Genomic DNA, 72089 nt, shown 5'->3' on the forward strand with positions numbered 1-72089 from the left:
GAAGTTTTTCTTTGTCCTCAGGTGATAAAATGTTTAAATATTTTTGAATAAATTTAATAATTTTTGATGGAAGTGACATTTTTTATTTATTTATTAGTCAATCAATATCCATATGTAAAACTATTTAATGGATTACAGTTTCCATAATTGAATAACAAAATAAATGCGAAGATTATTGTTTGTAGCATTTTGTTTTTTTTTAATTTTTCCTGCTTGTTATAGTACCTCAGTTGAGGTCTCATTTACTACTACTACTGATGTTTAAAAATATTGGCTCTTTTATAGTATTTTGCGAACCACGTTTGTCAATGGTGTATATTCAAATAATTTATCATGAATTATCAAACAATATGCTGATGTGTTAGCAGGGATATTATTTAGTGTTTTAACATCAATTCTTATATCAATAGGTCCACTTTTCACTGACTCATTTTGATGACTCACATCTAAAACAATAATAGGAGCTTTATCTTTAAAATGCTCAAGTGTTAACAAAGGTTGTGAATCACGTCCATAATAACTTTTTTGAAAATTTGCATACATATCATATAACAGGGCATATCTATTCAATGAAAAATTTTGATTCAATCCATCATACGGGTATACTTCTGAATTTAGGTAAACTTTCACGTCATTTAAATCACAATGAATGTACTTTTTATTATTGTTTTTAAATGCGATAATAATATAACGAGGTCGTTCAGTTTCAACAGCTAATTTTACATTCCATATAAAGGAAGTATTTTCCGGAACTACTGGATTATAATAGATATCCCAACTCCTGAAGGATATAAATAATGGTGTTTGTTTGTCTATTAATTTAAACATATATAATTTATAGGCATCAGATAATTGAACATGGGGCATTTTCCATACAATGCTAGTAATTTTCATCTTATTTTTTGAAGAGTTTATGGTAGCATCAGTACTTTTAAAAACATCATCATTATCCTTTGATCGCAATAGAATTAGTTCATGTTTTCCATTAAGTAAAATTTTGTTATAGTCTTCAGCAAATCCAAGTAACATGTTTAATGGTACGCAAAAATTAAAGTTCCCCTTTTCAATTTGTAAATCTTCTTTCATTGACCATCCAGAATTCCGATATATAGTTTCTTGATTATGATTGATTGATAAGAAGTTTTTTAAATCAGTTGTAATACCCAAATGTCGTGTCCGATCAATTTCAATTCCATTTAATTCATATCGTATCTCATTAAAAAGGTATGCCATACAATTATTCAATAAAGCTATTTTAGTTGGGATTGAATCATTATTTCCTGTGATATGCCCTTGAATATGTAGGAAACTTTCGCTTGGTAAGACATATAAATCTTGATTTTGTATCGCAATCCGAATTTCATCATTGTTTTCGTATGAACGTAGATAAGATGATGATAGTCTTTTTTTATTATTGAATTATCAATAGTAGGTTTCTCCAGTACATTAATTATATGTGCCATTTTTTTTTTTTTTATTTCAATTTAAAACCTAAATTTAATAAAAATTGTTTATTGCACTCAGTTAATGGTTTTTGTTTGTATGTGTGTTTTGATTTTCTATTAGTTTTTCGTCCTTGTTTTTGTCGTATATTCCAATGTACACCCGATCTGTTCAACGTTGGTAAAGCAAGTGAAGATGGATTTAATGGTAATTGCTTATTATTGTTATATATAATCATGTTTACATCGGTTTCAAATGCAATCGTATTGTAATTCTTTCTCCACGAAAATTAATTAGGTTACCGTTTTGATCTACGATTCTTAAAGTTATTGAATGTATTTGTGATGTATTCACTGGTAGATAAATAACATGTTGCGGTGTCTCAGTTATTTTGAAGCCTGGGCTAACGACAAGTGAAAACTGATGTAATGTGTGTGATGCTTCATTATTTATATATGTTCCATTTATAATATTACATTCCACGCATATGTTATTGATTTTGTAATATCAATTGTCTTATCTGAGTAATGCTTTATATTAGGCTCCAATGTTTTAGAAGAAAATCCTAATAAGGATCCAATTGACCGATTTTTATTAAAATAGATTATTTCATTTGATGAAAAAATTTCCGATTGTAGAGTGTTATAGTTTGGACTTAGATATAATCGATGTTGTTTTTTATTTTCAACATTTAATCTATCATATTCACTCGTCAACAGATCGCTAATATCACCGATTTCATATGAACCAACCGGAATTGTTATTACATGATTCCCAATATGAAATAGATTATTTTCAACATCAACGTTAGGAATCGAATGATATGTATCCAAACTTATTAGGCCACAACTATAGTTTCGATTAATATCAATTGGCGGAAAATAATTTGCAACAAGTACTGATGTATCACCGGTTAGTGTTAGTGTTATTGACATCTTAACGTCTCAAAACGAATGAATTGTGAATAGCCTTTACATTTAGCTACAAGTTAATCCATGAATTGTGCTCAGATGAGAATCCTAACCATTTAACAAATGCCCTACCATTTCGTCGTCTGATAACCTTTTCCACTAGATAAGTGTGTGGAAATTTAGTTTTCATCAACTCATATTCATAAAATCCTCCTTTAATATTATGTCCTTGATAATCTTCTAATATATATGTAATAGGATTTGTATTTTGTATTAATTTGATTTTAAATATTTCAGTTGTCCAGTTTGGAGTATAACCTTTTTCAAACATATGTTTATATTTACTTATACGCACATAATCATCAACTTTGAATTTTGGTTTGTGTGTAATTTTTAAATGATTGTAAACAGTATTGAGAAGGAATTTTTCATTTGTTAAGTTTACATCATTTGGTGTCATCTTTATGGTTCTATGATATGTATTATTATATTTATCAATTAGGTTCTGGTAAATTGTAATCCATTTGTAGGTGCCTTGATAGCTGAACTCTTTCCACATCATATTTTTATTGTTCTGTTAAATCGTTCGATTATACTTGCTTTTAAAATGCTGTACGTTGAGTAATGATTAATATGATTCAATTTCATCAGATTTTGAAATGATCTATTATAAAATTCTTTACCATCATCTGTTTGCAAGTTTTTTGGTTTTCGGTGTGAGTCATCGAAAATGCTTTTCATGCTTTTCGTAACGCTGTCTGCTGTTTTGTTTTTAATAGCCACACCCCACGCGTGTTTCGAAAACGTGTCAATAACAGTTAAAAGATAACGATAGTTTTCATTATATAATTCATAATTTATCATTTCAACTAAATCCGCTTGCCATAAATCATCAATTCCTTTGATTATAACACGACGTCTAATAAAATTTTTTCGTCCTTGTTTATGTAACTCCTCAACGATTTGTCTCTTATTCTCATTCATGTCTACACTCATTATCATTTCTTTTTACTTGTGTTGTATATCTTTTATGTTTTTAAAATTTAATAATTGGAAATTTTATTTTAATTTTTGTTACTTCTTCATCACTGATTTTAGATAACGTGACTATTTCAAAGATAACATCTTCAAGATTTTTAAGATTTTTCTGTAATTCAGCTATATATTGATTGTAAATTAATTTTGAGAATTCGTCAAACACCGCTCTTATCAAATTTACATTATCATCAACATTCGTTTCAAGATTTTTAGTTAGTTGAATAATTTTACTATTAACAACTTTTAACTGTTTTTTCAAGCTTGCAATTTCATTTTCTATCTTTTGTTGTTGCAACATGTTATATTTTTTCAGAGCTGTAATGTTTGGTGAATTTGATTGTGAAGAGGTTTCACCAAATTTGTTAATCTGATTCATTTTATTATATTTGCTTCTCTAAGTTCTTCTATAATAGATACAATTTCGTTTTTATGGTTTTTATTCCCAGCACTTTCAGACGCTAATAGTAAACGTAATCTTTCTATTAATTCATTTGGATCATCCCAATATTTATAACCTTTATCCTTTTTTAAATAAGATTTTGTGGTAAATATTCCTCTTCCGCTAAATGATAGTTGTGGTTTAATTAAGTTTTTAATGATACGTTGGTATTTAAATGATTTAGTTCCTTTAACTTGTGAATTATCTAGATAATTTCGTCTATGAGCGTTTGTTGCTAATAAAATTTTCTGATAATTTTTCAAATCATTATTTGAATAATGTAACGGTTTCATGTGAAATAATAATTGAAATAGACCGGGTGTTAATTTCCATTTTGTTTTATTAATAATAATTGTTTTATTATTATATTTCAATTTACTATTTGCATAATACCAATCTCCATTTTCATTCACATTCAATCCATATAACATATCCAATTGTTTTTTATTTTTCAAAAGCATAATGTTTTTCAAAAATTTGATTTATTAGGGGCTATTTTAGTTTGTTTTTATCAATAGCCTTGGAATATACATCATCAAATTTAATTTTTTCCTTTCCCTCCTTCTTGTGATTTGTTCTTTCGTTTATTGTTTTGTTGTATTAATTTAATATTTTCAGCGCTTGATAACTTCTCAAATCTAATTTTTTTCCTTTGATTATCTTCTTGTAATTCGTTCTTTCGTTTCTTGCTATTGTTTGAGTGTGTTAATTTATTTTTTTTTCTTTGATTACCTTCTTCGGATTTGTTCTTTCGTTTGTTGTGTTGTATTAATTTAAGATTTTCAGCACTTGGTAACTTCTCAAATCTAATTTTTTTCCTTTGATTATCTTCTTGTAATTCGTTCTTTGTTGAAATTTATTTATTTTTCTTTGATTACCTTCTTCAGATTTGTTCTTTCGTTTGTTGCTTGTAAAAATATGGTTTAAATTTAAATTAACAGGATTTAATTCCCTATAACTGCTAATATGAGGTTTTACATCAATATCATCATCATCATCGCCATTATTTTGTATAGTTTTAGATAATTTACTTTGAGTTATCTTACTATCAGAATCAGTTTGTTCCATTTGTTGTAGTGTTTTGTCATCATTGTCAACAGATCTTGTTAATAAATCAGAATATTTTTCTCTTTGGCTCTCTAAAAAACTATTAAAGCTTTTAAAGGCCTCATCAGAACTATCAGAAAAGTCGGGGAGATTTGGAAATTCCTCATCATACTGTTGTTGTTGTTGTTGTTGTTGTTCGTTTGAAGTGCTTCTTATTGGGTTATAATATATTTTTTTTCTGTTTATGCTTTTTGCTTTTCTCGTTTGAGTATTTGATTTAATATCACTGCAATCTGAGCTACCTGTACTAACTTTTCTTCGCTTAACCTTTACAGTTGAATTATATGTAGGATATTTTATTCTTTCATGTTGTTTTGTATGCTGTGTTTGTTGATATGAATTATTGCTGCTGTTGTTGTTGTTGTTGTTGTTGTTAGTCTGATATAGATTTTTTTTCATCAAATTTTCTGCAATTACATTCAATGGTTTTGTAATTGGCTTAAATGTATTTTCCAACATATTCATTTTATCCATTTCATCTAACTTTATACTCTTTAATTTTTTATTCAAGACTATTCTTGTTTGAACCAGATCATTTAAAACATTCGATTTTTTATCTAATTTTACCATTGTTGTTGTTGCTGTTGTTATTCGTTTAAAGTACAATTATTTACTAGATAAATATCATTAATATCATTACTTTAAATAACTGGTCTGTAACTGGTCTGTAGCTGGTCAATAGCTGGTCTAGAGCTGATCCAAAAGCTGATCATAAATGTATAAAACTATCAAACCCTTTTCTATATCGTCCTTTATCAATATCATTATCTTTACTTATAACAACAAATTCAAATTTATGTTTCCAACATTCCTCACAAATTTTTATGAATTGCTTAAAAGTCATATCACCTATAACATGATCATTATAAATATGTTTAATATTCATTTCATCTTGTTTAAATATTATAATTAAATTAGCATTGTCACGTATTAAGTGTTTAAGAGTCTATGTATTTATGACGGCCCATACAAAAATAATCTCTTATTGTAGTTTGCTTATCACAGATTACGTCATCGAATATCATTATTGAATGTGGTTTAGCTTTATCTGGACTTAAAACTTTTTCCTTGTCCGAAAACGTAAACAGTTGTATTCCCTTAATTGGTTTAATTAGTTTCATCAAATATTGGTACTTGGGTTGATACAATGATTTTGAATAGATGTAAATATTTTTAAATCGAAGCCCATTAGGACTTTCGATTAAACTTATCATAACATTAGTCTTTCCACAATTAGATGGTCCCACAATTAGAGCACGTATCGAATTGGGTAATAACGGGCTATGCACAATTTTTCTGCTCCTATCACGCTCACCACAAACGTGGTCAACATTTCGTATTTTGATTTGCTGCTGTTGCTTTATTAAACGCATTTTAACAACTAATAATAAAAATCACTATAAATATTTGTTTATATATTGTTTTTATTTAATATATGTTCGTTAACGAAACAGATTAGTCATACATACATTGTAAGTGTGTGTATATTTATGTTTAACAACTAAATCATATACACACATACAAAAAATATATATATATAAATAATGACTATAAATTATAAACAAAAATTTAATTCAAATCAGTGTAAAACTGGTGGTGGGTTCGTTAACAACTTAATTAATAATTTACCCATCGAACTTCATTTGCCTGGCTATCAATTTTGTGGGCCAGGCACAAAACTTGCTGAACGTTTGGAACGTGGTGATAAAGGTATTAATCCATTAGATGCAGCGTGTAGAGAACACGATATTGCATATTCACAATTCAAAGATTTAAAAGATCGTCACCGTGCTGATGATATATTAGCTACAAAAGCCTGGGGACGTGTTAAAGCAAAAGACAGTGGTATCAAAGAGCGTGCTGCAGCTTGGTTTGTGACCAATGCTATGAAAACAAAAGTTAAATTCGGATTAGGAATGAGGAACAACAACAACAACAACAAAAAAAAAAATCTCATCAACGAGGTAAAAGAAGGCCAATTAATCGAAAACGAAATCGTGCCCCCCGTTCAACAAAAGCAGCACTCTCTAATAGAAAATCATTTGTAAACATTGTGAGACAAGCAACACGAATTTTGAAACGAAAAAATCCAGTAGATTTGAAAGAAGCAATTCAAATAACACAGCAATCAATTCCAGAAAGTTTTCGCCATCAAAAAAAGAAGCCAAACGGGAGATCAATCATTCCGAGAGTGATACCAATACCGAAAATTGGTGGATTCCTACCCTTGGTACCAATTATGGCAGCACTTTCAGCACTTGGTGGTCTTGCAAGTGGTGGGACAGCTATTGCCAAGGCTATAAATGATGTTAAAAATGGAAAGGAACAATTAGCTGAAGCGACACGACACAATCGATATATGGAATCAATTGCTATGGGAAAGGGTCTTTTCTTGAAGCCATATAAACGCGGATATGGGTTATATTATTCACCATATCCAAAAAACCTTTAGATTTGCTACCCAAACGAGCGCTTACCGATATTGATTTAATTGACTTTGCTAAACAACAAGAGTTTAGACACTTTCGTGGTGTTTTTATGCGTGATCGTTTGCCAAAGAAACCATGGATCAATGAATGTGGCATAATAAATTTAGATAATGATAGCGGCTGCGGTACACATTGGGTAGCATATTTTAAAAATGGAAATTATAAAGAATATTTTGATAGTTTTGGGGATTTGCAACCGCCGATTGAAATTGTCAACTATTTAAAAACACCTATTGAATATAACTATAGAAATGAACAAAAATTTAACACATATAACTGTGGTAATTTATGTTTAAAATTTTTATTGAGAAAAAATAAAAAATATATATAATTATTCATACACTTTTGTTATTTTATTTATATTCTATTTTTTTACAATTATTTATAGTTTAAGGTATATCTTTATGGCCCCATGCAAGGGTGTCTTTATTATTATCTGTTATATAGCGCTTATCATCTAAATAGTTTAATGTTACTTTTGTGTACTCTTGAGTATAAATTTGGTGTAAATTTGATTTAAATAAGTACATTGTTCCAAATTGTTTTTGTTTTCGGTATAAACATTTGCGAAAATCATCAATAGTTAATTTTGTAGTTACACTCATCTTTACACCTTTTATTTTTTAATTTCCGTAGTCACATCATTATTTATATTATTTATTCTTATTGAGTACATTTTTGGTCTAAGCCCAATAAATTCTTTAATTATATTGCCTTTGCATTCATCTTTCATCATTCCCAGTTTTTTTTTGTTCAACAATGGTAAATTAAAAATATTATCTTCATCATATTCTGATGTATCATAATGTCGGTTAATATCACTACGAATATCATTATAAAAATCTATAGTTTTAATATCATAGATAAAGGAATCAGTATCCATATACATTAAATTGATGTTTTCGTGATATTTAGGTTTCATATAATCATAGTGAAAACTATACATTTTATATTTTGATAATTCTAGGACTGTGAAACCAATGTAAACTGGTTTATTATAGACAACGTGGGCTTTTTTCATTTGTATTGCAATCATATTATCAGTAAATTGTAATGAGTTTTTAAAATTAAATTTTGATATTAGTGCTCTAGCCCCTAATCTTTTACCTTTACTCTCCCAATCACATACCAATTTAATTGTTTTCCTCTTATCCACATTTTCCATAGTTTTACCATACACAGCGTTGTTTAGTAGTTTAAAAAAATTTTTTTCAAATTCATTAACAGCCAATGTTCTATGATGATTATTGCATTCGATATATTTTTTTAAGCCAATCAGATTGTTCAAATTGTAATATTCGGTGAATTTTCTTTAAAATCATTCCATGTTTAATACATTGCTGTAAACTCCTATAGTGAATTACATATTTATACTTGTGCGTTAAATCAGCAACCAATTTTGTATTTTGGATATTTTCATTTCTTTTGTTTTGCGGGCAAAATGGTAAATCATTATGAATGTTGTGTAAACCTTCGCTATATTCTAAGTCCACTTCTAAGATACAACCAATTGCAGAATCGTCTGTGTATGTGTTCAAATCAAATGTTTCTAAATTTTCTTCTAACCATTTAAAGTTTTTATATGGAAGAGCTTGTGACATAGCATATCCATATAAATTATTAACATCTAAATATATGATATAATTTGATTCTTTGTTACTATCATAGTCTTTTAAATATTTATTATTTGCAACTGAATGACGTTTACTACATTGAACAAGACCACCTCTAATCCCTTTCATTACAAAATTATACATATCAATGTCGGTTAGTAATTCTAATTCTATTTTAGTTATTTTTAACATTGCATCCCATGATAGGCCTGGTGTTGTATAATATTGGCATGGGTCTAAATTGTAAATTTTTTTACATACTCTTCTAAAATTCTCAAAAACGTCACATAACAAAAGTACGTCTACCTTTAAATACAACAATAAATAATCTAATAAATTGTCACATTTAAAGACATTCCATACATTTTGGGCGTACTCATAATTTTCGAGTGAACAGTTCTTATCTGTTAATTGATTATAAAAGCTTTCACGTGATGGTAATTGTGTATCTTTCAATCGTTCAATTGAATTTAAATAGCTATATGGAAATACACCCTTACGTTTTATTAAATTAAATTCTTCAGTTATTTCGAAAAATGATTTAATAGTGCATAAATTTGAATCTGTTAAATAACTTGCTAAGTTATCTAGACTTGATGGCATAAATCTAAATGAATCCAAAAATCGAAGTTCTATAATTTCATTTTTCCCTATAACAATTTTCTTAGATATAGAAATATAAAATTCTTTTGTTTAACGGTATTATATTAATTTCACCTTCAATATTTGATAATTCTTTAACAAATAAATGGCAATCGTACGCTGAGAGATTATGAAAAAATATTGGGAAAAATTTTGGTAATTTAAAATTTATATTACATTCATTATGTGCAGCACCTCTATACTCTCCTGTTAAATGGCAATGATCTACAACTTTATCATTTTCACTGAGTAAATTTCCACATATATGACAATTTTGTTCTAAATTAAAGGAATTTAATTGCTCAATTGTTAGTTCAAGTGGTCTAATTTCTTTTAAATGATTTTCATATAACATCAAACAATCATTATAAATGCTATCTATAAATTGTGATGTACAGTCTTCACCATGATATATTCGATATATATTCAAGTTATTATTGTATGAACATTTTATGTAATAGCTATATGCATATGGTATATGCTTTTGAATTAGATTAATATTATCTGATTTTTTAATATTTATCTCTTCTAATATACATTCGAAATCAGCATATACTACAAAAGGAACGTCTAATTGTTTTTTGTAATTTTTAAATTTTAATATCGAATCTTCATTACCAGCTTGAGGCATCTCAGTTACAATTTTATTACACTCCAGGCTATGTTGCTCCAGTTTGTTGGCATCATGGAAATGTTGTAAACATGTGCGGCATAAATACATTTTTCCATTATGTTTCGTCAATTGTTTTTTCAGCATTCTAGAGTCAATTAAACGAGAATAAACAATAGAATTTTAGACATTTTCTTAATGTGATTCAATATTATATATATATATATAGATACCTTGAAATATTTTTAATCCAAACATAGTGACTTTTATCTTCCTTTTCGAGCAGCAACAAATATATGTTGTATAATACATTAGTGGTTTTATTCTTGGTAAAATAATATGGGCCGATTATTGTGGTGTCATCTGTATCCAATCCGAAAACAGTTATACTTAATTCAGGGTTATTGTCTTCAAATATTTTAATGCTATTAACCGATGTTGGAAATTTCAATCCACTAAAATTTAATGTTGTGTTATTTATAATAAATGTATCTTGTTGAATGTTGTGAATTCCTTTTTTTTGATATAGAGAAACTCTTTCTTTGTGAACGTTATTGATGTCAAATAAGGCTGATATTAATGCCCACTTAAAACAATATACATCATTATTTTTCACATTAACACATGCATTTCTCTTTAATATTTGCTGAGGTAAACAAATGTAATTTGTACCTTTTAGAGGTTGGTATTTATTTATGTTCACTTCTAAATGCATGATTTCAGTTAATGACCAACCGCTGTCTCGTTCTTGAAATTCACTCATTTCATTTTTTATATAATTATATAAATTATTAATCATTTCATTTAAAGTCTCATCGTTATCACACATTGTTGAATGCAATGTATTCATTTTAGTTTGGTGTGATTTAAGTTCAATTTTGCAATTGTCTTCACTTTCTTTAATTAAAACGTAGTTGCAAAATAGTTCAAAATTAAATTTTATATTAACATGTTTTTGTAATGCATCTTTTAATAATTGTTTCACCTGTTCATCGATTGATTGGAAAAATAATGTAATGTTTAAACTACTTTTGTTCATATTTTGAATTATATATGTTTCAATTCGGTTATTAAACACACTTTTCACACATCTTAAGTTAGCATTTATTTGCACGCTAGATAATTGTTTATGCAAGTTTGTCCGTAAATGATGTGACCAGTTAACATTCGCAACATTTTGATCACATACATCGCAGTATCGTGTTTCGCCAGATGTTGTGTTGACTGTATTATGTTTCATTCTTATATGCCGTCTTAAAGATGGGTTGAGCTGAAAACTTTCTCCACAATATTCGCAAATAAATAAGTCCATTTTTTATAGTTTTTTTTTGTTTAGTTTTAATTAACTTTCTTGTGGAGTCAATGAAAAATGAAATGAATACTGTGGCCCGATTTTTATTTTACGGAAACTATATCTTCCAGTTTGAAGCTCCTCGACAGTTGAACTGGCCAAACGACTATAGCGTTCTGGCAGGAAAACGATGTTGGTGCCGCAAGTTAACATCATGCGAAGTCCATAAGCGGTCCTCTTCAACTCAGCGGTGTTGATAGCGACATCTACATCATAGGGTATGTCTCGAACTCTCTAAATGGTTCTTGGGTAAGAGAACACCATAGCGTTGAGTTCGTTCAATGTATTTTCCATTATTGTTTTTTTTAAAATTGGATGTAAGTATATGGAAATCTTACTTGTTAGTGAGCTTTTAATGAGTTCTCCCTCATCTTTTATAACAAAATTCTTGTATATAATGCTCTTTGTTTGCAGTTGATAAAAGTTATTATATATTTTATTTATATATAATGAGCGTAGGGATGCACTTAATTTCCGGGGGCTTATATAACGATCATGGGATTGTTTTCCGTTTTTTCCCTCTCTTATCGAACAACGAAGACGTTTGATTTTTTCGCGTGGGTTGTTGTTTTTTTCCGTTCTGATTTTTCTGCTGACATACTTTAAAAAATCTTATGGAAACAAAGACCTATGTATGTTTTTTTTCGCATGGGTTGCTGTTATCATACTTTTGTATACGGAAAAGCTATGAGAACAAAGGGCTATGTATGTATGTATGTATGTATGTATGTATGATTATTTCGCGTGGGTTGCTGTTATCACACTTTTGTATACGGAAAAAACTATGAGAACAAAGGCCTATGTATGTATGTATGATTTTTTTTTTTCGCGTGGGTTGCTGACATCACACTTTTGCACACGATGACAACGATCCCGAACAGAGGCTAGCGTTCTGTTAGAGTGATAAAACTCCATACTAATGCTTTTCGGCTTATAAATACTGCACCACATTCAGTTGTAGAAGCCAGTGCAAAAGTTTTGTCAAACAGTTGACAGTTGACAGTTGAAAAAGTAAAAAGTAAAAAGTAAAATACAATGGACGACTATTACTTTTACCAAAATTCTCAATATGTTGTTCTTGATGATGATGATGATGATAATAATGATGATGATGTCGAAATGAATGCTGACGGGGCCCCAAATGGTTGTTCTAACGAACAACCACCACAACAACTGGCACCACCACCACCACCATCAGCACAACAACAACAACAACAACAACAACAACAACAACTACCACCAACGTCACGTGAGAATGAAGAACAACACCAACAACCACGTGGGAATGATCAACCGCTAACATTACAACAACCATTAGCACCACAACAACAAAATGGTAAATCCTTTCAACTTGATCAATCTGAAGCTGAAAATGTTAATAATTATCATCGATGTATTAGAAAAATTGATGATTGTTATTATTGTAAATATCAAATTAATGATAATTACTGCCATTTTTTGTAATAGTTGTAAAAAATTAAAAAGAGAGGGTGGATTTTACCTCTAGATAGTAATGAATTCTGTATTCCATTGCATGTAAATAAATATAATTGTCAATATGAATATCGAGTATGTAGAAAGTGTAGAGGTGATTATTATGAAACCATAATAAATTTAAAGTTAAGAGAGATAAGAGAAAAATACCCAAAAACATCAATAGATACTAATTTTATAATTGTTTTATGCATACACATATATATATTTAAAATATTGTTATACTATACAAACACACATATTTTAAATATATATGTGTGAGTATAATACAATTATACTAGGCAGTTTCATTGATTAGTGCTTTTGTCAGTGTGATTTCGTTGTCCAAACACAAGAAGCTCTTGAGTTTGGAAGCAAAATCATAGTGACGAAAGCATTTCTCAATGAGACTACTTTTTATAATTGTTTTATGCATACACATATATATATTTAAAATATTGTTATACTATACACACACACATATATTTTAAATATATATATTTAAAATATTGTTATACTATACACACACACACATATTTTAAATATATATATATATGTGTATAATACAATTATACTAGGTAGTTTCATTGATTAGTGCTTTCGTCATTGTGCTTTCGTTTCCCAAACCTAAGAAGCTCTTAGGGTTTGGAGACCAAATCACAATGACGAAAGCATTTCTCAATGAGTCTACTTTTTATAATTGTTTTATACATATATATATATATATATATATATATATATATATATTTAAAATATTGTTATACTATACACACATATATTTAAAATTTATTATGGGACAAAGCCCTCGCAAGTACAGCTAAAAAAGGGGGGAAATACCACCCCTTAATTTAAATCTGTAAAAGTTATAATCTATATATAATCTATATGTAATAAAAAATTAATAAAAAAAACATTTCTTATTTTGTTTTATTTATATATGCAATACAGTTCAGTAGTAAAATTGGAAGCAAACATGTCAACACGTACAACCGCTGATCAGCTAGACATGTTAATCACACAAATACATAAATTTTGTGAGGAGTTTAAGGATGTAATTTCTGAAAAGGATTTAAAGAGCATAAATGCTACGCTAAAATTACTATATTTGTTAGAACACGTTTCAATAGCTCTAACAACAACAACAACAACAATAACAATGAAAACACCGCGGAATTCGTTGGAGCAATGTATTCAAAACAATTGTTTCAACCCTCGCAACATTTGTCATCGCATTGAGAGTGTCATAAGAGCAACATTAAATACAATGCAACATTATCGCAATTTAAATATAAGAATGAACAATAACACAGAAAAACAATAACAATGCGGATATATTTTCTATAATAAAACAACATATATAACATACAAACAAAAACATTATTTTTCATTTTATTTAAAATACTCTTAGTTGGACGTTAATATTAGGAAGATGGTATCCTTGGTTTGGTTCATAGAACGTATGAATGGAATAATACCTGATATCGAAACAAATCCTGTTTCCTGCTGGGAAGAAATGTTTCAACCTGAGAAGCTAAATACACTAAAGCTTATACTCAGCGATGAAGTTGAGTATCTGTTGGTAAAAAAATATGAAGTATTCAATAATACTGTAATTGATTGGGCATACAATATTGGAACATTCACAATATCGTGCAATGTATTTACACCTAAACAAATGGTTCCAGTTTACTATTTAGGTATTGAAATAGAGGAACCAGATGCTAAATTTAAATTTATTGCAACCAAAGAAGGCCTTAAGATTTATAAATGTAATATAATTGATATATCATACGATTAAATAAATAAACAAATTTATATACCTCAACTTAAGTTTTTGTGTGTTCGCAACCCAAACCTCCGCTCAGATCCAGGCCTCCACCCAGACCTCCGGTCAAATCCAGACCTAACCAGTATTACTATAGTATTACTCATTTAAATGTAGTATTACTATAGTATTACTCACAATCTTTTGACCGGCGAAATGACCGACGTAGTAACCTTGAACTGATAACATTACTCATGGTCATGACCGGCGTAGTAACCTTGAAGGCGTAGTAACCTTGAACTGATAACAGATTAGTCATGAAGGCGTAGTAACCTTGAACTGATAACAGATTAGTCATGAAGGCGTAGTAACCTTGAACTGATAACAGATTAGTCACAGTTTCGAGGGCTTATTTTTTTTTTATGAGTCACAATTTTGAGCAGAAAATGTGCCCCGGAAGCCCCATGATTTTTGCGCTGAATCACCATTTTAAGCAGAAAAACTGTCCTGGAACTCCCATATCCTACCTACTCGTGAGGGCCGGTGCAGGGGTGCTCCGCTGGCCGTGAGGGCCGGTGCAGGGTGCTCCGCTGGCCGTGAGGCCGGTGCAGGGGCTCCGCTGGTCGAGGGCCGGAGAGGGTGCTCCGCTGGCCGAGAGGGCCGGTGCAGGGGTGCTCCGCTGGCCGTGAGGGCCGGTGCAGGGTGCTCCGCTGGCCGTGAGGGCCGGTGCAGGGGTGCTCCGCTGGCCGAGAGGGCCGGTGCAGGGGTGCTCCGCTGGCCGTGAGGGCCGGTGCAGGGGTGCTCCGCTGGCCGTGAGGGCCGGTGCAGGGGTGCTCCGCTGGCCGAGAGGGCCGGAGAGGGTGCTCCGCTGGCCGAGAGGGCCGGTGCAGGGTGCTCCGCTGGCCGTGAGGGCCGGTGCAGGGCTGCTCCGCTGGCCGAGAGGGCCGGTGCAGGGGTGCTCCGTTGGCCGAGAAGGCCGGAGAGGGTGCTCCGCTGGCCGTGAGAGCCTGAGAGGGTGCTCCGTTGGCCGAGAAGGCCGGAGAGGGTGCTCCGCTGGCCGAGAGGGCCGGTGCAGGGGTGCTCCGCTGGCCGTGAGGGCCGGAGAGGGTGCTCCGCTGGCCAAGAGGGCCGGCGCAGGGGCGCTCCGCTGGCCGAAAATGGCCTGCAGGGGTGCTCCGCTGGCCGAGAAGGCCTGCAGGGGTGCTCCGCTGGACAAGCTGCGGCACTTGGTCGAAGCAAACTGGCTGTCTGCTGCGAAGCAAGGAACAAGGCCTTGAAGGCAACAAAACCAATCCTGCGAACAAAATTTTAATTAAACGGAGTCCTCCTATGACACGATAAAACTTTTCTCTTACCAAATAATAGCAATGACAATAAAAAAAATCCCCAATAGCGCTTGATGCCTTCCGATTTATTTCTTTTACAATTATGCGTCTATGTACGCAGCCGGTCATTAGAAAAATGACCAAACCGGAACCGGCTTTCGCTAAGTTGGCCGCGCTCAAGCTGATGCAGCTGGCGCAGATGTCAAAGCTGAGCTTTCCAGTGCAACCGATGCACTTTAAGCTTATCAGCAGTTTAACAGCACTGCTCGGCTTATCAGCTGCTTACAGCGCTGCTTTAAGCTCAGCTTAACAGCAGCTTAAGCTAATTCGACAGACTAACAAGTGCATACTTTTAGGAGCTACTTGCAGCAACATCAACCTTGGCTTAAACTTAGCAAACTTTTAGGACGAATTCAATACATGTTGCTGTAGGCGCCGTTACAGCACAAAGCACAAGCACTGAGAGTAAAGCGCGGGTCGAGCGAGATGCAAGAAGGACGATAGCCAACAACAACACCAAGAGAGGGAGAGTTAACTATTGTAACAGCGTTGAGCGCAAAGAATAGCAAGTGAAAAAAGAAGAGCGCAAAAGTAAACAAAAATACAAAAACAAAGTGCAGCGGCAACGAAAACAGAATTGTTTTGCTAACAAAGCAAAGCAAAGTTTGACCACACAATTTGTTGTTATATTTTCAGAAAAATGATATTAATATAATAAATACAAGAAAGCACACAGCGATTAAACAATCTGTAGTTAAACACAAGTGAGAGAGTAAAATTAATGTTATATTAATTGTAAATAAATATGAAATTCAATGAAAAATCACAAAGTTTCAGAGGGAAGAAAAAAAAACACGTCCGACTGCGAGAGCGAGCGATATTACAATCAACAAAAAGAAAAAAAATATAAGCTGACATTCAGCTATTCACCTTTATCCAGTGCGTCAGCGTCGGCCTCGATGCCACTACAAGTGTGGAACAATTAGCAGATGGAGATCGGCGAATATGTCGGACGCATGTGTTTTCCTCGAAGAAATTCACCTTTCGCTTGGTGTAAGTCTTGCAGCTATCTTTGGCTATCAAGACAATTGCCGTCGGTGATGCAGTTCATCTGTTTGTTGCTTACAAAGCTGATGCGGCCAGCAAAGCTGTGACGAGCTTTTTGTTTCTCTTTATTGTTGGGCGTTAAATACTGTGGCGAATTTTAAAGTTAAATGTTTTTAAGTTAAAGTACGTCCACATACAAATTTGGTGTTTATACTAGGTGTTGTAACAACGTTATTAAACTCGGTTTTTATACTGGGTACCGAATCTATAATGAAAAATACACAAAACTAAACTCGGAAGATGTGAATGTTAAACTTCTTCAATCTTAGGCAGAAAAGGATACTGGGCGTCAAACGCATTCCCGCCAACGTCGCGCCACAATTGCCGTGCAACCGCAACAGTCTTCCGAAACAATGCGTCAAACGCGTTCACATTCACGTCTCAGTGGCTCCCCCAAAGTTACAAATAATGTGCCTCAGCCAACAGCGAATCGTGCAGCTCGATTGCGTTAAAGACGCAGTACACTCGTTGTGGGCAGATCAGCAAAGGAGAAGTCGCAATCGCGCTCACGCTCGGCCATTAAGCACAGATCACCGACGAACTTGAATGTAGGTCGGCATCCTATGCGTCGTCGTTGTCAACACACGCTGCAGCCCGAGGCGATGTTGAATTGCTACGATGCAGAAGAGCAATGGAGAAGCAGATAGTAGCCTAATGATTCCCAATCCAATGATCTCATGTGGTTTCCACCAACTTAAAAAATATTGGTGCATATTTATTTTTTTAAAACAGTTTTTCGTAATTAATTCCATTTGGTAGTTCTGAGTTTGCAAGTTGTAAGTTGTGAATTATGCGAAATGCTAATTACTTTTGTTTTCTAATTGTTGGTTATTTTTACCTAATTTAATAAATGGATTTCCTTTTTTTATACTCTTAAAAAAAAAAAACTAAATATACAGTAGAATCCGGTTATAGCGACTGTGTAGGGGGCCGTCTTCAGATAAATAAACAACACTTTAACTTTTGAAACTTTACAATTATTTTATTGCACTTGGAAATGCACTTGTTGTGCCGAGAATAGAAAAACATATGTTATCAGGAAAAAGCACTAAAAGTGGGCAGGGTGACCAACATGAGGATAAACTAGATCAGTGTGACTGCGCGTGTGACAAGGTCACACGCACAGTATACTAACTGTCAGCTGTTTTGAGCGGTCACTCCTGCCATCATCTGGCATCAACATCCTCCCCCCCTTGCAATGAGTTGCAAACGGATTTATTGTCCACATGGACCGGACAGAATCCAACTCAATGTGGAATTCTGGGCCATTGGCAAATCGTTGGTGCTCGGCAGGATGCCATGTTGAATGATGTGAGGATACACATCAGTGCCGAGCACCAGGGACGGAGGGGCAAGGATGTGAGCGAAGTTGGAAACTCCCCAGAGGTGAGGCCTGCTCATGGGGGACGGCGAGCGGGAACGTGACCGTGCTGGAGTTCAAGATCGAGTCGTTTCCGGCTGGTCGTCGCGTCGTCACTGACGACTTGGCATTCACGTATTTGGCTGGTTCCACCAAATAAATTTCTTTACTTGGGTCCCATGGCAGCAATCATGTAATAGAGTTGAGGCCCATCCACACGGAGAAGGGCATACAACATGGAATGAAACAAGAACAAATGATTATTACAGTAGCTTCTTTACGAATAGAGAAACGAAGTAGGAGGTTATTCGTCTTTGTGTCGATGCCTATCTGGTTTGGACGAACAATGAGGCAGATACAAATTAGGAGTGGTGACGGGCTTCCGGAATGGAAGAGTCACCCGAGATCTGCCACATCTGCTGCGTAAAGTTGTGTTTTCGCAGCTAACCAGCTTCGACGGAATATCCTCCGCCTCCCAAACTTTGGAGCTTAGTCTGTCGAGTTGATCGTCTGCTTGATAGCGACTCTTGTCGAAAACGCAGAGACAGTTGTCGACACATTCTGGGAGACGGGGCCGGTGAGAATCCAACCAAACACGGTTTGTTGGCCAAGGAGTGAGCCACAAATGTTTGGCCGGGTACCGCTCAGGATGACTGACGGAAGGATATCCGCGCCAATTAAGATGTCAATCTGAGCACTTTTGTAGAAGTTTGGATCTGCCAGTTCAATCGCTGGTAGATCCTTTAGGAAGCCTTTCGGCACACGGAATGATGGCAGCTTGTCTGCCAGTTGTGGAATAACGAACGCTGAGGTCTCGATATGGAGCCTCGGCTTCGTTGGACAACCAATGCTGAAGTTGCATAACTTCTGCGGTTGGGCCGCAATTGCATGATTCAGCCCAGATACTTGGGCTTGCACGGATGGGAATGGCAACTTTATGCGCTGGAATAAACGCTCAGAAATGAAAGTCGCTTCGGATCCCGAGTCGATTAGTGCTCGTGCGGTGTAGGTAGTACCTAGATGGCATACATTGACAACCGCCGTACCGAGAAGGATGCGTTAATGGCAAAGTAATTTTGCACATTTGTTGCCGATTGATTCGGAGTGGACTGTATGTTGGAAAGTGTGACTGAAGTGGTAGAGGAAGAGGCACCATTGTGGGCACTGTCGCCCCGATGGAGAAGAGTGTGGTGCCGCTTCTTGCATGTCAAGCAATTGTGCGCACTCGTACACTCTCGGAGTTGGTGACCTCTTGCGAAACAGTTTAAACAGAGACTTTTCTGTTTGATGTAGCTCATCCGATCATTGACCGACATTTCAAGGAAGTTTGGACAAACCCGGACAGGGTGATTCTCTTTTGAGCACAAGTCACACGATTTGCCTCTCCGAGTGACTCGGGCCTTGAAAGAGTTAATTCGCTTTGAACTCTGCTGTGGACGGGATGGTCCAGCGGTAGAGTTCTGCGAGTTGTTTTGCTTCATGCCCTCAACAGCCTCGAGCGTACGATAACGCTCGTTGAGGAATGTGCTCATGTTCTGCCATGCGGGAATCTTGGACTTGTCCACCAATGATTGCTCCCATAGTGAGAGTGTAAGTTTGGGGAGCTTGGATGAGCAAAGAAAGACCAGGATGCAGTCGGCGAAAGGACTAGAGACTGAAATGTCTGAGTGGTCAAGAGCGGTCAAGCACCGCTGAATTGTGCCATGCAGCTCCTTAATCGCTGCTCCAGACTCTTGCGAAACCGTGGACAGGTTGAAGAGAATTTTTAACTGGCTCGTTATTAACAAGCGCTTGTTTTCGAATCGCTCGCAGAGAGCACTCCAAGCCGACGCGAAACCATCGTTCGTCAGCGGAAATTTGGCTACGACCTCATTGGCCTCATCTGCGGTTTTTGAATTGAGATGGAATAGTTTCTCAACCGGAGTCAACCTCGGATTGTTGACGTAGATGGCCGTGAAAAGATCACGGAAGGTCGGCCACCGCAAATAATCCCCACGGAATACTTCGGTGTCGATTGGAGGAGCCGGCAGCCACTGGAGTACACAGGAGGAGCGGATGCTTCTCTCCTGGTTGATTCGGAAACTTGTGTAATTTGCCCCTTTACATGGGCGAGACACCGCTCATACACTGCATAGCAGTGGTCATATTTTGCCTCCATGGCCTGTATGCCTTCGTTGTCGTCGTCTCGATGCAGTGCATCAGCGTACGAGGCATAAGCGGTCTCTACACTGTCCCAGAGGGCTTGCAGGCGGTCACGACGGATCTCGTACGTGTGTACATTGTCGTCTTCGGCTGCAGGCCCTCTGACCCGACTCTCAAAGTGCACCAGTCTGTCAGAGACGGCGACGAAGTTGCTGAGAGCCATCGCACGGGTGTTGCTAAGTTTAGCCTGGACGGATCGTGTAGTTGCAGAAGAAGCAGACGGCGACGGACGATCAACTTTGACTCGGAGTTGAGCGGCAGGAGTGGCGGATTTGGATCCCGAAGGAGCGGGCGAAGCGGACGACAGGCGACGAGCTGTGGTCGGAAGCTTTAAAGAAAGTTTAGAGTCCTTTTCACTCTTTTGGCTTTTGGACATACTACGCTTCGGCAGCCGAGAGCAAGCACAAAAAAATGGAAAGGAACTTCGGCTATCACAGGATAGTGAACAAAGCCGACACAACTATATACGGAGTGTATATGGAATATATACGGAGTGTATATGTATGTATGTGACAATATATATATATTATATGGGTAATACTGGACTTGAGTATATAACTTCAGTATGTATGGAATATATACGGAGTGTATATGTGTGGAAGTGTCTTGTATGGAAGTGTACGTGTATGTATGTGGATGTATATATGTCGTATGTATATGTATATATATATATATGTATATATATATTCAAGGGACCGTCGTTATATCCGGAACCCCTACTAACCAAAAGTTGAAAAATAACATTTTGTTTATTTTATAGTTGCCATAAGTTTTTTAAAATACAATTAATTAATGTTTTCATCAATTTAATTTGTATGGGGACCCACCAAGTCATCGAGTTTTCGTCACAAAAATCGGACGGACGCTATAAGCGGCGTCGTTAAACCGGATTTGTCTGTAATTATAACAAATATTTACCCTAATGAGGAAAACGGCACTTGAATCACTCGATTTGCAAACCGACTAATAATCGTATGTTTTCTCATTGCTCAGCTGGACAGTCAGTTGGCTATGTGCCTCATCGCCAGTCGAAGCTAACGCGAGTCGCGTTACGCGACTGCTGCAGTTAAGCGTTGCCATGCCAAATTCAAATGATTTGTAATTTTCGCAATTTTATTAGGAAGGCTTTCGGCCAGGACACTAACGACGAATGCTCTGAAGATAGCAACGATGAAAAATTGGATTGGAATTGGACGACGGACAAGCAGTTGCGGTGCCATCCCGCATTGAGAGTGATAATGTCCAGCTCCCGTCCAGAACCACTTGAGAATTGCAACAGGCGAAAAAATAAAATTTACTGTTTACGTTTTTAATTTATGTAAACAAACCTGCAATTATGCCATACAAATTTGTAATTGGAGGACAAAATATTGCATACTTTTAAGCTGATCGTTCAAGAACATAAAAAAACAAGAAGGCTACAGTCAAGTGTGCTCAACTCTGAGACCCCCCGCTACCCAACGGTATTGGGTATAAAGATTCTCTAGTGAAGAGGTGTGAGACAATATATTATGAAAACATTTTTAAGGTATGCTTAATAATTTTTTTTATGGAATCTTGCATGTTCTAAAAATTTAAAGCCACTGCACTATGGGGCATTTTCCATATTACCTGGCATTTAGGCGTTTTTGAAAAATATACCAATTAGAAAATTGTCAATGCTAACAGCTCTTTTGAGCATAACAGCTCTAAAGTTAGCTGTTGCATCCGAAAGCACGCGCGAGTTATATATGTTTGACATATATATACATGAGTTGTATTTTCAATAAATAAGAATTTACACAGTGCTGTAGTGGTGTACTGGTTTATTCAGAGAATTGATACAAACTGAAGTTAAGCTGTGCAAGAAGTGCTATTTTATACTTGGATGTTGGCGGCAGCCAAACCGTCTGAGTTGTTTATAATTATGTTAGCATATTCTGACTTTGGAGTTGTGGTTAGTGTTTATATTGGGACTTTCAGTTTCAAGAGATTGCAAGCTTGGTTGTTTATGTTTACGTTAAAGAAGCTAGCAGTCCCAGTTTGGGTTATTAGTTTATATTGGAAGCTTGAATGTTTATGTTTACATAATTGAAGATCGCAATCCCGATCTAATGGAATGCTTTGTATGTGTTAGTGTTGGGTAAGTGGTAAGTGGTGACAAATGAGATGGGGAAGTGGTAAGTGGTGACAAATGTATAACTCCTCCATCGCCAGAATTTGAATTCTCCTGAATTCTTTTAAAATTAACATGAATATTATTAGGTCTTAATTTTATACACAAGTAAAATATTAATATTAATATAATAATTGAAAATGTAATTGAAATGCCATAACTTATTTTTTATGAAATTTTAACTCTGTGATTTCTTTTAAGTTTTCAAAGTTCTGTATTGAGAAGTGTTCAAAGTTTATTGTGTTTTTATAAGATTGGTTCAATAAGTTTGTTGGGTAAAAAAATCTATCATAAAATTCTATTTGTTCATTTGCAAAGCTTTCAGATAATATTTGAATTTTACAGTTAACAAATTGTATTAAGTAGTTTCCATTTAATGTAATATTTCTTTGATAGCAATTTTGTTTTAATTTTTCGTTTTACTGTTTCTTACAATTATTGTTTCATCATCTATTTGTTCTATACTGGATTTATTGTTGAATTTGAATTTACAATTGTTGTTTATTGTGCAGCTTTTACTTAATGTTAGTTCCTTAAAATTACATTTTCTTTATAATCGTATATTTTATTACAAATTTGAGTAATTAGTAACTTTTCTTGATCAATTTGAATATTGTTGCTGTTAGGTATTGCAGTTATGAGTTTAATGTCTGTTTTACAAAGTTTTTGGGTAGCTTGATTGCCATGACAATTGCGTTGTTTTTGTATTTTAATATGCCCATTCTGATTAATTTAATTTTGTAAAAATCTATTTTAAATTTATTTATTTCGTCTTTTGATAATATTTCTGGTAAAATATATTGTTTTTGCTGATGCAATGGTTTCTTGAATATAATTTAATTTTTCTTCAATATTTTTAAAGTTCTCATTTGATCATTGAATAATATGTTTTTATTGTTTCTTTTGTTTGGTTATTCATTTTGGCTGAAAGAAGTTCTATCATATTTCTGTCTTGATGGATTATGCCTGCTAGTGTGTTAATAATAATTAAAATGGTTGTTAATGTGAATTTGTTGGTTTAAGTTAGTGATTGCATTGTGGTTATTTTGATCTATTATATTTAAGTGTTCTATAATTTCTTCCCTGTCCTCATTGTTCATAATGCCAAATAGCCATTTATGTACGGTGCCTATTCCATTAAAAATACCTCTTTCTGTTCGTGTTGATGGAGTGATAGAACTTACTTTTGCCCTTAGTAATTCTATTTCATCAATTAATGTTTCCTTATTTGCTATTTCGATATTCTTTATATTGTCATATATTTTATTGATTATTATAGTGATTTGATTAATGTCAATAATGTGCAAAATTATAATAGTTTCATTTACAATTTCTGTAGAATACATATGTATAGGGACATATCCTGCCTCCTCTTGAATTGGGACCACATGCAGTCTAGCATGTGTCATTGATAAAATCATTAAAGTGATTAATAAAATATTCTGAAAGTGCGAGTAAAAGAAAAAAATGTATATATATATATGTATTTATTACTAAAACTGTTAATGTATATGTGCATGTATTTTAATTTTGTTCCATTTTTAATGGTCTTTTGATATTACATGGATGAATATCTTCTAGTTTGGCGTATCTAAAATACGGCTCATCTTTATGTCTTAATCTTATTTCTTTAAGGTCTTGTGAGTTCTTTTGTATTTTTAGCTTCGTTTGGGGAGCATTTTATAGTTGTGTGATACCTATTATTGTAAGTGTTAACAGCAATTTGAATTTTTGATTCTATCGAGATGTCTTCATCTATGCTATTGACAATTTCTATTAACGTGGAGTGAAGTCTTTCAATGTCTGCGTTACCTGTGTGCGAGTTTGGTTTTGTTAAATGTAACTCGACTTTTCTTTATTTAAGAAACTTTGAATCTGTTCTGATCTAAATTCATTATCCATAATAATTTTGTTGGTTACCTGTGTGCGAGTTTGGTTTTGTTAAATGCAACTCGACTTTTTCTTTATTAAAGAAACTTTGAATCTGTTCTGATCTAAATTCATTATCCATAATAATTTTGTTGGGTTTGCCAAATTTTGTGAATTGCTCTATTATAATTTGCAATTTTGCCCTCCAATTCCTATCTTTTATATTGTATGCAGCTACGAATTTTGTAAGTTTATCTATGATTGTAACAAATGATCGGTGTTTGATATGGAAAATGTCTATATGAATTATTTCATTTTTCTCTTGAGGAGTTTCTGTGATATTGAATTTTGCTTTGATCGGTTTCCTGTCATACTTAATTTCTCTACATTTTGTGCAGTTGGATATAACTAAGTTAATGTGCTCTCTAAGTTTTGGATAATAAATTTTGTCTTTCAAACTATAAAATGTCTCGTTCATGCCACTATGTAGGGATTCTTTTGTGTGATATAAAGCTATTTGTTTGTGGAGTTCCTGTTCGTCATTTATGTCTACTGCTCGTTTTGTACATTTTAAGAATTTTATATTTTTCGTGTCTTTAAAACTGTCTATTATAATACATTGTACTTTATAGTAAATGGAATCTGGTACTTCTGAATATATGCCAATAGTTCCCCTATTAATATTGTTTAAGAGTTTCTGTTCTATTTCTAAATTGTCGTCTGCTGGATTAATTTCAATAATTTTTCAGCCTTTATTTTTAATTATACTGTCTGTTGCTAAATATGTGATAATGATTTGAGTTTTGAATTTATTAACTATATCATCTGTTATATAAAAATCGATTGGTTCGTTCTCGTTTGCTGAGTGAATTGTGTCTGTCAATGCTAAATTTGATTCATTAATATTTTCTTTGTCTATAAGCGGGGCTGTTTCCTGCCTACTGAGGAAATCCGCTACTTTGTTATTTTTTCCTTTTAAATATTTGATATCACAATCAAATTCTTGTAGTTTCAATATCCACCTTTGATGTTTGTCCTTGAGGTCTTTCCCTTTGTATTTTTATTTAGATACATAATTGGTTGGTGATCAGTTATAATTGTAAATTGTGTGCCATATAGGTAATGCCTAAAGTAGTCTACGGCATACACAATTGCCAGAAATTCTTTATCTGTCGCGCTGTATTGCTTTTCGTGTTTGTTTAGGGTCCTAGATACGAATGCTATTGGCTGAGTTTGCTGTGATAACACTGCTCCTATTGCAAAATCACTCGCATCTGTCGTTAATGTAAAGGTTTATCGAATTCTGGGAATTTCAAAATTGGATGTGAGCTTATAAGTTCTTTTAAATTTTCAAAAGAATCTATAAATTCTGGGTCATTTTATTAATATTATTTCCTTTTTGTAAATATTTGATCATAGGGTATGCAATTTTTGAGTAATCTTTTATGAACTTTCTATAAAAACCAGTCATGCCTAAAAAACCTTTTAGTTGTTTTTCTGTTTTTGGGATTGGAATAGCTAAAATATCTTGTATCTTTTTTGGATTTGGTCGAATTCCGTCTTTACTGAGTACATGTCCTAAAAATTCTGTATCTTGTTTCATAAATGAGCATTTATTTACTTGTATTTTTAATCTGTGTTCTTGGAGTTTTTTAAAAATTTTTTCTAAAGCATGTTTGTGTTCTTCGAGCGTTGTTGAGAATATTAAAATGTCGTCTAAGTATACTACACATATTTTGTTTATGTAATCTCTTAAAACATCATTCATTAATCTTTGAAAAGTTGCTGGTGCGTTTTTAGTCCGAATGGCATTCTAACGTATTCATAAAGTCCTAATGGTGAAACAAATGCTGTCTCTCTATGTCTTCTTCAGCCATCAAGATTTGATGATAACCTTTTGCTAAGTCCAATGTACTGAAATATTGAGCCCTACCAAGTTTGTCTAATATTGAGTCCATGAGAGGTAACGGATATTTGTCTGGTATTGTTACATGATTTAATCGACGATAGTCTACACATAATCTATATTTTTGAACTCCTGAATTATCTATTTTCTTTGGCACCATGCATATAGGTGAGCTGTATTTACTTCTGCTTTTTCTTATTATGCCGTTTCTTTCCATTTCTAAAATTTGTTTTCGAATTTCTTCTTCATATTTTGGAGAACACCTGTAAATTTTCGAATTGATCGGTTGGTCCGTTATTGTTCTTATATTGTGTACCACTGTATTTGTATTTGTCAATTGGTCGCCTTTTTTATAGTATAACTTGTTAAATCTTTTGTTTAGATTGGTAATAATTTCCTTTTCTTCGAAATTTAAATCTGTTAAATTAAGGCTTTCAATTTCACTTACTTCCAAAACACAAGCCTCTTCAGGATACTTGGAATGGAATGGAATTTCAGCATCATTTATCAGTTTAATTGTTTTCTTCTTGAAATCAATAAATTGAACGTTTCTTTGGATGAAGTCCATACCCAATAGAAAATCATATGATTTATCCAGGGTAAAGCCACCCATCTTGAACGAACTTGTGGAGAATATTGAAATTCTCTTGGTGCTTCTGTCATAACTAAGTAATTATTAGTTTCAAACTTTGCATTAATTGTATGAATTGTTTTTGAATATTTTTCAATTATTTTGTAAAAATTTTCCTGCACTCTATTTGTGTTTAATATACTAATTGTGGATCCAGTATCTAACAAAAGTAAATTTACAATCTTCAATTGTTCCTTCTATTAAAATTTTTCTTTCATCCGAGGCTACTGGGTAAAAAAATCTTTAGGGATTTCACTTGTTGTACTTTTATTATCATCATCAATTATATTATCAACACTCATTGCCTCTGGGGGATTCTGTTTAACATTTTGACTTTCATTTTTATTGTAATTATTATTTGGATATTGATGTGGATTATTGTTAGTATTCTGATTTTGTTGATTATTGTTATAGTTATGATTGTATTGTGGATTAGTATTGTTATTCCTATTTTGTTGTTGATTGTTATATTGTCTCCTAGTATTTTGACTTTTTGGAAAATTGCCATTATTATTGTTGTTTTATTATTATTATTGTTGTTATTATTATTATTATTATTGTTATTATTATTATTTCTTTGATCAATATTGTTACCTGAGTCATTCTCGGTATTTTTACGAATTAACAATCTTTGATTTAAATTTCCAAAATTTAGACCGATATATTTAGCAATTTCATTTCTAACCATTTGCACTGTTGTTAATGGCATTAGCGAGACTGCCATGGAGCCTGCAGCTAATTCTTTTATTCGTTGAATCAATAGTGAACTTAATATATTTACTAAGATTTCATTATTTTCAAATACAGCAAAGTCTGTTATTTCTTCCACTATGTACAATATCTAAATCTTTAATAGATGTCACTCTGAGATTGTTGATCTTCCTAGTCAAACCCATTTGGTCCATTCTTGGCCGGTAATGATGTCGCAATTTCTCCTTACATTCCTCCCACGTTGTCGGTGTGTTGATGGTGAGAACTGTTCTTGCCTGTCCTTGAATCTTCGTGTTGAATATAACGCTGAAAACCTGATCCGCATCATCTGCATATTCCTGCATAATCTGGTCCACTGAAGCAATGAATCCATGGAGAGTACCATCTTGTCCAGTAAATGTTGGAAGATATCGAGTTTCCTTTTCAATCTGGTTTCTAGCTCTTGTTCTTGAGTTCACATTTGGTAGTTGCATTTGTTGAACAACAATTTGAGTGAGAGCCTGAATGCAATTCTGCATTTCGTTTATATTTTCGTTTGCCATTTTAAAGTTTATATTTTTTTTTTTAGATTTATCTTTGATTGTTAAATTGCCACTGGATTGTTTAGTTTTTAGTTTAGTTGCACAATTATGACTTTGTCCCTTTTTTATGCCACTATTGTTTTACACTTTTTCACTTTTGGTGATAATTGTTATGCCTTTTCAGCTAAGTTCAAATATCACTTCTTAGTGTGTGTTTTGTTTTAACTTTTTCACTTTCGATAACACTTGTTAAGCCTTTTCAGCTAGTTCAAATGTTACTTCTTAGTGTGTTATTAATTTATCCGTCCGTTCAGACCGGCTGCGCCAGTTATATATGTTTGACATATATATACATGAGTTGTATTTTCAATAAATAAGAATTTACACAGTGCTGTAGTGGTGTACTGGTTTATTCAGAGAATTGATACAAACTGAAGTTAAGCTGTGCAAGAAGTGCTATTTTATACTTGGATGTTGGCGGCAGCCAAACCGTCTGAGTTGTTTATAATTATGTTAGCATATTCTGACTTTGGAGTTGTGGTTAGTGTTTATATTGGGACTTTTAGTTTCAAGAGATTGCAAGCTTGGTTGTTTATGTTTACGTTAAAGAAGCTAGCAGTCCCAGTTTGGGTTATTAGTTTATATTGGAAGCTTGAATGTTTATGTTTACATAATTGAAGATCGCAATCCCGATCTAATGGAATGCTTTGTATGTGTTAGTGTTGGGTAAGTGGTAAGTGGTGACAAATGAGATGGGGAAGTGGTAAGTGGTGACAAATGTATAACTCGCGCTAAGTTGGCATATTTTTTTTCGGAGAACTTTGTTATTCATTTATTTATGATGAAAGCTATTAATAAACAAGTAAGAAAGTTATTGCGCTATTTTTTCAAAATATACCAATAATAAAAATATACTAATAATATACTAAAGGGTATATTTGTTATATCGATATGGTACCATATTCAAAATATACCATAGACGTCACAATATACCATACGGCCACAGCAACTAAGACCCCTAGTAAGTAGGCGTTTTTGCCCATACAAAAGTATTTCTTTAATAACTTCCACAATTTTTATCTGATCGCAACCAAATTTTCAGGTCTCACAATTACTATAGTTATTTTTGTATATACTAAAATTCTGAAATCATAAACACCATTGTTATTATTGCATATATATTCGCCCGTATAGCTTTAATATTACTCTTTTTATTATTGATTTGCGGGGGCGGAGGTGGGCGTGGCAAAAATTTGAAACAAACTTGATCTGCGTGAAAGCCAGCGTTGCCAATTTGTGGGGAATTCCCCAAAGTGCGGGGAATTTTAAGTTGATTGGGGATTGACATTATGTGGAGAAAATGCGGGGATTTTTACATTTTTTGACATCTTATTCTCGTCGGTAAATATTTCATCATTCATTATCGACACGACATCGAACTTTTTTAAAAATATTATGTATAGCACATCTCTAGTTTCAAACTACAAGTAGATTGACAGTTGTTTTGTTTATGATCAGGGGATTCCCGTTTTTCTCTTTCTTAAACGCCTACATATATCTCAATTTATAACTTAAACATTAGATATAACATAAATACATAAAGGATTCATTTCCATTTCTTATGCAATTCAAATTAATTTCTTTCAATTCCAGTGTAACAATATAAACTCAAATTACACAATTCATACATGTATCAACTTAAAAGTGAACAAACATTTGAAATGTTGTTTACAAACTTCACTGGTTTTAAGTGTTCGAGTTGAGTTTGTTAAGTTTCATGCAAAGGAGTTAATTTCAATTTTATAATGGGTTTTAATAGTATCACTTTCCCTCCAGCACACAGACTGAAGGTTTATTTTATTATTTCCTTTTTATATTACAATTTTTGCAACCTCTAGGAATTATTTGAGTTTTTTTACATTGGCGGGCAATCTTTAACAGTGAGCAATGTTATATTACAACTTAGTGGCAACGCATTGTGAAGTGAACATTAATATTCATACGGACATACAGACAGACACACAGACGGACATGGATAGATCGTCTCGGCTGTTGATGCTGATAGAGAATATATGTATATACTTTATAGGGTCGGAGATGCCTCCTTCTACCTGTTACATACATTTCATGCCAGCACAAAGTTATAATAATCTTCTACCCTATGGGTAGCGGGTATAATATTCGAGCATAATCGAGCTGAAGTGTTGTTTGTGTCAATCTTAAACAATTTAACAACAATTTTCCATGAGACCTGACCATCTGGCGTCATAATCGAATAAAAATATTCCGAAGGGATTTGAATAAATGGGGGACATCATAAATTGAGTGAATTTTCTGCACATTAACGAAAAAGTATGGTGTTTCGTCATTCCCCCCATATTTGGTTAAGGCTCCTCTGTTATTCGGGCCTTGATCACATACCACTACTCTGATAGTTAGGCCTATGTTTTGTGCGACAATTATATTTTTGTTAATAAGTTCTTTTAATTATATGGCTGACAGTCCAGTGGATGTAGCTAAATAGCTTAAAACAAATTTCCAATTGGCATAAAGGCCTCGCACCATAAAAACGCAAATCTTCTTGCATAGCTCTCCTAATTTTTCATAGCCATCGTCCACAAAACCTTCCACTTCATCATGGTGGGAATTATATTGTAGTTCTTTCCGTATTAGGTTAGGTTAGGTAGGACCGGCTGCCCCTGTACGGGGCAAAGCATAGACCAGTGGAGGTCCGTAGCTGTACCGGTAGCTTATCTACGTCTCAGAAATCGCGCAGTATGGATGCATTTTTGGCAAAAGCCAGCAGCATCCTAGGAGATAGCCGTGAGACGTCCCGAAGATCGTTGTGGCACGGCGAATTAAGGTATTTCAACCGGAGTCGGGATAACGCTGGGCATCTACAGAGAAGATGCTCAAGTGTTTCCTTAACCCCGGGTTCGTTGCATTTCCTGCACTGATCACTGTTCGTGATGCCCAGCTTTACAGCATGGACAGCTGACAGACAGTGGCCAGTTAAAATGCCTAGCATTAGCCTGCAGTCTTTCCTTGAAAGCTGCATGACGAATTTGGTTAAGTTTTTGTTAGTAGAGGCACACATCAGCCTTGCAGTTTTGCACGAGTTGGCATTACGCCAGCTCGCGTCCCACTGAAGTCTAGAGCGCACCTCAATTTCATTGCCTAGAGTTCGCAGGGGTATCGGATCATTGCACATGTTACCGACATCGAGCCCTACTCCCTCTTTGGCGAGAGTGTCTGCGATCTCGTTGCCATCGATGCCCTGGTGGCTTGGGATCCAATAGATACGCACGACCGCAGATGCGTTCAGCGACTCTATTGCTCTTCTGCTGTCCAGGACAACTTTGGACTTGACCACATCAGAGTGCATTGATCTTATTGCAGCCTGGCTGTCAACAAAGATATTAATAGAGGTGTGATCACGCTGTAAACCCCGAGCCAATTCGGCAGCCTTTCCAATGGCAAAAACTTCCGCCTGGAAGATGCTGCAATGGTCTGGGAGTTTATAGGATTGTTTGGAGACCGGGTCCGGGCAGTATACGGCCGCTCCGACACCATCATCCATCTTCGAACCGTCGGTGAAGAGGTTGAGGGCTTCGGGAATGCATAACCCTTCCCGCCAGCAGTCCGGTTCCAAGAATATTGTGTTAATATGGTCAGTACTGGTAAGGGGATAGTATAGTCCAAGTCTCTACTAGTCTCCCTACCAATGGCGCTGTGACCATAGCCTAGCAGACCCAGATTGCCAGTTGCGGCAATCCGTAGGGACGATTTTGCGGCTATGGATTGCGTGTATAGGTTTAATGGTTCGACACCAGCTATTACCTCGAGGGCTTTAGTTGGCGTCGACCTGAGAGCGCCTGTGATACACAGTAGCGCTTGACGCTGTGTCCTTTCCATGATGGATAGGTACGTCCTTTTTTCAGTGGCCTGCCACCACACTAGAACACCGTAGGTGAGGATAGGGCGAACAACTGAGATGTATATCCACCGCATTAGATTAGAGAGAGGCCCCAAGTGCAACTAAGCATCTTTTTCGCCATGTACAAGGCTCCGGTGGCCTTCTTCACCCTTTCTAACACATTGAGCTTCCATGTCAGTTTGCTGTCGAGGACCACACCTAGGTATTTTACTGCTAGGCTCGGCTTTAGCATAGTGCAGCCTATTTTTGGGACCACGCAGGTACCTTATACCTCTTCGTGAAGAGGATAAGGTCCGTTTTATCCGCGTTAATGCTGAGCCCGGCTGATTCGGCCCATGCTTTAACTTCCCGCAAAGTAAGTTCCATTACGGAACTAAGGGTGGTTGGGCATTTCCCAGTTATCAAAATGCTTATGTCGTCAGCATAGGCAATTAACTTGGGGGCCCGTCTAGTAAATTTAAGAAGTAGGCTATTTACGACCAAATTCCAAAGGAGAGGCGAGAGAACCCCACCCTGGGAGTGCCACCTCGCACTACCTTTGTAATGGCCGCATCGCCCCACGTAGCCACCACCCGCCTGTCACAAAGAAGGCGGTTGACCCATCTGTGGATCGCTGGTGCCGTGTTAATTGAGGTAAGGCCCTTCATAATAGCATCAGTGGTGACGTTATTGAAAGCGCCTGAAATGTCAAGAAATGCACCCAAGGCATATTCTTTATAGTGGTCTGCTTTTTCGATGGAGGCTACTAGAGCATGGAGAGCAGTCTCAATGGACTTGCCCTTTGTATACGTATGCTGATTTGGGGACAACAGATGCATTGAGTTGCTTCTGATGTGCAAATCAAGTAGCTTTTCCAATGTTTTTAGCAAGAAAGAGGTTAGGCTGATAGGCCGAAAGTCATTTGGGACCACATGACTGCATTTGCCCGCCTTGGGCAGGAAAATGACTTTCGAGGTCCTCCAAAGAGTGGGGATATGACCCCATGCGAGGCACGCCGAATAGATACCCGATAGCCACGGAACAATCGTGGGCTTGCTGGCTTGCAGCATTGCTGGCGAAAGTCCATCGAGACCGGGCGACCTGACCTTCGCAAAGGAGTCGATAGCCCAAATTATTTTGTTATCTGTAATTAGACCGGCAGGGGGTCTCATAGCTGGGAGACTAGGAAAGAGCTGCCAGTCACTGTTCCCTATTCCAATACATCCGGGAAATGAGTTGAGAGCAGTGCTTCCAGAGTTTCAGCACTGCTCTCCGTCCACGCTCCATCGCCCGACTTGAGCAGACTGGGACTGGAAGCCTGCTTGGACAGCAGCTTCCTCAGTCTGGAGGTGTCTTTGATGTTATCCAGGTCCGAGCAAAAGGTTCTCCATGAAGACCTTTTGATGATCGGATCATCTTCTTGTACGACTTCAGGAGAGACCTATACTGTCCCAGACATATTCGTTGTCCGCCTTCTTAGCAAGTTGAAACATGCTAGTAAGCTCCCCACGTAGCGATGAGAGATCTGGGTTCCACCAGGGTGGCTTCGATCTTCTCGTCGGTCTTGAGAGTCTACAAGATTGGCGAAACGCTGAAAGTAGTCCTGCTGAAAGGACATTGACAGTAGTTTCTAGGTCCTGTACCGAGTTGATGTTACCCGGCGAACCAAGAGACTTGGAAACAAGGCTAGAGAATTTCGCCCAGTTCGTGTTACGGGGATTTCTGAACGGCTGAGCCGCAGGTACCCTGTTAAAAGGAATGGTAAATTGAATGTACTTATGGTCCGAGAAGGAGGGTCTATCCAGGACCCTCCACTCTTCAACATTGGTACACTCAGTTGAAATCGTTAAGTCCAGCACATTACTGGAGGTGGGACCTACATAGGTAGATACCTCACCCCTGTTGGCTAGTCTAAGCTTATGGTTAAGGATAAAATCAAGAACTGACTCACCCCTGTCGTTGATGTCGGGACTTCCCCAGACGCTATGGTGGGCGTTGGCGTCCGTTCCGATAATAATATGCTTCTTGGAGGAGCAGACCATGTCCACCAGCCTCCGCAGCTCGTCAGGTGGAGCCGGCTTGTCGTGGGCCATATAACAGGATGCCAGCAGCAAACATCCTTCATGGCTCTCCAGCACCACCACGGTTAGATCGTCATTGCTGTAATTAGGTAGTAGATGAGCTTTTAGCCCCTTCTTTACAAGGATGGCAGTTCTCGATCTGCTTACCAATGTCGGGACGTATAAATCATAGTTAGGCGACTTCAGTCCAGCCACCGTGTTGCCCGACGCTATCCACGGTTCTTGGACCAAAGCCGCGTAGGCGGACACTTCCTCCAGGGCAAGGAGTAGCTCCGCCGAAGCCGTTTTGGATTTATGGAGGTTGAGTTGCAGCACACTCATTAGAGGTTAGCAAACTCGCGGGGGGGCCCGTCTGCATGGACAGTTCCTCCCCACCTCCTCCGTCTTGTCAGTCAGGCTGAGGTTCTGGGTGGCGTCGGTCACGATCTCGAGACCGAGATCTGCCTCCCCTAACCTCAGCGTGTGTGTGTCCTGGTCGTTGGGATGACGTTTTTGAGGCGAAGGTACACGCTCCCTAAGCCCCACGCCATCTTCCCATTGCGCTTGTATAGCAGATCCTCGGCCTCCTTGTTGATCTGAATGATCACGTGCTGCCCACCACTGGGTAAAGGTTCATCAACCTTCAGCACGGACCAATCACTCGTCGGTATGGCCGGGTTCTGCTTTTTAAGCAGCTGAAGCGCCCGCTCTCCCTGAACAACTATTGGGAAAAGGACTTTCGCCTTCGGCATGGACGGAATATTATTCCTGTCCACCACGTCCAGCTTGGCCCCCTCCCACAGCCCGTCCAGTTTGGGTACGGTCGCTTGCAGCCACTGCAATGTTGGGTCGTCCTTGCATGTCAGGATCTTGACACCATTCAGCCAGCCAGTGCCTTCGAATGTAGGCATTGGACTGTCTGGGACATTCTCCATCCTGACAAACAGTGCGTCGACCAGCTTACTATGGGTCAACCGCCACCGCTCTGCAGACATTTTCCCGTTAGGGTCCCTCTGTCTATGAGAGCAACGGCGAGATACCGCCTGGCAGTTTCAGCAACCGTTGCTCTCTGTTTCGTCTTGTTCGAGTCCGTGTTGGTGGAGCCAGGTGCTCGCAGCTTGCTCACTGGAGCCCCTTGCTTGGGACTCTCAGCGGACCGTTGGCGCTTGCTTGCCATGGACTCCACCTTGTTGTTGGCAGGGCCGGTAGAACCGGTCTGCACTTTAGTGTCTTTTGGGAGGGGGCTAAGTTGGTTTTCCCGCATCCACGTGTTGGCCCAGGCAAGCCTCTCCTGGTCCTTGACGGACAGGTTAGCTACGCCACTAAGCCTTGCGTGAATACGGGTCGCCGCCCTATTTTTGGCCTTCTCCTTCAGCCCCCCCGTGCCCCGCTGCGCAACCTTGGAGGTGCTGGCGATAGGCAGGGGTGACTGAAGAGGAAGACGTTCCCCCTCCACCGTAGAAGTTGGCGCAGCGCTCTTTGGTCCGTGTCGGTTAAGACCACAGCACCCGCGCGCACCAACCTCGAATTTTTTGTGGCAGTGTTGTTACAACTGGTACGGCCTGCTCCCGCCGCCTCAGAGGTGTGACCGCTGGCGACACGCAGAGAGGATCTCTCCCCCCCGTGCCCGCCGGTGGTAGCAGTCACGCCTTCCACCGACGTTTGGGCTGACATCCCAGCCCGGGTTGAATAGTTTAATGAGTCCATTCCGAGACCATAGTTGGCTAATTTTGTTCTTGGGAGCCCCCCATAGCGTTTTCAGTCTTACCGCCAGACACCTCGTACCATGGATTCTGCTACTTATCTTCAGGCAGATGCCCGAAAGATAAGGAACAGAGTCCTCAGCTAGGATCTGCAGTTCCTGAAATATCGACGTATAGTAGAGATCTGCTACCCGTTGACACTGAGGTAATACAGATCCTACCCAGCCAGCACCCTCGGGGAGGGTTCAGCAGAGGATTTTTGCCAGCCTCTTTCCGTATTGACATCTCAAACAATAATACGGCATTCTTACTGTTGTCATATATTCATCAATTCATTTATTACGTGGTCATTCAGACCCGGAGTCATATTTTTGATTGGTGCCCATTTCGATGGGATATTCAATTTAAAATCATCCCTCATACGCCTTAGCTGAATAAAAATTAATGCTTTGATTAATTTTAATTAGTCTTTCTTTATCTTGCCACTTTTTTTATAGCCCTTTATCAACATCTTGCAAAATGTGTTTGAATTCTCTGATAGTCCTTTCTTGTCGAGAATTCCAAATAGATTGCTTTCACTTTTTTATATTTTAAATATTTCAGTTTTCTTACTTTTTCATTTCTTAATTTCATTTCTAGCAGCCTTATTTTCTTCGTAAACATATTATTCTATCTTTTCTGTTTATTGAGTTCTTCAATGGTTAACCAGTATTTGTTCCTATAATGGCATTTCGTTTTGCTCTTTTCTTAGGCAATTATCGCAAAAGTTATTATCATTATTATTTATTTATTTTTATTTTACGAAATTAACAATAATACAAAATAATATTAAAGCTAGTTATCGCGGCGAGCACTAACAACAAGGCCTTCAGCTCTGATTTTTTTTTTACAATTTAAATTTGGGAGTAGTTGCATTCTTTGAAAAATTTATAGATCTTATTAATATTGGGAATAGATATTTCGAGATGGGATGATGGAAGAGAATTTGGGAAATGGCGTTTCCTCATACTTGCTAATCTTGGGCAGGTGTCTAACAAGTGGGTGGTAGACAGGACTTGTCCGCAAAGTTGGCAGTTATGCCGGTCTTCACCCGAGAGGAGGTGGCTGTGTGTGGCTTTGCAGTGTCCAATACGGAGACGAACGAAGAGGGTAGATTTGGACCGGCTGCAGTTTGAAGGGTACCGAATCATCTCCAAGTTGGGATTTACTTTTTTGTATCCACGATGGAAGGATGCCCAGTCATCGATCCTGATGTGATTTAGATAGTTGGAAAGGGCTCTCCTTATGTCCTTCTGGTTCGATGGGATAACCGTTATGGCTGGAGATATTGCTGTTAACTTAGCTGCAGCGTCCGCGAGTTGATTTTATACCCTTGTGGCTGGGCACCCAGCTTCGTAGGTCTTTGTATTAATGCATCTCTGATGTTGCAGATCGTTGGATATCTGTTTTCAATTTTTCGAACTGCTTCTAGCGATGATAGGCTGTCGCTGCATATCACGAATCTGCCGCGTCTCCCTTGAGTGCAGGTTATAGCTGAATGTATGGCTACTCTTCTACTAAACGCAGAGTCGGCAAGGCCCCAGTTAACATGCCCCTCTCTCCGGCCACATGGAATAACGCAGATCCGGCAACTCCAAGCCTACTCCATACAACTCTGACGATAATACACTCATAGACATAGATTCTGACATACACTGATACATACACACGTGTCGTACTTTTTGGAATAAATTGTCACTGACCTCGGTCACTGGACTGTCTACACCACAGTCGTTTTATTCGTAAGTATTTCTAACATCTTCCAGAATTTCTCGCAAATGAGACTCCCTCGGTCACTGGACTGTAACTGTGCTTTTATTTTTCCTTAATACTCGTCCAATTTACATTTTTAAACCCATTTGCGACGGAGAGTTTCGTTTTTCGGGAAGCGGAACAAACGGACAGGAAAGTGCTCTGAGCTATCCCTATAGCTTCACTGGCATGAATCAATGTTGCAAGTCAACCCACTTTTCTTGACATTTTTTTTTTTTTATTAAATTAACCGTTTTAATATTTTCTAAATTAAAAAAAATGCAAGCAATTTATCTCTCTTAAAATCGACGCAAGTCTTACCACACGCAGACAAATTAGAAAGAACAAGAAAAGCGCGGTTGAATAATGCAAAGGAAAATAGACAAAAAAAACAACAAAACGTTGGCGCGTGCCAATCACTTTGTTTTCCATATACATACATATGTATATATGTACATACATATTTGCATATACACATATGTATGCATGTCACACAAGCTTATGGTAAATTATTAAGAAGATGAAAAGCGCGGTCAAAATGACGGAAAAGAAAATTTGTCAAATCAAAACAAAACAGATCAAACTGTCAACAAACAAAAATAATAATTGGCGCGTGCCATTCACTTGTAGTTGCAACAACAACTCTTACAATGCGTATACAAATGCACACGGGCAAGCTACACACGCATACAACTCACCCAAATTCTAGACAGTTTGGCATTTAGAATTAGATAATAATATTCCTGAAATAAATAATAATTGTTTTTCATCGGCTAATAATTAAAAAAGTATAATATTGTATTTATTTTCTGAAAAAATATTGTTTTTATTTTTATATTTTTTAATATTTTAGTTGGTAAAAAATTGAATCGAAAGTTTTAATAAAAAAAATATAAATATATGTACATAAACGCATACATAGAACATAGAAACGAACTGCGACTGAACTGAGTGTGTACGTAGTACGTACGCTACGCAGTTCTGCCAACTTTTAACCAACAAAAAAACTGTTTTTGACGGAAAGAATGGAGAAAAAAGCTTAAAAATTTTAAAAAAAATTTAAAAAATAACTGAAAACAAATGTAGAAAATCTGCAGATATTTTACAGGCACTTCATATTCGACGCAGCATTTTCCCATCATTCGCAATCCGTTTCTCTATATTAAAATACAAATTAATAGAATATATCTTTTGCTTGAAATTAACACTTTACCCTATGATTAGAATGCATTCCTTAATTTAGATTTAATTAGGTTAACCTGGCTATTTCTACGTATGACCAGAGCAAACACAATATTTGGATGGCCACAGTTGGCAACTTAAATAAATCGCGGAGGCAGCAGCGCGAATAATCGCGGGGCGAATAAATCGCAGCGACAGCGACGCGCATAAATCGCTGCTCGAATAAATCATGCGCGAAAAAATCGCGAGGCGAATAAATCGCGCGCGAATAAATCGTGCGCGAATAAATCGCGCGCGAAAAAATCGCGACGCGAATAAATCGCAGCGGCAGCGACGCGAATAAATCGCGCGCGAAAAAATCGTGCGCGAAAAGATCGCGGGGTGAATAAATCGCGGGGTGAATAAATCGCGCGGCGAATAAATCGCGCTCGGGCCGACTGGGGTCGGAATAATAATGTTTTTAAAGATAAGGTTTTTTGTATGAATTTACGCATCTATGTATTGTATGTATAGTGGTAATATTCTCCGCTGAGGGTTTTCGACGCTCAAATTGAACATCAGAGACAGCGGCATTAACAGAAATCTGTTCAAATTAACAGCGAGCTATTACCACTTTACCAGGTTCCAAGCTAGATTACCGATATACGTTTTGATTTCGCCTCTTGTTGTTTATTATAGCGTATTTCCACTGCCACTCAGTTCTTTTACGTTCAAACCGACTTTTATTTCTTATGGGTTTTCACATGGGGGAACGTAACATTCGACCTGAACAGAAAAGAACCAAAGTTTTTTGGTGCAGTGGAAATAGGCTATTATTATGGTATTATGCTCGTATTGTTTAATCTGGTCTCATCTAGTGGCAGCACTGATGAGTACATATGAGTGTGAACGCGCCGAAATTGCAAATTTCTTGCAATTTTTTCTCTTCTCTTCCAACTCTTGCTCAAAGCACGGTTGCCAGATTTGGCTCTTTTGAGCCAAAACTGGCTCTTTTTTTTCTCGTTGGCTCTTTGGCTCATTTTTATTGAAATTGGCTCTTTTTTGCTAATAGCGATACAAAATATTTTAAATTAAAAAAAAAAAACGAATTAATTTTTTTATTATTGCATTTTTTTTCCAATTCTAAAAGTGATTAATGTCTGAAATCAAAAAGAGCCAGATCGAAACTAAATTTTTCCGGTAGTATGGTGGCTCTAAACAAGTGTATTGGTATGCTAACTTTCACATGTGCTTTTAAATTTGGCGGTAGTAGTTGAAATAACACGTTTCTATACAAAGCACATTTCTATACAAGGAAGTACATGTCATTAATGTCAATTTAGGGGTAATAAAGATGCAATTTAATTAGGGAAACCTATTGAAAATGTCAAGTGTGAGGTAATAAAGATGCAATTTAATTAGGGTTAGCTGTGGAAATGACAAGTGTGGGGTAATAAAGATGCAATTTAATTAGGGTTAGCTGTGGAAATGACAAGTGTGGGATTTGTGTGACGAATCGTACGCGACCCGAGACGGGGCGATGAAAGGATCGGGATCGGGGTCGGGGGCGTTTCGTCAGACAAATCCTTCGGAGTCGGGGTCGGGGTCGAGATCGCTTGTCCCGAGACGCCCTCGGGTCTCGATCGCTTGTCGACACGCCCTCGGGTCGGGGTCGCATTCGGTCTCGCACTCGGGGTCGCAATCGAAAACGATTCGTAGATCGAGGGCGAAAACGTGCAACGAACACGTGCTACGATACACTCTCGAGGTTGTGTGTCCCGAGACGAGACGGTGAGGGGATCGGGGTCGCAGTCGATTCGTAGATCGTACACGAAAACGTGAGACGAAGTCGTCCTACGAAAACGTGATACGCTCTTTAACGAACGTAGCGTATGAACGCGCGAACACCCACCTCGAAAACGTAGGTCGTGGGGCAACGCATCATACTAGATCGAAACGTTACGAAACGAATGGACGGAAACGTGACGCAGCGCCACATCCAAGACGATCGAATACGTGAACGTCTAACACGAATCAACGTTACGAAACGTGACGAAATATGTTCGGAAGCCCAACGCTACCTGAAAAACGATCGAAGGCGCCTTGCACGAGACACATCGCTAGCTGTAAAACGATCGTAGGCGCCACGCTACCTATAAAACGAACGAAGGTGTGACGCCCACTTCTCTCGTCAATTCGAATGTAATCGAAATCGGAGCGGAGGAAGGAAGACGTGATGAAGGTTAAAAAGGATGGGAACGTGATGTAATTCAGACGAGAGTACAACACCATTTCCAAGACACTTGAAGATAAAATAGAAAATCTGAAAGAAAAACCGAATAGTGCTGTAAAAATTCCATTTCCTTAAAGATATAGTATTCGTCTTCTTCTGTATCTAACATAATTTTATTTCCAAATTCATTGTTTAAAATCGATTCTCTAAACTAACATACATTTTTATAATTTTTTTTGTTTTTTGTGAGCGAACAGTATAGAAATGACAGGCACATGTATCGACTCCATCCTCCACATCGTTATGAGCCCAACAGCAGGATGCGAAATGTTGACCATGAACATTAGAAACCAATGGTCCATCACATATTCTATTATTAAAATATTTCAATGATTCTGATAAATATTCCATGTGATCACGAAAAATTTTATCGTTAAACATTTTCATAAAATTATTTATTTCAGTTATAAGTTGTTGTATCGAAATATGAGTTGTGGAGTTGGTCTTGTTTTCAATCAATATCATTTTAAATTTCTTTCCGTTGACGTCTACTCGTAATGATTTCCAAAAGATGAATGAAGAAATATTTTGAGAAAAATTATACGATACGTTGAACTAATCCGGTCAGTGGGGTATATTCAACTAGACGATCGTGAATGAGAAGGCAATATACCTTTGTATTCAACTCACTTGGTACTCTTAATTCAGTTGAAATTTTAACATCAATTGGCCCTGATTTGACCGACTCGTTTCGATATGAAAGATCAACAACAACAATAGGAGCCTTTGACTTGAAGTCTAGTGGTGATAAAAGTGGACGAGGCTCACGGTTGTAGTAACTCTCTTGGAATTTCACGTACATATCATACAAGGCAGCAAACCGATTTTCATTGAATTTTACATTTAAATCTTCATATGGATAGACTTCAGAATTTAAATACACTTTTGCATTTCTCAAATTGTTTGTAATTAGATTGCCATTTAATGTAAACGCAATAACTGCAAACCGTGGACGTTTGCATTTATCTATTTGCAGCTAGCTTAACGTTCCATACATGATGAGTCCCCTGTACCAACGAGGGATTTATATAACAATCCCAGCTGCGGAATGAAAGTGGAAGTGTAGCTCCACTTTTGACTACATTGAACATTTTAATTTTAGTAGTATCGCTTGGAACAATGTGGGGTACTTTCCAACTAATGTTCTGTATAGCAATTTTATATTCAACACCTCCGACCGTTTTTTCAAACATATCTTTCATATTTTTAGCTAGCAAGAGAATGAGTTCATGTTTACAATTTAATATAACTTTTTTATGATCTTCAGCGAATCCCATTAGCATTTTTAGTGGTATTGAAAAGCTGAAATGACCGGCATTACGATAACATAGAGACTCCTGTCGACCAATGGAAAGAAAGTTTTTCAGAGTAGATGTGATTCCAGTAAACCGTGTTCTCTCCAGTTCGCATCCGTTCAATTCATATCTTATTTCATCCAAAAAATAGGCCATGCAATTATTTTTAAGCAAGCCGGCAACATCATTTGTTGTACTTGTGCCCGAATTTTGGTTAGTAATTTTACTAAGTGTCCCTTCAAAGTGGAGGAAACTTTCAGACGGAAACACATACAAATCTTGGTTTTGTATTGTAATACGAACTTCATCATTTGTTTTGAAGTTCTGCTGATATGGGTAATAAGTGTGATATTCTTTTTTCGTGATACTCTCATCATTGTGAGGTTTATCTTGCACAAAAAAAATTTCATTCATTTGAAATGGAGATAGTAATTTTAATGAATATTAAATCCAAGTGATTTTAAAATCAGTTTATTTTTTAATGATACCGCAAGTCGTGGATATGATGGTCCTCGAGATGATAATGATGATGGTGTTTTCACTTCACCTTTACATTTAGTAATGGGAGTTGTGAGGTGATGTAACGACCTTTTATTATAAATAATCATTCTGTTGCTCGTAAATGAAGACGAATTGATATAGTTTCCCCTCGAAAATTGATTAATTCCCCCTCCTGATCAGTTATCCGTACTTCGAGCGTGCTTATTTCTCTAGTGTTGATAGGTAAATAAATCAAGTTTCGTGGTGTAATACTCATTTTATATCCCGGAGGAACATTGATTCCAAATTCATGAAGCACATGATTTGGTCTATTACCTACATATGATCCACTGATAATGTTGCATTCCAATCTAATTGTATTTACTTTTAAAATATTCACAGGATTATCTGAGGCATAAATTTCAGTATTGTGCGGTTTTAGAATACGTGTACCAAATCCAAATAGCTTTCCAATACTTCGTTCACGATTAAAATATACTGTTTCTTTTTTAGTGGTAACTTGAACTTTCAGCGTATTATTGTTGGTTTCTATTTTTAACTCATCATAAGAACCATATCCCTTTAGGACATCAATAATATATGTTGCAATCTCTTCGAGTTCATACGATCCAACAGGTATTTCTATACATTTATTTCCAATATGAAATAGATTGTTCCCTCTATCTACGTTTGGTATAGAATTGTATGTGTGAAAGTCAATGAGAGCACACTCATAATTTCTATTTAATTCAATTTGTGGGAAAAAATTTTCGGTTATAACTGATGTGTTTCCATTTAATGCAAATGTTAGTGATGTAGACATTTTGAAGTCTGAGTTTGGACTGTTGTTTAATCATCATATCATTAGTTTTATATTCATATTATTAAAGTATAATAAATTGATCAAAGCCTTTTCTGTATCGCCCATTTTTCATATCATCATCTTTAGAGATTGGGTAGCAAAACACTATGTCGAGGTTGTTGATTATTCTCTCCATGTCCACCACCCTCAATGTTTCGTACTAGTATGCTTTTCTTATGTCTTAAAAAACGCATGTTAGTGAGAGAAGTACTTCATTCAATGGGAAACGTTTGTTGATTGAGGTTGCTATAAAATGGCCAAACGTTTTTATAATTTAATTAGTTCAAAATCAAAATTCAAACAGGGTAGTTGTCTTGTAAACAATATAATAGACTCTCTACCTTTGAGGCTCATATACCTGGATACAATTACTGTGGACCTGGAACAAAGTTAGAGAAACGATTAGCACGTGGTGATCGTGGAATTAATGGTTTGGATGAAGCGTGTAGAGAGCATGATATTGCATATTCAAACAGTAAAGAGTTGAGTGAACGTCATAAAGCTGACTCAGTTTTAATTGAAAAGGCTTGGAATCGTGTAAAAGCGTTAGACAGTAGTATTGAGAGAGAGCAGCAGCATACTTTGTAACAAACATGATGAAGACGAAGAAAAATTTGGAATGGAATCAAATCAGGAGAGAAAGAAAAGAGTGAAAAGATCATTGACTACAATAATCAAAAAGGCTACAAAGGAATTGAAAAAGAATAAACCGCTTGATATCTTGAGTGCAATAAAAGTTGCACGTAAAGCAGTATCGAACTCGATGGGATGTAGGAAAAATGTTGTTATTCCACGTATTATAAATGTAACCAAGATAGGTGGGTTCTTACCACTTGTCCCAATTTTAACAGCTCTCAGCGCTGTGGGTAGTTTGGCGTCAGGTAGTGCAGCAATAGTAAAATCTATTAACAATGCAAAGATGGCTAAACAACATCTAGAGGAAAACAAGAGGCATAATAAAAAAATGGAAACGGTTGCATTGGGAGCTGGCTTGTATTTACAACCATACAAAAATGGATATGGTATATCATTTGCTAGAAATAATCAAAGTCAAAAACGCATTCAAAAAAAACTAATAGGTAAGCTACCCAAGAGAGCATTATCAAACTTTGATATAATGAAGTTTGCCTTTAGAAAGATTCCTCATTTTCGAGGTGTTTATATGAAGGATCAATTACCCAAATTTCCACATCATTTCGAGTGTGGAATAATAAATTTAGCAGACTCAATATCGAATGGAACGCATTGGGTAGCATATTACAAGAGAGGATCAGATTCTTATTATTTCGATAGTTTTGGGAATTTACAACCACCATTAGAAGTAGTCAGATATTTAGGAAAAAAACATTAAGTACAATTATGAGCGTTTTCAAAATTTTGGGACTGTAAACTGTGGACATTTGTGTTTAGAATTTTTAATGTGGTGTATGTCGGTTGAAGAGTAGGGAGACACTTATCAGTGGGATGGTTGTCCTTCTCTAGCACTTGAGAAGTCCTACAGCTAGTAACAGCTAGAAAGTCAACCAATCAAAGGAAAACGTCCTTAGGTAATGAAAACCTTTGAAAACAACAGTGGAAGGGGAAAGTGAGAAGTATAAAATCAGCTAGCCTCTCGAAGGAAAATATCATTCAGTCATCACCACTCATCACTCAACAACACCAGCAGCACCAGCAACAACAACAATATCATCACCATCATCAACATCCTCACCAACAGCAGCATCAACAACAACGACAACTGCAGTATCAGCAGCAACAGCAGTACTAGACACAGAAACACACACAGACACCAAATAACCAGGATGAATCCATCGTTTGAGGTTAGCAACGGAGAGGAGATTAACTTCACCGAAGTTAATCTTCCTCTTATTACACCTCTTGCTGAGGACATTCAATTCCTCGCCAATGACATGGAGATTGAATCAACACTGAAATATTTGAATGCAATCAAGAAGAAACAGAAGCTCCCTTTCCGCGCTCTTCCAAGGAATACGGAATTCAGGATATATGAAGCGTCGAAGGTTCCTAGTAAATTTAATACCAATTCACTAAAATTAACATTGGAAAACTATTTAATTTATCTCCCGAAATGTTATGATAAAGTTGAACCTCCATATATTAAAGAATTAAATACTGGTAATTATACCATAACAAAACAGGATGATGGAAAGATTCTATTCAATTTGAAAATGTAATAAAATATAGGCAAAACAATAAATTATATTATCAAAATAAAATAACAAAATTATTTTAAATGGGGAGTGGTAAATTTGGGGAATTTCAGCCTTCTTTTTCAGCTTTGTTTTCCAGCTTTATTAGTTCTGATACTTATTACAAATAAATGTTAATGAAATATAAAATCGAAATTTTCATTAGGGAATGGGAAATTGGGGAATTTATAGCTTTCTTTTTCAGCCACTGTTCTTCTTTTTACATTGCGTGAATAAATGTAATTGAAAATTTAATTTCATAATTTTAAATGGGGATATGGGAAATTGAAACAGATCTGTTAACAGAAACAGGTCTGTTATCAGAACCGGATACCTGATCTGTACAACAAGGTCTGTTTAGAAGAACAGCTAGCTGTTTGATACAACCAGGTACCTGATCTGTACAACCAGGTACCTGATCTGTACAACCAGGTATCTGATCTGTACAACCAACTCTCTTCATAAAAACATGCTAATGTATCTGTTTATTGGTTATATATGGTTATGTTTCGTAAAATAGATCACAGTACACTAATGACCACAAGACTGAAATAATCATTAACCCACTAACAGTTGAATGAGATAAATTTGAAAGAAAATGAATCAAAAAGTTTTAACTCAATTAACTAAAAGCCGAAATGCTCTAAAAAAAAAATTTTCTGATCTTAAACAACTCAAAAGTCAGAACAGTATTGGTCTGGAGGAAACATTTAAATCTATAACTGAACCACTACATGAACTTGTGAATGATAACAAAAAATTTCAGACATTGATACCATCAGAGTTCAATAATGTTGAGAGTGGAAAAAAAACTATGCAAAACTACTCTCCAATCGACCGAGAGAGAAACACACCACCTAACAAGAAAAGGAAACTCACATTTCACAGTGCTAAGAGTCAATTCTCAAAACCTAAATAAGATATTGACAAGGCATTGGATTGGGGGATGGATAGTGTTACTGCTCAAGATAATGATGATGATGATGATAATGATGATGATCAATTCTATTCTCAACCAGCTATAGAAGACACATCGTTTGAAGGCTTACCTCATACCTCGAAATCGTTAGCGAGAGAAGGTTCTCCTTATTCATCATCTAAGTTTATGAAGCAAATATCCCCCCACACTTCGCTTCCATTACCGGTTCAAGACTCACTCCATTCATCATTGCCGTTAATGAGTCAAGAGCCCTCTCATTCATCGAACGTGTTATCAAATGAAACAGATATACATTCAACGCCTTCGATAACGAGTCAATCAATCCAACATAAAGACAACTCAAAAATTTTGAATATCAGTGAACTGGCACGGGAAGATCTTTTGGATAAGACATATGGTCCATACAAAAATGCAAGTGGACAATTAATGTTGGGGAATTCACACATTTATGTGACTCACAAAAAAATTAAATTGGATGATGGGAAAAACTGTCGTCTTACAAGCGGATTATATTCATTAATATTCCACCGCCTACCTCAAAATTATAATTCAAATGATCTAGAAATATATAATGAAATTTTATTGATAACTAATGTGCACCGGAGAAATTTTAATTCCGATGGACAGATCAGAGGAACAAGGGCAAAGAAATATACAAAAATTATTAAACCACTCTTAACAAAATCACGTACTGCCGAGTTTACACCTAAATTCTCAAAATCTATTGTTTCTGGGACTGGTTTCATGTCAGTCGCGACGAATAAACCCAATTATGTATATTGGGACGATCCAAATGAGTTGGTTGAACGATTACAACTCTTAATTGCCTCTTAAACAGCTGGAAATACGAATCATACTAATGAAATTACATCAATAATTGAAGAATTGAGAGAGGCTCAAATTATACACTAAATTCATATATAATTGATTGATAACATTGAAATGAACTTATAATCATCATGTCTGTTGACAAGTTTGGACGTTATGTAAATGATAAGCAGATCTCTATTCATTTAAAACGACGTGAGAAAATACCAGGACTCTACATTGATAATGATGGAAGTTACAATATACAAGGAAGACGTTTAAAAAATGGTCGCTTACCAATTGAGAATGCCGACTTGGCGATAAAAGAATATGTGGACCAAGTTGTAGACGATCTGAGAAATTTTCTAACATCAATGATTTCAAGTCATCAAGAAAGGAATGAGAGATTATTATCCGATAAATTGTCTACAGTTGAACAGCGAATAATCAAGACTGAGAAAACTACATCAGATATTCTTGATAAAATTGTACGCTCTCATATTCGAAAGTAATAAATATGTCTAGACGGGGAATAATTAATGAAATACATGCTCCTTCACGTAAGCATTTTCTTAGACGTAGAGTCATAACAAAAGGGATAAACGAATTATGGCAAGCTGACTTGGTTGAAATGGGGAAGTATGCACACTCAAACAATGGGTATCGCTACATGCTAACAGTGATAGACACATTCTTAAAATTTGGATGGGGAAGCAATAAAAGTCTAAAAATGCAAAAGACGTTGCTGAGGCCATGGAGAAAATATTTCAATCAGGAGAGGATTCCCCAAAAATCTTCAAACAGACGATGGAAAAGAGTTCTTTAACACCCAATTTAAGATATTAATGAAACGATATGGAATCAACCACTATTCAACATTTAGTAGTCTAAAGGCCTCAATTGTTGAACGATTTAATAGATCATTAAAAGACCTAATGTGGCGTGAATTCAGTTTCAATACAACATACAAGTGGGTTGATATATTCAAATCACTAATTTCCGTTTACAATAATAGACATCATAGAACTATACGAATGCCACCCGTTAATGTAAACACTAAAAATGAGAAACATATTTTGAAAACCGTCTACAATAACATTAAAATGTTTGCGGGAAGCAAATTGAAAATGGGTGATTATGTACGCATCAGCAAGTACAAACACGTATTTGAAAAAGGCTATACTCCTAATTGGACAACTGAAATTTTTAAAATAAACAAAGTACAGAATACTTACCCAACAACATACATACTACAAGACTTCAATGGGAATCCAATTCAAGGTGGTTTCTACAAAGAGGAACTGAAAAAAACAAGTTTTCCTAACACTTATCTGGTTGAAAAAGTGTTAAAAAAGAAAGGCAATAGAGCTCTAGTGCGCTGGTTGGGTTTCCCCAAAACCGAAGACAGCTGGATTCATAAGAATGAAATTTTGTAATATTATAAGATTGAAAACAATTTTGTGTTTTGTATTTTTTCTTTTTATTTTATCTTAAAGTTATTTCTAATTTTTTATTTTTCTTAATTTACTAATATGTACACTTAATTTTAAACATTTTTTATTTTTTAATTTATACATTTCAATTTTCAATAAAGTATTGTTTATTAATCTAATCATCTAGTTTTCTTTTTTTCATTCTATCCATTAACAAGAAATGAAATATTAATTGTCCTTCGTAAATGTTGATCGCAATTTTATTATTATCCAACTTTCTTTTAAGATTATTTATTTTGTTCACACTAGTTTGATTACTGTGTGAGTTCTGTAGTGCAAACATTTGGCTGCGCCAAACTCTTGACTCCGCTTCTAAAATTGATATGGAACTCTCAATTTCAAAGGGTATTACTAAATAATGTGCTCTTGCTATAGTTGAAATCTTATCTTCTTCTATTATTCGTTTATCATCCTGACTATCTAATGTAGTTTTTGTTACTTCGACTGTAGTGATTTCATGCCCTCTAGACCTAAACATCTGCATACTAGAACGTTCTTGCTTTCCTGTATACAAAGTATTTGAATGATTTGATAATGAAATGCCCATCAAACAACATGCCTTTACCCCCTTATTTTTTTGACGCATATTTCACCAGAGTTATCGAAATTTTCATAAGTGTACGCATACATTTTTGAGCGTAAACCAACAAACTCAGTCATTGGTTTACCATGCAACTCATCCTTAAAGAAACCTAATCGTTTCTTATTACATTTCTTAAACTTATACAACTCGGTTAATTCATCTGGATATTCGGACGTGTCAAACTTTAACTCCACATCATCCCGAATATCTGCATAAAAATCATTTGTTTTTATGCTGTAAATAAATGAATCCGTATCCATATAATATAATTTGAGTGCTTTCCCAAACTTAGGTTTCATATAGTCATAATGGAAGTCATACATTTTGTATTTTGACATCTCCAACACTACAAATCCTAAATAAATTGGTTTATCACAAATGTTGTGTAACCTCTTCATTTGAATAGCATACATACTTTCACTGAACCTTGATGCACTATGAAAATTAGATTTTGATATTAAATCCCTGGCACATAATTTGGGTCGTCCCAACTTCCTATTTTCAACTGGATAGTCCCACTCCGTTATTATCCGTACATCCACCCTTTTTTCACTGTTTTCCATGGTTTTTCCATAAACAGCATTGTTCAATAATTTAAAAAAAATCTTTTTCAAAATTATTTTTGGCTCTGGTCCTATGCTCAGTGTTTATATCAATATATTTCTTGAGCCAGGCTTTCTGCCTAAATTGAAGGATGGAGTGAATTTTTTTTTTAATTCCAAGCCATGTCTCATACACTGTTTTAAAGTCTTATAGTATATGATATAATTCTTCTTTTCAGCGAGATCGGCTATTAACTTGGGAGTTTTACAACTGCTTGATGGTAGCTTGTTATCCGGACAGAATGGTAGATCATTATGTTCATCATGAAGTGAGTAAGGGTAATCTAGATCAACCTCTAGAATATATCCATACTCACTATTTTCATGAATATTTTCTAGATTAAAACTCTTAATCTGATTCGTGTCTAACCATTTGAACTCACCGTAAGGTAGTGGTTCAGACATAGCCCATCCATACAAATTGTTTGCATCCACATACATTAAAAATTCCGATTCTTTAGTAGGATCGAAATCTTTTAAGTATTTGTGGTTTGCTTTTGTATGCCTATGACTACATTGCACCAACCCACCCCGAATTCCACTCTTAAAATATGTAATCATATCAATGTCAGTGAGTAACTCGAGTTCAATCTCTGTGGTTTTTAACATAGCATCCCACGACAATCCTGGTGTAGTGTAATAATGGGCTGGGTCAAGATTGTAAATTGAAGAACAAATTGCCCTAAAATTTTGGAAAACGTCTGTTAACAATAAAACATCAGTTTTCAAATACAATTCTAAGTATTCCTTCAATGAACGACAATTAAAATGATACCATACTTAGATGGCATGAGCGTAATCCTCTTCTGAACATTCTGACTCTATTAAATTACTATAGAACTTGGATCTCGGTGGGCGAGGAGTTTCATCTAGTTTTTCAACAGAATCTAAATATTCATATGGGAAAACTCCTTTACTGCGAAGTAGTTCAAAATCTGACTTGTTTTTGTACTGTGATTTCAGCACATTGAAATTCTCCTCACTCAAATTACCCGCGAGTGTGTCTAGACTAGAGGGCATGAATCTGATAGTATCCAAAAACCTGATTTCTAACGTATTTTTCCTTAGAGGGAGATATTTAGAAATTGAAATATACAATTCCTTATTCAAAGGAATAACTTTTATTTCCCCCTCAATTTCTCCAAGTTCTTTAACAAACAAATGAGAATCGTATTTGGAGAAATTGTGAAAGAATACGGGGATAAAATCACCCTGTCTTGTAATTAAGATTACAGGAATTATGGGCTGCACCTCTATATCTACCTGTAAAATGACAATGATCTTTCACTCTATCATTATTTAAAATACCCTTACATATGTGACAAATGGTCGCTTTCCTAAAATTATCTAACTCATTATGAGTCATGTGCATTGGAACCACTATTTTCATGTGGTTCTCATACAAATCGGACAAATCTGACGTTAAATTTTTAATGAAAGTGCGAGCGACATCACCTCCTGTCTTCGAAACAAACTTATCTAAGCCAGAGTCAAATGCACACTTTATGTAGTATGCAAATGCTACTGGCACATGCTTATTAATAATTTTCGTGTTTACACTTACATCTAATGATACTGGTTCCAATATACATTCAAAGTCTGCATACACGACGAACGGAACCTCCAACTGACGGTGATGGTTTTTAAAGGTAATCTTCTGATCCTTCCTTGGTCCCTCGGTAACCACCCGACTACATCTCAATGTATGTTGAGCCGCCCTCTCCTCACTCGTTGAGTATTGTAAGCATTGTTTACAGAACCAACGCTTAACTCGATGTTTACCCAGTTGTTTGGCAAGTAGACTGTGTATGAAAATTGAAATTGTAAGGTGATTGTGATATTTTCAAATTTAATGAATGTACTTACGATGAAATATTTTTAATCCACACATAGTGTCCATGAATACCCGCCGTTGGTCCGTCAACGAATAATAAATTAATGTGGATTCTCATTTCCACTCCATCGCAGTAAAGCGGTCCAATTATTTTGTCAGATTCCTCATCATAGCCGAAAACATTTAAACTTATGTGAGGGTTTCGTTGAGTGAACTCTTTTATTTTTCGAATTTCCATCGGGAATGCTAATCCATTGAAGTCAATCTTTATGTTGCTCACCTCAATTATTGGGGACGTGATCTCAACACCATAACTATTGCAATGGTATGATCTACTTATTGGTTTGAGGGCCGATATAATTGCCCACTTAAAACAGAAGGCATCTTTGTTATGTACATTAACAACTGCCTTTCTATTTTTTAATTTAAGCGGAAGCTCAAAATGGTTAGATCCTTTTGTCGGATCACATTTGTAAACATTAAGCTCCAGCCTAATAATTCGTGTCAAGGTCCATCCACTATCCTTTTCCTGAAACTCACTCATTTTTGCGTCTATCACATTTTTATGCGATTCAAAGAAGCGGGTGAAGTCGGATCTAGTCGTAACCTGAGACAATGTGCTCTGGAACGATTTTATTTCTTGTTGAATATCATACTCTTTTATTAGCATGTACTCAGCAAACAACTCAAAATTGCATTTGGATGATAGGTGGGTAGTCATCACGCATTCCAAGTGTGGGATCAGTGATAATCCAGCCTCATTTAGGAATTCAATAGGCATCCTTACATCCGCTCCCTCATTCTCAAACATGTATTGGAGAATACGTCCCTTGTACCCATTCACAATCTGCTTGATTCTTCCGTCCACCGGACGGATAGAGTTGTATTTATGTATATCAGTGCGAGCGTGGAAATGCCATTGCATACCTGCAGGTAGGTAATGCTGGCAGGAATAGCAATACTCCCCATTGATGTTGGTGTAGTTGAAGTTGGTGGTGTAGTTGAAGTTGTTGATATTCTCGGGATTCATGTTGATTCTTCCGTCCACCGGACGGATAGAGTTGTATTTATGTATATCAGTGCGAGCGTGGAAATGCCATTGCATACCTGCAGGTAGGTAATGCTGGCAGGAATAGCAATACTCCCCATTGATGGTGTTGGTGGTGTAGTTGAAGTTGTTGATATTCTCGGGATTCATGTTGATGTTTTTTGTTTGTTTCTTTTTTATTTGATGGTTGAATGAAATAAAGTTTATTTTATTTGAAGTATTGTTTTTAAAGTATTTGATTTTGTATTGTAAAATTGATTTTTACAATGTTGTTTAATAATAATTTTCGAATTTTATAATTTGTTTAAACAAACTTGATTTTGAAAGTTATTAACAATTTTCACTGCACAATTATATTTTGTTTTCGACGAGGGTTTTATTGTTAATACTGAATGTTTAAACAATTTTTCACTACACAATTATTCACTTAACAATTTTTAAATATTGTTAACTTTGGAGAATCGCGGAGCCGATGTGTATCTTCGAGTCACAAACTAGAAGTGATTTTAAGGATTTTAGGTTTTTGGATGAAAACCGAGGAAAATTGAATAGTGGACGAATATCTATGGGTATTCATGGTGTGCTACCCTCATTGCATCTTGCTTATAATATTCGGCTTTTCTTTTAGATTTTCTATTTTATCTTCAAGTGTCTTGGAAATGGTGTTGTACTCTCGTCTGAATTACATCACGTTCCCATCCTTTTTAACCTTCATCACATCGTCCTTCCTCCGCTCCGATTTCGAATACATTCGAAAAGACGAGACAAGTGGGCGCCACACCTTTGTTCGTTTTATAGATAGCGTGGCGCCTACGATCGTTTTACAGCTAGCGATGCTAGCTAGCGTGCAAGGCGCCTTCGATCTACAAATCGTTTTCGACTGCGACCCCGACCCCCTCACCGTCTCGTCTCGGGACACACGACCTCGAGAGCGTATCGTAGCACGTGTTCGTTGCACGTTTTCGTCCTCGATCTACGAATCGTTTTCGATTGCGACCCCGACCGCGATCCTCACCGTCTCGTCTCGATCTCGAGAGCGTATCGTAGCACGTGTTCGTCATACGTTTTCGCCCTCGATCTACGAATCGTTTTCGATTGCGACACCGACCACGATCCTCACCGTCTCGTCTCGACCTCGAGAGCGTATCGTAGCACATGTTCGTTGCACGTTTTCGTCCTCGATCTACGAATCGTTTTCGTTTGCGACCCCGAGTGCGAGACCGATTGCGACCCCGACCTCGAGGGCGTGTCGGGACAAGCGATCTCGACTCCGACACCGAGGGCGTCTCGGGACAAGCGATCTCGACCCCGACCCCGACTCCGAAGGATTTGTCTGACGAAACGCCCCCGACCCCGATCCCGATCCTTTCATCGCCCCGTCTCGGGTCGCGTACGATTCGTCACACAAATCCCACACTTGTCATTTCCACAGCTAACCCTAATTAAATTGCATCTTTATTACCCCACACTTGTCATTTCCACAACTAACCCTAATTAAATTGCATCTTTATTACCTCATACTTGACATTTTCAATAGGTTTCCTAATTAAATTGCATCTTTATTACCCTAAATTGACATTAATGACATGTACTTCCTTGTATAGAAATGTGCTTTGTATAGAAACGTGTTATTTCAACTACTGGCGGTGATTGTTGTATCTCAAATTGTGCGAAAATAAATTGTGCCAAATGGAGAAGTAGGTAAAAAAATCATATAGATTTGTGTATCTCAAATACAATATAGCTAATTTTATCATCTACATGCAGGTTTGTTTTAACTTCAAGATATTTAAATAAAACTGCGCCCACGCCGCAAACGCATACTGAGACTTCAAGCGATTCACATCCCACAAACCAAAAGTAAGAGTAAAAGTGTTATTTTTCCAACAAACTACCTAACATTTCTTCGTCGTAGAATTTCTGTTTCGGAAAATCGCAAAGTGCGTGCTAAATGGCTGGAAAAATTTTCCTGACTGAAGAACGACGACGGGCGTACGACTTGTATTCCCTGTGGTTTAGTTTTACCGTAAAACTTTTACGCAATCACCTGACCCACATCCAAAGACATTCGACTAAGCTTCACATATATGTACGTTGCGTAAAAAAAGGAAAACCAACTGAAAATCGACGCATTTACAAAGGAACATAATGAGAATAATTATAAGCAGGTGCGCGATGCCGATGTACGCCCTTGTTATGTTTTGGTAATGCATAACCTCCTTTTTGCTGATGGACTACTTGCCGGATTTGCTGCGGGTCTGTTGCCCCGATTCAAAATGGCGAAGGGCGTAAAGTGTGGTCGGGCCAAGGCAACTGAAATCTCGAAGGAACTTGCTAAAAAGGCAAAGAAGAGGATAAAGAGTGCGCTATGAGAAACCAAATCTTCTTTAATTGCAAATAACAGCACGCGCATTTAAAAATGGAAAATTATCTTAAATTGCAAGATTTTGATGAGGATTTTGACGAATTGGAGGGAAAATTAACGGAGCGCGATGTTCTTGGAAGCAACGAATCTTCTTTTGTAGAACATTTTGGAATGAATAGGGAGGAGTTTGGCATCCTTGTGGAACGCCTTTGTGGATTGGCCCAAAAAGACACCGCATTTGGAAAGGCCATTCCTCTCGATAAGCGGGTTGCAATCACATTATATACCTTATGATCTTCTGCGGAGTATCGGACAGTGGGCACGTTGTTTGGTGTGTCGAAAGCAATGGTCTGCAAATTATTGCTAGAATTTTGCCATGAGACCTGTAGAGCTCTGTCATCCGACTACATCCCGCAGAACTTCCTCACGCAATCAAAATTGGAGGAATGTGTTAAAGGCTTTGAAGAATTTGGCTTCCCACAATGCGCGATTGGTGAGTAGTAGTATAGAGTAGAATTATAGTTTTCATGGAATTTTATTAATGAAAGAATTTTTTAGATGGCTGTCACATTGATATTCATCCATGTGCAACTGATACAGCTGACTATTTTAATTACAAAGGCTGGTACTCAACTATATATATTGTTAGCAATGGTTGATGCAATATGCAATTATTGAGTGATACTCATTTTTGCATTTGTATATTGATGTCAAATGTAATTTTAGATATAGATTTCTTTATATAAACGTCGGAGGCCCAGGACGCTGCCATGACTCACAAATTTTTGAGCGAAGTCAGCTACGACAATTATTAGATGAGTCGACACTTTTGAAGAATAACTCGCGCATTATTTCGGGAGTTGATGTGCCTGTTGTGGTGATTGGCGATTCGGCTTTCAAATTTTCGAGTCAAGTAATAAAGCCATATGCTTTTCAACTACTGAGAATGAAACTATGAAGGCTTTCAATTACACTTTAGCCAAATCACGCAGAGTGGTCGGAAATGCTTTCGGACATTTGAAAGCTCGATTTCGGCGAATTGGAAAAGGACTCGATAATCGTTGTAGTAGTTGTATTTTACATAATTTCACGAAACGTAAAAACATTGATATTCAGGGAATTTTGGAACCAAGCCCCGATGAACCACATTAGCTCGAGAAATCATACGAAGACGCATAAGAAAAAAATGATTTCGATAGCGACGCTGAACCAATTCGAACAGAAATTTCATCCTACTTTGTAATCAATAAATAATTAAGATATTTAGAATTTGTGTTTAACGCATTTATTTCAAATTTTTATTATTTTCAGAATAGTATTTATAAAATCATAATATTTAACAAAATAATATTAACAAAATCATAATATCAGCAACATAAGAGTATTTAACAAAATATTTACAAAAATATAATATCAACAATATAAAAGTATTTAACAAAATATTTATAAAATCATAATATATTTAACCATTGCACTATGTTGAATTTGACCCGTTTTCGTGGCCAAAACTCATTTTTCGCAAGAATTCAAATTTGTTTTTTCAATGTTACCATGTTCAGAAATGATCAAATCGCGATATTGTATACCTAAAATGTTAATTTAACAGTTTAGTGTTAAAATAACCGCTGTTAAAGTCAGCTGTTGCAAGCGGAAACCACGTGATGTGTTAAATGTCAAATTTGCGGTGCAATTTAAAATTGGCATATCTCCCACAAAAAATCATTAAATTACAAAATTCAAAATATTTAAAAGATAAAGCCAAAACTTTTTCTGCAAATTTATGGGTGAATTGGCAAAAATGCTGTAGGAAATTGGATACTTTTAAAAACAGATATTCGAATTGGATGGAATGCTCCATGAGCCTTACTTTAACTAGAGAAGAAGCCAAAGGAAAGGAAACAAAAAGACAAAAAGTGGGACGTCCAAAAATGGCATTCAATATAAAAGGTAAAAGAGCTCAAAGAAGGCAAGCAGCCGACCTCTCCGCAAGCCCGTGGTAAAGCCTTTGCGATCTTCCGCTGAAGAGGCGTTGGCTTTGATTCTGGATCCAGGTTTCACAACTGACCAATATTGCGCAATTCGAGAGAAAGCAATTTGCAGGAAAGCCAATATATATCCCAATTATCATGATGTAAGTAAAAAAAAAAGACTGCCGATCAGACAATACAATATTATTATAACGGACACCGTAGCAAAAGGCTCTTTGCAAGACCTATTAAATCACACAACAAGTCGAATAGTGGATTATCAAAAAGAGGCTATTGCAGCGGCACTGAATATGCACCTTTTCATCTACCGAATTGATATTGAGTTATGGCTGGGTATAAAATGGATGTGAAGAAATGGCGAATATCAAGCCAAGACGATAACAAGATTGAAGTTGACCAACCTAAACAAGGAGGATTGGGAAGCACAAATGTTGGGAATACTGCACGCCGTGCATTCAACAAATATGAAGCTTTCACAGAAATAACTGGCGTCGATACACAACTTATTTTTAACATGAGGAATATACTTATTTAATTATCCTATAAAAGGCGGATCCAAAAACACAAGAGACTTGCTTTGCCAGTATAAGTCATCCAGCTGTTGACTTGTGAGGTTGAATCTGCAGATGAGTCTGCAAATGATATCGACGCAATGGAAGATGACAATGCATATTTTTTTATAACAATAATGAAATTGATGAAAATTATGAAGTAATACAAAAAAAATTTTTTTTCTTGAATAACTTCTATATTTATTATCCGATTTGGACCAAATTTGCATTTGAAATAGGACATTCATCCTGTGTTCCAAAATTGGGGTCTCTAACTTGAAAATTGCCTTAGATATTCGTTTTTTCGAATTCTGAGGTCGGAAGGGGGCGTTGACACGCCCACTTTTCTAAAATACCTTTCTATAGTAATGTGGGAATGGGTCTGGCAATGCCAATCTATCGCCCTATCGATGATATGAAGAAAGGAGTATCGATGATATGAAGAAAGGAGTATCGATTGAGAAGGAGTATCGATTGAGAAGGAAGTCGATAGAATATACTGAGAAGATGACTTTGGTGACGACGACAAGAAAAGCAAGACGTGCTAACGACGACCACGACGTATATTTTTAAATAATTAAATTAATAAATAAACTAAATACAATAATAATTAAGGATTAAAGTTATGAAATAATAAATAAATATTAACATAAAACCAATCCCACATATATTGGGGGCTCAACCTAAAAAGAAAAGCCAAGTGAAGTATTTCACAATGTGGTGTAATGCGTGCAAATTAAACTATTTCACAATGTTGTGCAAAAGTTGCGTAAACGTTTACAAGCGTGTGATCGACACACATTTACGAATACATACAAAATTTTGAACATTGAGACACATACTGGTGAAATTAAACAAAAAAAAAATGTTGCGACTTGGTGAATTTGAAGAGGTATGCAAAAATTTGCGCTTTGCAAAAAGGAAGAATATTAGTTTGCTGCATAAATTTGTGTTTGAAAGTGAAGGGATCGTAAAAATCGTGAACGCTTACGTGAATTTAAAGGATTTAAATATGATGAAACTAGCCAAGAATACAAGGACAAAATAAATTTCGTTGCTGCAAATCTAACAGACGGTGATCTTGTTATAATCTGCCATTTGCTTGACATACGTCATAATGTAAACGATTTAGCAAATCACATATTCTCGAAAATGCGAAGGGGACAACTGCTTGATGCCGATGATGAACAAGAAGAAGATGACGACGATGATGATTTTGACGCTAACGTTGTAGCTGATGAATTAAACGAAGTGCACATAGACGATGTGAACAACGTTAACGACGAAAGTGTGAGTCTGGCAGGTAGTGACGAGAGATATAGAACAGCAGAAATACCGAGTGTTCGTGAAAAGAAAATAGAAGCAAACCAAATACAGCTAATTCGACAGTAATGGAAAGAAATATTGAGTTCGCTGCCGTAGGCAATGGGAACGTGCCAAGATTCGCTCTTAATTTTCGAGATATCGAGGATTCAATCCGTTTATTTAGTGGCGACGATACATTATCAATCGAAGTGTGGATTAATGATTTTGAAGATATGGCTTCTATAATGCAGTGGGACAGCTTACATAAGTTTATATTTGCAAAACGATCTCTTAGAGGTTTGGCTCGTATGTTTGTATTAAGTGAGCGTGGCATATCAACGTGGCAAGCATTAAAACAAGCACTTCTTAGTGAATTCAAAAGACAACAAATAGTGCAGAACTTCACAAACAGATGAGTGAAAGAAAAATGAAACGAAGTGAAAGTGTCTTAGAGTACTTACTGATAATGAAGGAACTAGCAACGCGCGGAAATATAGATGATGAAGCTATTATGCAATACGTGATAGATGGTATAAGTGATCGAAGTGTTAATAAATCTATATTATATAATGCCCGAGATATCAAAGAGTTCAAAGAAAAACTAAAAGCGTACGAAAAAATGAAGGGAAAAGTGAACTATGTGGAAAACGATGATCATTCAAAAAATACAAACACAAGAGAACAGTGGAGTGACGCAAAGGAAAAATATGATGACAAAGATAATAATAATAACGCTATAAAATGCTATAATTGTGGCGGCAAGGGACATGTTTCCGAGAATTGCGATCATAAGAGTAAAGGCAAGAGATGCTTTAATTGCAGAAGCTTTGGTCACATTTCGAAAGATTGTCAAAATAATAATAACAAAGCCGAAAGTGAGAGTAAACCTAATATGCGAAAAATTGTGGACGAAGACTCAGTGATGTACAAACGAGTGAGAGTTCAAGATAAGAATTTCGTAGCCTTCTCTGATTCGGGAAGCAAGTACAATATCATGAATGACGTTTCGTACAAAAGTTTGAACAGTTCAGTCTTAAATAATGTGAATATTTATTTAACGGGTTTCGGTTCTAAAAATAAAATAAAACCAATCGGATCGTTTAAAGAGAAACTATTTATTGACGGTGAAGAATATGAGACAGAATTTCTGGTGGTTACCGCAGAAATACTTCCCAAAGAAATAGTTTTAGGTGAAATTTTTGCTAAAAATGCTGAAATAATTATAAAACCGGATGGTTTAACAGTTCGCAAAGTCAAGAGTGAGTGTAATAACTCCAATAACGATAACAATGAGGACGATGGGGATGATGAAGATAATAATGACGATGACGACAACGATGAAGATGACGACGATAATAACAATGACGATGATAGTGATATAGTGAAGACGATGACGATAATAACGACGACGATGATGAGAACGATGACGAAGAAGATAACAATGATGAACACGAGGACGATGAAGAAAATGATGATGAAGTCGATGACGTCGAAAATGGCGATAAAAATATTGACAATAACGATGACGACAATAACGATGACGATGACAATAATAATGAAGACGATGATGAAGATAATGATGACGAATATGATGAAAATAATGATGATGAGTACGATGACGATGAAGAAAATGATGATGAAGTCGATGACGTCGAAAATATTGACGATAGGGCGCTGAGTGCGATTAACAGTTTGAAATCGCTAATTACAATGAAGCCTGTCTTAAAAATATTCAACCCAAAACACGAAACCGAATTGCACACGGACGCATCGATTGATGGATTTGTTGCTGTCCTGCTCCAGAAATCACCTGATGATGGAAGTATACACCCAGTATACTACATGAGCAAAAACTTCAGATGCTGAACGACGTCTCACGAGCTACGAATTAGAACTTTTGGCAGTGGTAGTAGCATTGTGAAAGTTCCGTGTTTATCTTCTGGGTGAGCACTTTAAGCTCATAAGCGATTGCGATGCATCCATAAAATCGATGAATACCGACGATACCGTATATAGCAGACTAAAATCCATCCAAGTGCAGGACGACGAGTTGAAGGCCATTATTGACGTTCTACGAGATAGAAGCTCTCATAATAATTACTTTATGAAATGCGGACTTCTACACAAACTTATCGACGACAATGAGTTAATTATGGTTCCTTTGAGTATGCAACGCGAGATCATAAGTTCAGCGCACGAGAGAGGTCATTTCTCCGTAAAAAAGACAAAAGAAATTATTGGAAAGCAGTATCACATTCCGAAGTTGGAGGAGAAAATACAGCAACAAACCATCAATTCGAGTCGACACTTTTGAAGAATAACTCGCGCATTATTTCGGGAGTTGATGTGCCTGTTGTGGTGATTGGCGATTCGGCTTTCAAATTTTCGAGTCAAGTAATAAAGCCATATGCTTTTTCAACTACTGAGAATGAAACTATGAAGGCTTTCAATTACACTTTAGCCAAATCACGCAGAGTGGTCGGAAATGCTTTCGGACATTTGAAAGCTCGATTTCGGCGAATTGGAAAAGGACTCGATAATCGTTGTAGTAGTTGTATTTTACATAATTTCACGAAACGTAAAAACATTGATATTCAGGGAATTTTGGAACCAAGCCCCGATGAACCACATTAGCTCGAGAAATCATACGAAGACGCATAAGAAAAAAATGATTTCGATAGCGACGCTGAACCAATTCGAACAGAAATTTCATCCTACTTTGTAATCAATAAATAATTAAGATATTTAGAATTTGTGTTTAACGCATTTATTTCAAATTTTTATTATTTTCAGAATAGTATTTATAAAATCATAATATTTAACAAAATAATATTAACAAAATCATAATATCAGCAACATAAGAGTATTTAACAAAATATTTACAAAAATATAATATCAACAATATAAAAGTATTTAACAAAATATTTATAAAATCATAATATATTTAACCATTGCACTATGTTGAATTTGACCCGTTTTCGTGGCCAAAACTCATTTTCGCAAGAATTCAAATTTGTTTTTTCAATGTTACCATGTTCAGAAATGATCAAATCGCGATATTGTATACCTAAAATGTTAATTTAACAGTTTAGTGTTAAAATAACCGCTGTTAAAGTCAGCTGTTGCAAGCGGAAACCACGTGATGTGTTAAATGTCAAATTTGCGGTGCAATTTAAAATTGGCATATCTCCCACAAAAAATCATTAAATTACAAAATTCAAAATATTTAAAAGATAAAGCCAAAACTTTTTCTGCAAATTTATGGGTGAATTGGCAAAAATGCTGTAGGAAATTGGATACTTTTAAAAACAGATATTCGAATTGATGGAATGCTCCATGAGCCTTACTTTAACTAGAGAAGAAGCCAAAGGAAAGGAAACAAAAAGACAAAAAGTGGGACGTCCAAAAATGGCATTCAATATAAAAGGTAAAAGAGCTCAAAGAAGGCAAGCAGCCGACCTCTCCGCAAGCCCGTGGTAAAGCCTTTGCGATCTTCCGCTGAAGAGGCGTTGGCTTTGATTCTGGATCCAGGTTTCACAACTGACCAATATTGCGCAATTCGAGAGAAAGCAATTTGCAGGAAAGCCAATATATATCCCAATTATCATGATGTAAGTAAAAAGAAAAAAGACTGCCGATCAGACAATACAATATTATTATAACGGACACCGTAGCAAAAGGCTCTTTGCAAGACCTATTAAATCACACAACAAGTCGAATAGTGGATTATCAAAAGAGGCTATTGCAGCGGCACTGAATATGCACCTTTTCATCTACCGAATTGATATTGAGTTATGGCTGGGTATAAAATGGATGTGAAGAAATGGCGAATATCAAGCCAAGACGATAACAAGATTGAAGTTGACCAACCTAAACAAGGAGGATTGGGAAGCACAAATGTTGGGAATACTGCACGCCGTGCATTCAACAAATATGAAGCTTTCACAGAAATAACTGGCGTCGATACACAACTTATTTTAACATGAGGAATATACTTATTTAATTATCCTATAAAAGGCGGATCCAAAACACAAGAGACTTGCTTTGCCAGTATAAGTCATCCAGCTGTTGACTTGTGAGGTTGAATCTGCAGATGAGTCTGCAAATGATATCGACGCAATGGAAGATGACAATGCATATTTTTTTATAACAATAATGAAATTGATGAAAATTATGAAGTAATACAAAAAAAAAATTTTTTTTTCTTGAATAACTTCTATATTTATTATCCGATTTGGACCAAATTTGCATTTGAAATAGGACATTCATCCTGTGTTCCAAAATTGGGGTCTCTAACTTGATAATTGCCTTAGATATTCGTTTTTCGAATTCTGAGGAGTCGGAAGGGGCGTTGACACGCCCACTTTTCTAAAATACCTTTCTATAGTAATGTGGGAATGGGTCTGGCAATGCCAATCTATCGCCCTATCGATGATATGAAGAAAGGAGTATCGATGATATGAAGAAAGGAGTATCGATTGAGAAGGAGTATCGATTGAGAAGGAAGTCGATAGAATATACTGAGAAGATGACTTTGGTGACGACGACAAGAAAAGCAAGACGTGCTAACGACGACCACGACGTATATTTTTAAATAATTAAATTAATAAATAAACTAAATACAATAATAATTAAGGATTAAAGTTATGAAATAATAAATAAATATTAACATAAAACCAATCCCACATATATTGGGGGCTCAACCTAAAAAGAAAAGCCAAGTGAAGTATTTCACAATGTGGTGTAATGCGTGCAAATTAAACTATTTCACAATGTTGTGCAAAGTTGCGTAAACGTTTACAAGCGTGTGATCGACACACATTTACGAATACATACAAAATTTTGAACATTGAGACACATACTGGTGAAATTAAACAAAAAAAAAATGTCGCGACTTGGTGAATTTGAAGAGGTATGCAAAAATTTGCGCTTTGCAAAAAGGAAGAATATTAGTTTGCTGCATAAATTTGTGTTTGAAAGTGAAGGGGATCGTAAAAATCGTGAACGCTTACGTGAATTTAAAGGATTTAAATATGATGAAACTAGCCAAGAATACAAGGACAAAATAAATTTCGTTGCTGCAAATCTAACAGACGGTGATCTTGTTATAATCTGCCATTTGCTTGACATACGTCATAATGTAAACGATTTAGCAAATCACATATTCTCGAAAATGCGAAGGGGACAACTGCTTGATGCCGATGATGAACAAGAAGAAGATGACGACGATGATGATTTTGACGCTAACGTTGTAGCTGATGAATTAAACGAAGTGCACATAGACGATGTGAACAACGTTAACGACGAAAGTGTGAGTCTGGCAGGTAGTGACGAGAGATATAGAACAGCAGAAATACCGAGTGTTCGTGAAAAAGAAAATAGAAGCAAACCAAATACAGCTAATTCGACAGTAATGGAAAGAAATATTGAGTTCGCTGCCGTAGGCAATGGGAACGTGCCAAGATTCGCTCTTAATTTTCGAGATATCGAGGATTCAATCCGTTTATTTAGTGGCGACGATACATTATCAATCGAAGTGTGGATTAATGATTTTGAAGATATGGCTTCTATAATGCAGTGGGACAGCTTACATAAGTTTATATTTGCAAAACGATCTCTTAGAGGTGTTGATGCCAGATGACTGCAGGTGTGACCACTCAGGCCAGCTGACAGTGTGGTCGCGATCGAGAGTTATCGATAGCGACAAAGCTAGTATACTGTGCGTGTGACCGTGTCATACGCACAGACACACTGTTCTTGGTTTCCTCTGAAGATGGTCACCCTGCCCCTTTTAGTGCTTTTTTCCATTCCGCCTTCTATCATATGTTCAAATTTTCGGCACAACAGCACATGTATATTTTTCAAGTGGAAATAAAACGCAATACAAGTTACAAGTTTCTATTAATTGAAAGTTAAAGTGTCATTATTTTTCAACAAGCGTCGCCCCCCTCCACATTTTGGTCCTTCGAGCCGGATCTATCGCTCGACCCCAGCAATAGCATTGGTTGACAAGATAAGTAATACACTTTATTTTTTTCCCCATACATATGTGCAAGTGTCGTGTTCGCGCCATATTTTTTTTTCCCTTGTAACTTATATATATGTAACACAGCATATATATAAGTACATAAGCGTTCGACCGGCATTTTCTCAGCCATCTTTTCTACTTTGTGTATACTTGGCACAATATATATATATATATATCCTTATATGTATATGTATGTGTAAGTATCTATACAGTTTAAAAGAGTTCGCTACTATTTTCCGTTTTTGGCCGCGGTTGTGTGTACTTTGCTATTTCTTTTTCTGTCGTATCGCGTTTGTCTGTTTTTCTTTTAACACACTCCTGTGTAGGCAAGCTCTCTTTGGTTATATTCAAATAACAAGAGAGCTGCTCCCCTCATAGCAAACGCGCGTAGATCCGCTACACTCCATATATATATATACATATATATATATACACACACATACATACGACATATATACATCCACACACAACACACATACACACGTCCATTTCCATACACGACACTTACACACATATACACTCCGTATATGGTCCGCAAATATTGAAACTATACAGTATTTTCAAAATCCATTGTTTCACATATATATATATTATCCATTATTACACATATATACACACATATATACACACGTATATACACACATATATCCACACATATATACACATATATTATCCATTTCCGTATACGTATATAAGCAGCAGCAATCACATCGAGAAATAAAGATTAACGCTGCTGTTTGTGTTTTACTCAAACATTTTTTTGTTTTTCCAACAGCGATTTTGTTCCTCGTCTGTTTTCTTGTGTCGGCTTTTGCTCACTATCCTGTGACAGCCGAAGTTCTACTCCGTTTTGTGCTTGCTTTCGGCTGTCCGCTTTACCGTGAGTCTTTGTTGAGAAAAGACTCTAAAGTGACTGCCGAAGCATAGTATGTCCAAGAGCCAAAAGAGCGAAAAGGACTCAAAACACTCGCTAAAGCTTCCGACCACAGTTCGTCGCCTGTCATCCGCTTCGCCCGCTCCTTCGGGGTCCCAATCCGACACACCTGCCGCTCAACTCCGAGTAAAGGTCGATCGTCCGTCGCCGTCTGCTTCGTCAAAGACTCCGCTGTTGCGCACATCTTCGACTGCTCTACGTAGTCAGGCAAAAACCCGTTCCGTCCAAGCTAAATATAGCAAAACCCGTGCGATGGCTCTCAGCAATTTCGTTGCCGTCTCTGACAGACTGGTGCATTTCGAGAGTCGGGTCAGAGGGCCTGCAGCCGAAGACGACAATGTACACACGTACGAAATCCGTCGTGACCGGCTGCAAGTCCTCTGGGACAACGTCGAAGCCGCTTATTCCACATGTGCTGATGCACTGCATCAAGACGGCGACGGTGAAGGCACACAGGCGATGGAGGCAAAGTACGATCACTGCTATGCAGTGTACGAGCGGTGTCTCGCCCGTGTTAAGGGGCAAATTACCCAGGTTTCCGGGTCCAGCAGGAGTGAACCATCCGTTCCTCCTGTATACTCCAGTGGCTGCCGGCTCCCTCCAGTCGACACCGAAGTTTTCCGTGGGGATTACTTGCGGTGGCCGACTTTCCGTGACCTTTCACGGCCATCTATATCAACAATCCAAGGTTGACTCCGGTCGAGAAACTTTTCCATCTGAATTCGAAGACCGCAGATGAGGCCAATGAAATAGTAGCTAAATTTCCGCTGACGAACGATGGTTTCGCGTCGGCTTGGGGTGCTCTCTGCGAACGGTTTGAGAACAAGCGCTTGTTGATCACAAGCCAGTTGAAGATCCTATTTAACCTGTCCACGGTTACCCAAGAGTCGGGAGCAGCTATCAAGGAACTGCAGAGCACGATTCAGCGCTGCTTGACCGCTCTTGAGCATTCAGACATTTCCGTCTGTAGCCCGTTCGCAGATTGCATCCTTGTTTTCCTCTGCTCGTCCAAACTTCCCAAGCTCACACTCTCGTTGTGGGAGCAGTCGTTGGTGGACAAAGCGAAAATTCCCGCATGGCAGGATATGAGCACGTTCCTCAATGAGCGTTACCGTACGCTCGAAGCTATTGAGGACGTAAAACAGACTGCCAATTCACAGATCGCGACTGCAGGACCATCCCGTCCGCAGAATTCGAAGCGAGTCAACTCCTTTGAGGCCCGAGTCACTCCGAAAAGCAAATCGTGTGACTTGTGCTCAAAGGAGAATCACCCTGTCCGGGTGTGTCCGCGTTTCTTGCAAATGTCAGTCAACGAGAGGATGACATACATCAAACAGAAAAGTCTCTGTTTGAACTGTTTCGCAAGAGGTCACCAACTCCGAGAGTGTACAAGTGCGCACAATTGCTTTACATGCAAAGGGCGGCACAACACTCTTCTCCATCGGGGTGACAGTGCCCACAATGGTGCCTCTTCATCGTCCAACATACAGTCCACTCCAAATCCAACGGCAACAAATGTGCAGAATTTCTTTGCTAATAACGCTCAGAATGTCCTTCTTGGCACGGCGGTCATCAATGTTTGCCACTTGGGCACTACATATACCGCACGTGCGTTAATTGATTCCGGGTCCGAAGCGACCTTCATTTCTGAGCGTTTGTTCCAACGCATTAAGTTGCCTTTCCAGTCCGTGCGAGCCCAGGTATCCGGGCTAAATCACGCAGTTGCGGCCCAATCGCAGAAGTTATGTCACTTCAGCATTGGTTCTCCGACGAAGCCGAGGCTCCATATCGAGACTTCGGCATTCGTAATTCCACAGTTGGCAGGCAAACTGCCCTCCTTCGATATGCCGCGAACTTTCCTCAAGGATCTACCAGCGATAGAACTGGCAGATCCACATTTCTACAAGAGCGCTCAGATCGATGTACTAATTGGCGCGGATATCCTTCCGTCGGTCATCTTGAGCGGCTCCCGGCCAAACATTTGTGGCTCACTCCTTGGGCAGGAAACCGTGTTTGGCTGGATTCTTACCGGCCCTGTCTCCCAGAGTATGTCGACAACTGTTTCTGCGTTTTCGACAAGAGTCGCCCTCCAAGCAGACGAACAGCTCGACAGCCTACTTTCCAAATTTTGGGAGGTGGAGGATATTCCAGCGAAGCTGATAAAGGAGTCAGACTTCGTTTGCGAAGAGAATTTCGTTAAGACTACTTCTCGTAGCACATGTGGCAGATATCGGGTGACTCTTCCATTCCGGAAGCCCGATGGCATTGAACTGGGTCATTCCAGATCTATAGCGCTGGCTCAATTCCTCAAGAACGAGAATCGTTTGTCAAGAAACGATTCTCTAAAGGAACAGTACAATGCCGTTCTCCAGGAGTACGTGGACTTGGGTCATATGACACCCATATCGCCTCAAGCGATTGGCACGACTCTAATTTCTACCTGCCTCACCACGCAGTATTCAAACCGGATAGCACCACAACGAAGGTGCGGGTCGTTTTCAACGCATCTTGTCCATCCTCAAATGGCAAGAGTCTGAATGATATCCTTCATTCAGGGCCCATTCTCCAATCGGATCTTACGATGCAGATCCTCAGATGGCGATACTATCGATATGTGTTCAATGCGGACATAACGAAGATGTATCGCCAAATCCTCATGGACTCAAAGCACACACCGTTCCAACGAATTCTGTTCCGCACGTCGGACGGTGTGATCCGTGACTTTGAGTTGAACACGGTGACATTCGGTGTCAACTGTGCGCCTTTCCTGGCTCTACGAGTCCTTCAGCAACTTGCTGATGACATACGCTTGGAGTATCCTCTCGCAAGCCATGTCATCTCCAACAATATGTACGTGGACGACGTCCTAGCGGGGACACAAGAGACACAAGAGAAGAGGCCATCCGGACCATTACGGAAGTGTGTGCAGCCCTGGACAGTGCTGGCTTCCCGCTGAGGAAATGGACGTCGAACCATAAGAGCGTGCTGAAGGACATTCCAAGGGACCATCTACTACGAGAAGACTTCCTCGAACTCGAAGACTCTAGTACGGCGAAAACTCTGGGCATCAGGTGGCAAGCTCACGATGACGAGTTCTTTTCATGCCACCAGAAGTTGCCCATCAGGACTCCTACACGAAGAGGGAAGTGCTCTCGCAAATCGCTAAGCTTTTCGACCCAGCCGGGTGGCTGGCCCCTTTCGTTATCCGAGCCAAGATCTTCATGCAGGAGATCTGGCTGAGAACGCTCGAATGGGACGAGCACCTACCCACGGATCTTTCACTCCAATGGAAGGAGTACCTCCAGAGCTATCCTGCTCTGGGAAAGATCCGGATTCCAAGATGGGTCCAATTCCAGACACGAGTGAAGCTCCAGTACCACGGATTCTGTGATGCGTCAGAAAGGGCGTATGGAGCAGCGATCTATGTCCGTGTGGAAACGGCGAACAAGGTTTCCACACATCTCCTTACTGCGAAGACAAAGGTGGCTCCGGTCAAGTCTCTCTCAGTGCCACGTCTGGAGCTTTGTGGCGCAGTCCTGTTGGCTGAGTTATCTGCTGCCCTCCTCCTGAACCTGCCAGCAGAAAGTTTCCAGACTTTCTTTTGGACCGACTCAACAATTGTTCTCGCCTGGTTGAACAAGCCACCCTGCCGATGGACAACCTTTGTGGCCAATCGAGTGGCCAAGATTGTCCAAGCCAGCGACGCCAAGAACTGGTCGCATGTGCGATCCGAGCACAATCCGGCAGATCTGGCAAGCCGTGGTGTCCTGCCACAAGAATTGGTTCGTAATCCGTTGTGGTGGCATGGACCAGAGTGGCTTCATCTCCCGTCGGATCAATGGCCATCTTCTCCAAGTCCCATTCCGGAGACTCTGCTGGAGCAGCGGATTAAATGCAACGTCGCTAAGTCGCCTCCGACTCCCGACTTCCTGAGCAGGTTCTCTGAGTTTGGCAGGGCACTGCGCACGTCTGCCTATGTTCTCCGATTCATCGATAGGAGTCGGAAGTTGGCAGTTCCAAGCTCTACCGTGGTCCAGGCGGATGAGCTGTCACGGATCCAAGAGCGGCTAATCGTCATGGCTCAACGTCACACTTTTCCACAAGAATACCAATGTCTGCAGTCCAAGCAGCAGGTTCCTTCCTCAAGTTCAATCCGAAACTTGAACCCTTTCCTCGATGGCAAGGGGATTCTACGGGCCTGTGGGCGTCTGACGGCGTCCCACTCGCTGCGTTACGATGAGAGTCATCCAATCATCCTATCGTACTCCTCGTCCTTTGCACGACTACTGGTGCGTTTCACCCATCGTATATCCTTACATGGGGGTAACCAAGTCGTTATGCGGCTGATCCGTTCCAGGTTCTGGATTCCCAAATTGAAGGTCCTCGTTAAATCCACCATCAACTCCTGCAAGGTCTGCGTCATCTACAAGAAGAGATTGCAGACCCAAATGATGGGGGACTTGCCCAAGGAAAGGGCGTCCTACTCGAGACCTTTCACGCACACTGGAGTCGACTTCGCCGGCCCATTCGAAATAAAGAATTATACTGGCCGAGCCTGCCTCATCACCAAAGGGTACGTCTGCGTCTTCGTGTGCTTCAGCACGAAGGCAATCCACTTGGAGGCAACATCGGATCTCACGACGGAGAAATTCCTGGCCGCATTTTCCCGTTTCATCGCACGGCGCGGGTGTCCACACCAAATGTATTCGGACAACGGGAAAACCTTCGTTGGAGCTGACAAGGTGATCTCCAACGACTTCTTGGAAGCGACGAGGGAGTGCATCATCGCACAACATGCCCACAAGAGCCTATCCTGGCACTTCAACCCGCCGGGCGCCCCGCATATGGGTGGTTTATGGGAAGCCGGCGTAAAGAGTTTTAAGGCACTCTTTACAAGGCGACCTCCACCTCGAAATATACGTTCGAAGAGTTGTCCACTCTTCTCGCTAAGATCGAAGCCTGCCTGAACTCGAGGCCGATTTCCCCTATGTCCGAGGATCCTGCGGACTTACTAGCGCTCACTCCTGGCCATTTCCTCATAGGTGGCCCTCTTATTTCGGTGTTGGAACCACCAATTAACCAACCGGCCACCTCCATCCTCAATCGATGGCAGCGACTGAAGGCTCTTCACCAACAATTTTGTTTCCGTTGGAAAGATGAGTACCTGAAGGA

At 37.4% G+C, this 72089-nt stretch overlaps 2 protein-coding genes, 1 long non-coding RNA gene and 1 pseudogene across 3 annotated transcripts; 3 read left to right on the plus strand and 1 right to left on the minus strand.

Moving 5' to 3' along the window:
- Positions 1–14942: 14942 nt before the first annotated feature.
- LOC133850018 (skin secretory protein xP2-like) lies at positions 14943–16481 on the minus strand. The gene is made up of 4 exons (XM_062285980.1): positions 16237–16481; positions 15413–16175; positions 15080–15253; positions 14943–15019 (listed from the first exon to the last, which is right to left on the minus strand). The coding sequence occupies exons 1-4, from the start codon at positions 16333–16335 to the stop codon at positions 14943–14945; spliced, it is 1113 nt and encodes a 370-aa protein (XP_062141964.1). The 5' UTR covers positions 16336–16481.
- A 39755-nt stretch (positions 16482–56236) lies between these two features.
- Positions 56237–57032, plus strand: LOC133850026 (uncharacterized). The gene is made up of 3 exons (XR_009895572.1): positions 56237–56604; positions 56670–56859; positions 56932–57032. It is a non-coding gene; the product is annotated as an uncharacterized LOC133850026 (long non-coding RNA).
- A 2770-nt stretch (positions 57033–59802) lies between these two features.
- LOC133850019 (protein PFC0760c-like) lies at positions 59803–61821 on the plus strand. The gene is made up of 3 exons (XM_062285981.1): positions 59803–59953; positions 61200–61336; positions 61375–61821. Exons 1-3 carry the CDS (start codon positions 59803–59805, stop codon positions 61819–61821), a joined length of 735 nt encoding a protein of 244 aa, XP_062141965.1.
- Positions 61822–65128: 3307 nt separating this feature from the next.
- LOC133850020 (uncharacterized) overlaps positions 65129–72089 on the plus strand; it is a 7028-nt pseudogene continuing 67 nt past the window's right edge.

This window comes from Drosophila sulfurigaster, unplaced genomic scaffold, assembly GCF_023558435.1.
Source record: "Drosophila sulfurigaster albostrigata strain 15112-1811.04 unplaced genomic scaffold, ASM2355843v2 scaffold_47_pilon, whole genome shotgun sequence".
NCBI lineage: Eukaryota > Metazoa > Arthropoda > Insecta > Diptera > Drosophilidae > Drosophila > Drosophila sulfurigaster.

Coding starts and splice junctions, on each gene's coding strand:
- LOC133850018 (XM_062285980.1), bottom strand. CDS start 16,335: ATGACCGGCTGCGTACATAGACGCATAATTGTAAAAGAAATAAATCGG. Junction 15,254..15,412: donor CCCTGCACCGGCCCTCACGA/GTAGGTAGGATA, acceptor TATCAGTTCAAG/GTTACTACGCCTTCATGACT. Junction 15,020..15,079: donor ATTTCGCCGGTCAAAAGATT/GTGAGTAATACT, acceptor AATACTGGTTAG/GTCTGGATTTGACCGGAGGT.
- LOC133850019 (XM_062285981.1), top strand. CDS start 59,803: ATGCGAAGGGGACAACTGCTTGATGCCGATGATGAACAAGAAGAAGAT. Junction 59,954..61,199: donor CGAAAGTGTGAGTCTGGCAG/GTAGTGACGAGA, acceptor ATGGTTTAACAG/TTCGCAAAGTCAAGAGTGAG. Junction 61,337..61,374: donor ATGACGATGATAGTGATATA/GTGAAGACGATG, acceptor GACGATGATGAG/AACGATGACGAAGAAGATAA.